Source organism: Onychomys torridus, chromosome 1 (genome assembly GCF_903995425.1).
Source record: "Onychomys torridus chromosome 1, mOncTor1.1, whole genome shotgun sequence".
In the NCBI taxonomy this organism is placed as follows: domain Eukaryota; kingdom Metazoa; phylum Chordata; class Mammalia; order Rodentia; family Cricetidae; genus Onychomys; species Onychomys torridus.
The window spans coordinates 5,614,272-5,686,360 of NC_050443.1; the positions used below are offsets into that span (position 1 = coordinate 5,614,272).

Sequence of the window (72,089 nt, forward strand, 5' to 3'; positions counted from 1 at the left end):
GTCCCGCACTCCGTATTCCTCCAACTAAAAACAATACACTACTCCCTGATGTCAAATTCTGTCTTAGTTACAGATGCCATTGCTGTGAAGACACACCACGACTATGACAACACTTTAAAAAAATAAAAAAAAAACTTATTTGGATCTGGCTTACAGTTTCAGATGTTTAGTGCATTATCTTATTAGTGGCAAGAAATATGTTAGAGTGCAGGCTGATGTGGAGCTGCAGAGGTAGCTTAGAATTCTACTTCTTGATCCACAGGCAACAGGAAGTGACCAGAGTCCCATTTTAGGCATAGCTTGAACATAGATTATCAAAGCCTGTGCCCACAATGACACTCTTCTTCCAACAAGACCATGCCTGCTCCAACAATGTTGTACCTCCTAATACTGTTACTCCCAAGAGTCCAAAACTTCAAACACATGTGCTTTTGGGTAAAAAACATACTATTCAAACCACCACAACAACCAAGGTAAATTTCTTTTTTATACTGAATCAATTTGGAGTTGACAATCCAATAACAGTCTTGGGAGTATCAACTTGCATATCATCCCCATGGGCTCAGTATCAGCCCATGATCAATTAATCAATATAAACATCATTAAATTCTCCACACATGGAGATTCTTGAAAATCTTACACTATTGGTGTTTCTGTATCTAATGGGTTCCAAATGATATTTCAGTTGGGAAACTCCCATGCAATGTATGGTTATGTGTGTTAAGTACTTAAAATACAAAAGGAAATGGGTATGGTTTAAGTTTTTTGGTTGAATGGCAGCTTACATCTGCAGATAAAACTCAGGAATCACAGTTGAACCCAATATCCCAACAAATGGCATTCCATATTTGTGAACACTGACAATGGCTAGTATGCGAATTCATTGAAATGTTTGTCAAGACATAATCACAAAAATGTTCTTTGTGCTTTCGCTGCACCATGTGATAATCATATAAATAGGAAATATGACATAATTTATGATACACAATGTTCAACAGTGGACATATGAAAATACAATATCCCTGGTTGCTTTTCAAGGCTCAACCTACATTTTATTGTTTCCTTGCTGAGGTGCTAGGCACATTTCTAGGAAGTTGATGCCAATGGTCTTACCAGGCTGCATCCGTGAGGATAGAAAACATTCCAAGTATTGACAAGACGATTCACCCAAAGACCTGATGTGGCCTTGGAGATTCTTTGGCTGAATAAGAATAAGAAATATCTGTACCACATCTTTGAGAATTGAGTATTTTGTTGTCCATCTGTAAGCAGTGTAAGGAAGGAAGAAGAAATGTAAGAAATTTTAAAGAAAAGCAATAGTGACCAATGACCACCGCAGTATGAGACCACACCAGTGCTCAAATCTGTGAGGTCGCTCTGCCTAATTCTGGTAAGGCATATTTGTATTCACAGCCATAAAACACTGCGCATGAAAATACAGAAGTTTCTGGTCACATCCAGTTCACTCTACTAAATATTCACTTAATTTTAAGTGTTAAGATTTGAGTGTATAATAGCAAATAAAATTTTTGTGAGTTAATTGCACATATGGCAGATAGTAATGACAATTTGTGAGTCACTGTTATCCTGTTAGTTTGGCACTTTTCTTGATCTTTCTAAAAGTATAATGTATTCACCATCATGATAAGACCTTAGAAACACTGAAGATAAATGACTCTTTAAATCCAACAGCTGTCTAGAGGCAGAGTGGATACAGAAAAGTCATGAACACAGGTAGTTTGACACAAACACAGTCACCTCAGTTTGTGGTCACAAAAACCTGAGAGATGTTCTCAAACACATTTAATTCTTAGATGCAGTTTGTGTTCCCCATCTGACATTTTTCACATTGTTGGTATGTAATTGTATGATTTTTATTCTATCTTTTTTATTTGAGAGGACTAGAGAAATGGCTAAATAGTAAAGAACGCTTACTGCTGTTGCAGATGACCTGGGTTTGGTCCCCAGCACCCACGTGGTGGCTCACAATTACCTGCAACTCCAGTTCCAATGGTTGCCTACACCTTCTTATGACATTGAAGTCACGGAATTCTCATAGTGCACACAAATATATCAGGCAAAACATTCACACCCCAAAATAAAAATAGATAAGTAAATACATCTTTTTAAAAACAAGTTTTCACTTCAACATGAATGTTCACTCTACAGAAAAATGACAAATTCAAATAAGTCTTTCACGATTTTAAGAAAATACAGTGTTTTAAGTGGGGTTTGAAATGAGAGAAAGTTATCTCCTAGTTCATCATCACAGGAACAAGATACACCTGTTGTTTCTGATGCCACCAGAAATATGCATTGTTATTATAGCAGAGGTAAAGGAATATTGTGGCAACTATCAATGGATTACGAACAGTATTACTCTGTACACAATGCAACTTGAAATACTAACTTGTGATTAACAAATAACAGCAGGATTAGAAAATTAAGTGACTAAGACAACCGACTTCAATTTGGTATATATTTGCTAATATTCTTGTTGTTGTTGTCTTTATGTCAGGTGTTACTATGTAGCTCTGAATATCCTGGAACTCACTCTGTAGACCATGGTGACTTCAAAATCAGAGACCTGCCTGTCTCTGCTTTACAAATGATGAGATTAAAGAATTGTACGATCACAACTAGATTATTTGGTAATTCTTATATTGATTTATATATTACAATGAAATTCATGTTGCATTAAAATAGAGGTGGCACATGTGAGATAATAAAAAATAATGAGAGATAATTTTTAGATATTGTTCAAGAAGATATAGAACTATTTAGAATAAAAATGATCTGAGAGGTACAGCTCAGGCCTGCAAAGCACAAGGCCCTATGTTTTATTATCAACAAGAATAAACAGTGAACAAAGGCATTGTATCAAGTTCTCCAAACGAATTGTGTAAGAATAGTTCAAGAGAGATACTCAGGACATATATGGTCCTTTTTGTAATTGTCCAATATTCTATCATCCATTCATCCATTCCATTTTACCTTTTCATGTTCAAGAAGGAGAGTTTTCATATCAGTCATTTTACAACTGGCCATTCATTACAATGTTACTACTGCCTCTATAACCAGAAAATAAATGTAGTGTCACATAAGAATATTTTTTTACTCCAGAAACATATTTATATACTATACTTTTACAGGGTTCTGTGCTTCTTATATTTCCATTTTAATGTCCACTATGGGCATGGCACCATGATAACTCCATATTTAATAATATTTCAAAGAACATCAACACACCATGGAATGTAACATTAATTAACACACTGACTTATTACCATAGTTCTTCGGAACCTTCAGAGATGTACTGTGATATCCTGATGTACCCAAAGTATCCTCAGTGGGGGACTTATATTACAGTATGAACCAAATGGGGACTTGCAAAGTTTAGGAACACTTCTATCTTTCTCAGTCACTTCTTAGTTATGGAATTATTCTTGTGCCTTCTCTCTCTGTTTCACAGAGTTTTTCTACACCAAATCCCCATTACCGGAAATAAGCACTTACCCTTGTCTCTCTCCTTTGCTGGATCTTCTACTCCAACTGAAATACTAAGTACTCACCCGGCTTTAGCATCTGCAGGATTGTGTGGTCATTGGGCAGATCCCAACACTTCAGAAGCAGTTGTAAAGGAGTCACATCACACCTGAGGGAGAAGTTTGTGACCTCATCTCCCTCCTGAACTGCAGTTTTCATTTCACCTGCCAAGGCATTGACAGTGTTGACTTTGGGAGACACAATAATTCATGAAACTTTTCCCATCTCTCATTAACAAAGATACTGAAGAGTTTCCTGTGAATATCTCCACAGAGACAAAGACTTTTTAGGAGGCTTTGAGTTTTCATGATCCATAAAGGCTGATCAAATCTCCTGTGGAAGGTGTTAGAATCTATAAAGTCAGTTTCTTAATGAAATTAGTGAATAGTGAAGTTTCTCTGTCTCATTGGATACAAGTTCCATTGTCTACTTGAGCAAAAGTTAAATTAGCTTTTTTTTTTTTTCAAAATTAAACAAGACCTCAACATAGGCAGCACTGCTTCACATGCCAACATGCATGGGAAATTTGTCAAGGCTCTACATCTCAATAAAACACTACAGGTAAAAGTACAGATAAAGGAAGAATAAGTCTTTCCTACGGATGTGTCCCTTAATTATTTACTCAATACCACTCAGCCCTAAAATAGATACATATGATCAATAGTAAATAGACTTAGCAGATTATAAATATGAATGTATACATATATAATTAAAGTAAAGTGTGTATAAATTTAATAAGCAGCATGAGACAAGGGAGACTTGGAGTAGGGAGAGGGAGGGGAGGAAGTGATATAAATACAGTACTCACACATGAAATTCTCAATAGAGAGTGATGCCTGTGTGACTAGAATAAAAGATGGGAAGTTAGAGAAAGCAACAGGACAGAATGGAAGTGGGAATTTAGTATCGTAGGATGTAGCAGACAAATGGAGAAAAAGATATGAATGCAGAAAGAATCAATGAAAATGAAATATTCACAAAAGTTTTATATGCAACCTAATCATAGTGTAAATTGATTAAAAATAAGAAGAAAAATATTTTTAAAACAAATCTTATGTAGACAAAGATAAAACACTATTTGTCTTCCAACTAATACACCATCATAAAGACACAACAGAGTGTCAAGGTCATTAGCGGAACAGAGTGAGGGAAGATTATGCCCAATATTATCTCAAAGTTGCTTAGGGAATCCTCATATTTTTGCAGATGTTGGTCTTTGCATGGGATTTATGAATATATTAGAAGCTGTGCTCCCCAAGTCCTAGGGATAACAGATATCTTTGGGAGGATGAACTGTGGCATATACTAACATCTGTTTGCTATATTTTGATTATACATTCACATAAAGTGGTCAGAAGTGAAGTGAAAATGTAAATAATAATTAGAAAATAATAAGTATATATTTAATCAAGTGAATAAAGGTAAGTGTACAAGACATGGAGATAAATGGACTTGTAGGTTTTCAGAAGTTGGGTCTGTTTAGTGTCAGCCACCATGGATTTTAGAATTTTTGGGAAAAAGCATAAGCTAAAGTACATATTCTCTTCCTAAGGGAGGCTTGATTTATATGGGAACATGGGGCCTCTGTCACTTGTATCTCAGTGCATATAATCAATATTGTGAGAAAAATAATGTGTTCCCTAAATGTTTTTGAGATGTTTTTCTTTTAATTTTATACATCAGCCATGGGTTCCCCTGTCCTCCCCCCTCCCACCCCCACCCCACCTTCCCCCCAGCCTCTCCCCTCCATTCCCATGTCCTCTAGGACCAAGACACCCATGGGGATTCATTTAAACATGGTGGATTCAGTACAGCCAGGTCCTGTCCTCTCCTTCCAGACTGAGCATGTGTCCCTGTGTAAGCCCAAGGTTCCAAACAGCCAGCTCATGCACTAAGGACAGGTCCTGGTCCCATAGACTGGGTGTCTCCCAAACAGAGGAAAGAATTAGAGATGTAAATGGTGTAATTACATTAAAATCTCAAGCTATTGATAGCTTGATCTGTTTTTGAGATTTTAATGTAATTACACCATTTACATCTCTAATTCTTTCCTCCAAACCCTCTCTTATACCTTTCCTCACTTTATTTAAAATTCGTGAAATGTTTATGCATTATTGTTACACAAATACGTTGTGAGTGATCTCATTATTCTTGTAATCTTAAAACTAATCACACTTGATTGATTAAAATTACCATGTCACCTTGTAAGGGGTAATATTTAGATACTCCAAAGTGGAGTGGGTGCCTGAACTGGCTTATGCTACTAAACAGATCTGTTGTTACCCTAAGTGTTGTCATAGAGCCTTCATCCAGGAACTGGTGGCAGTAGATGCAGAGATCCATAGCCAAGGATCATGTCAAGCTCCAGTAGTCCAGTCAAAGAGAGAGAAAAGGAATGTATTAGCAAAGGGCATCAAGAGCATGATGGGGAAACCTACAGAGACAATAAAACCAAGCTAGTGGGAATTCATGAATTTTAGACTAATATCTGTGGAGTGGCCATGGGACTGGATTATGCCCTCTGAGTAAGTGAGGCAGTTGTATAGGTTGATATGCTTAAGGGACCACATGGTATTAGGATTAGAATCAATCCCTGTGCATGAGCTGGCTCTTTGGAGACTACTACCTATGGTAGGATACCTTGCACAGCCATGATGCAGGAGGAGGGGCCTGGATTTGCCTCAACTGAATTTATTAGGCTCTGCTGATTACCTCTTACCTTTGCAGAGGAAGGATTAGGGGGTTGGTTGGGGGAAGAAGGCTTGGGGGGCAGGAGAACAGAAGAGAGGTGGACCTGCAGTTGGTATGTAAAATGAGTAAAAAATTTCTTAATAAAAAGTGAAAATAATAAATGGAAATAAAATAATTATCATGTCATATCCTATTATTAGAAACTTAAACATTACCCACATGCTGTGAATGTTTGGTCCTCAACTGATGGAGGAAGGTATTAGAATATATTGGAGATGCATCTGCATAATAGCTTGAACAGAACAATATCAATGTGACTTTGGACAATGTACAATGTTCCCAGTGCTTCTTCTTACCATCTCCTGTCTATAGAAAGCTGAGGAAACCCCTCCACCATACATTCCTATTGTCCTGATGTTCCCCACAAGCATGGTGTGTCAAGGAAATTTACACCAATCCCATTGAAAGCATGAACCAAAATAAATCTATCAAGTTGTTCTTTCAGGAATTTTTGTCACAGGTATAGAAAATGAATTTAAATCAGTGCTGGAGATGTGGCTCAGTGGTTAAGAGCACTGGCTGTTCTCATAAATGATCTGTTTTTGATTCCCAGCACCCACACTGTGGCTCACAGTCATCTGTAATTGCAGTTCTAGGGAATCTGATACCTTTTCTGTCCTATATGGGCACTAGCAACACAGACATACATAAAGCAAAACAACCAAACACATAAAAATGAATGAATTAATTAAAGAATATATGTAACTAATACAGATTTATATATAATCATTACTTAGATCCATAATGCAGGAAACAATATATGCTAAATATATTTATAAAAATTGGGTTGTATGCTATGCATTGAATATATAAATACATAATTATTTGTAATATATATACTTAATGTAAATATTCTTTATATTCAACAAACTTGAATATAAATATTCTTTATTTATTAATATTGAATATAATTATCTTTTTAAAATTATTATTTTATGTTATAATTAATTTAATTTTATGTATCAGCCATGGGTTCCCCTGTCCTCCCTTCTCCCACCTCCTAGCCTTTCCCCCAACACACCCCCCATTCCCACTTCATCCAAGGCAAGGTATCCCCTGGGGATTCAGCTCAGCCTGGTAGATTCAGTTGAGGCAGGTCCAGTCCCCTCATCCCTACACTAAGGCTCAGCAAAATGTCTCAGCATAGGCCCTAGGTTCCAAAAAGCCAGCCCATGCACTAAGGACAGGTCCTGGTCCTACTGCCTTGGGGCTTCCTAAATAGTTCAAGCTAATCAACTGTCTCAGTTATCCAGAGGGCCTGATCCAATTCCATGAGGTCTCCTCAGCTATTGGTTCACAGTTCATGTGTTTCCACTAGTTTGGCTATTTGTCAATGTTCTTTTTCCAATCATGGTCTCAATATTTCTTGCTCATATAATCCCTCCTTTCTCTTGTCAATTGGACTCCTGGAGCTCCACCTGGGGCTTGGCCATGGATCTCTGCATCTGCTTCCATCAGTAACAGGATGAGAGTTCTATCATGACAGTTAGGGTATTTGGCCATCTGATCACCAGATTAGGTCAGTTTGGGCTTTCTCTCAACCATTGCCAGTAGTCTATTGTGGAGGTATCTTTGTGGATTTCTGGGGACCTCTCTAGCACCCTGCTTCTTCCTATTCCCATGTGGTCTTCATGTATTGTGGTATCTCTTTACTTCTTCTTCCACCCTGTTCCTTATCCAACTGGGACCTCCCACTCCCCTAAGCTCTCTTTCCTCTGACCATTGCCCTTCAATACCCCCCCACATACACCACGTCCAGTTTGCTATTATAGATCACATCCATTTCTCTGTCATTGGGTGATCCCTGTGTCTTTCTTAGGGTCCTTTTTACTAGGTAGCCTCCCTGGAGTTCTGCATTGCAGTCTGGTTATCCTTTGCTTTACATCTAGTATCCACTTTTGAGTGAGTACATACAATGTTTGTCAAGTAGCCAAGATTCCCTGACAGGATGAAAGTCACAAGAAAGACAAATGTATTTGCAGCTGGTTTACTAGCTTCTCTGCACATCATTTATGCAAAGGAATAACTCTACAGTGGGTCAAACACAGTATGGACAACTCATGTATGCAGCTAATTTAACCAGCTGACAAAGACCCCATACTCAATTTGGTTAACCTTAGGGAAAAAAGGTGCTATTTACTTATATTTCCTTATTGATTTCTTTGGCTAATAATTGAGTACACAATTTGATAATGTAAAACAGTTATATTTTACATATTTATAACAAAATTAGGAGATAATTTTTTTCTTAACCAGGCCAAACTGAACCTGGACACAATGGAGTAATGACTTTTAAGAACAAAGGGTCCAAATGAGGGAAAAGACAAAGAAGTGAGGTGGGTGATGTTCACCAGCCATAAATTGTGATTGTACAAAAGAGCAATGCAAATTCGCAAGATGGTAGAGAGAGTATAAAAAGCCAGAAAGGTAGAAACCAAGACAAGGATATTCTGTGTGGCCCTGGACTCAGCCAAGTTTCTTCTGGAACCATGAGAACTACAAATGTGCTGAACCCTCTGCTTGTGTCTGTACAGAATGACAATCATGGAGGCACTGGAGCAGGCAATGAGCAGAGAAAAGAAGAATTCAGGGCACATTGCCAATGTTGCATAGAGTGAGTCACTGATTTCATCATGTCCTATAATAGAGCAGAATCCAAATTCTCGTTTTCTTGTCATGTTTTTGCTATTTGTTTTGATAAATGGGTACCTAAAGAAAATGAAATTTATCAGCATATTCAAGATCCAGAGAAGGGCAATGTAGCAGCCAATATACCTTGCAACTTTAATGTTATGATCCTTCCAACACATTTTCCTGGGACTGATGGTCATTGCCTGGAAGACACTCAAAAGGCAGGTAGTACAAATGGACACACTTCGACTAAATCCTTGTATATACAATAGAATCTTGCATCCAAAGTCATTCAAGAACTGCTTCAATCCCCAAACTGCCATTGTTTGGGGCACTCCAACACAGAGAATGATCAAGGCATTGGCTGCCATTAGATTCATGAGGATCAAATCTGTGGGCTTTAATGTGTGTTCTCTGTCGTAAAGGACAAGATAGTAGAAGATAAGAGAAAAATTTCCCATAATTCCAATGGTAATTTGTGATAAGAAAATGATTCTGATTGCCAGATTCCAGAAGTTCATTCTTTGTTTTAGCACTATTTCTTTTAGAATAGGCCACACTTTTTGTTCAGGTCAAATGAATAATGGCACGTTATTGTAGCCTGGTGGAAGGAAGACACCATTAATCCATGGAGCTACAGGGAGGCTGATACAGAAGGTCCTTTAAACTCAGTGTTTCCAGACTGGTCTTGACCACATAAGAAGACCTTATCCCAAAACTTTTGACAGGGGTAGTTACTTTCCATGTATGCTACTGTGTGATTTCTCAATACTTCAGAGTGAACACACTAATGGAAGTCGAGCTGTAAAGTTTCCTAGAAAACACAGCACTGAGCATAATGGGATGTTTACCTGTGAGAAATAAGGAAAAGTGATAGGCAGTATAAACAAACATAATGTAAGACCTTCGGAATATACTCATATTTGCTATTCAGATTGCAAAATAAATCAACTTCACTGACAACCACAAAACTTTAATTAATTTTTTCCAACATAGTAATTTGATTGATTCCCATAATGCACCCTGAACACATTCACTTCCCTGTCTTCCCATGTCCATCCCACTTCCTTGTGAATTCCACCAGTGACAAAAAAAGAGATAAAAATACAAAATTCCAAGTTGTGTTGCCTATATACGCCAGGCAAAGCTCTGGGAATCCAGTAGATGGGATAGAGGGGGGATTCTGTGGGCAGGGGATGTGGAGATCATGATTGGAAGACTTGCAGAGATGATTGGCCACATTTGTGGAGACCCATGAACTGTGGACTAGTGGCTGTGGAGCCTCCATGGAACTGAACTAGGCCCTCTGGATACAGGAGACAATTATTTAGTTCAAACTGTTTAGGGGACACCTGGGCAGTGTGGGGGGGGTTGTCGGGATCCATCCCTGGTTCATGGGCAGGCTTTTGGGAGCCGGGAGCCCAGTGCCTGTCATTGTGGCACCTTGCACAGCCTTTGTGTAACAGGGAGGGCTTGGACCTGCGTAGAGACAGTGTGCTGGGCTCTGCTGACTCCCCATGGGAGACCTTGATTTGGAGCATGTGGGGATGGGGAATAGATTGGGAGGGAGGACTGGAGGGTGAGAGGAAGGAAGAGGAGGAGGGAGGAGGAGGGAGGAGGAGGAGGGAGGAGGAGGGAGGAGGGAGGAGGGAAGATCTTTTGCTCAGCCTGGAAGGAGGGGACTGGACCTGCCTGTACTGAATCCATCAGGTTGAATTGAATCCCCAGGGGAGTCTTGGCTCTGGAGGAGATAGGAATGGAGGGGAGGGGCTGGGAGCAAGGTGGGGGTGGGGTGGGGGTGGGAGGCAGGAGTTGGGAGGACAGGGGAACCCATGGTAAGATTAAAACACAGATATAATAAATTAAAAAAGGAGAAAAATGGAAAAAACAATATGGATTTTTGTCAGGCTCAGTGATCTTTGGGTCTTTATCCCACAACAATCTAAGATATGAAAATTAATTAAAATGTTGGTTCTAGTCACACCCTACATCATATTATATTATGAGCCAGCCCATATTAAAAGTCACACCTCAAAAACACACACATGCACGCGTGCACACACACACACACATATGTATGGGTGAAATTCATGTCAGGACTTTTAGAGATGAGGGAACATCAGGTGTGATGAAATCTCACAGAATGAACAATAAATTAAAAATAGGCAAAATATGACAGTAGAAGTGTAAAAGATAATGACAATATCTGACAAATGATAGCTACTTGTATTCATTGAAATTGTGTCTGGGATAATCAAGCACCACTCAGCAATATATAGTGGAAGTGATAAGATAGAAGTAAGTATCTATTATATAAATATAAATATAGATAGAGAGACCATCATTGCAGTGAAGTTGGCTGAAACTCTCCAGACACCACACTCTTTTTCAGAGAAAGTGTCTGTAAACCATTCTTCAATTGGACGAGATCCCCTTTCAGAAGCTGAGAGTAGCAGCTATGAATCAGCACCAGGCTGAATTCTGCATCCCAGAGAGGGCAGTGTTGTCCCTCACATTCATCAGCCTTGGAGGGACAGTCAGCTGGACAAATCAAAAACTGAGGCAGAACTGGCAGTCAATCCTGGCATCTGAAGTAGTTTAAACAGAATGGGAAGATAAACAGTTTAGGAACTACCAAACACAGTCTCCACTTCCCTGTGTGTTGGCACTATAGAACACTCTAGGGAATAGATACAGTCAAAACTAGAAACTACTTGATTAAGTGATGCTCTGTGGGAACATATATGTGCTGTGAGATTGCATCTCCTAAAAATGTTGGGGAAGCTAAACCCATAAAGTCTCAACTTACCTGCCTATAAAAATCTGAACAATGACACCAACAGAAATGCTAATGCAGAAGGGGGAAATACCCTGGGTTCCAGTAATGCCACTTTTAAGAATAACCATACAAATGAGTTTACTTTTGACATCACCCTGTAGCAATCATGGGATCATTACCTTGTGGACTACTGAGACATTCCCAGTCATGGCCCATCATCAATGAACTTTTATGCACAAAATAGAATTCTACATACCAATTCCAGCCTCAGGAGACTCCATGTCATCACAGCCACGTGGCAAAAGGGTGTCTGCTGCTGGCCAGAAGGAGAGGTGTACCAACATCATCATGCAGCAGAGACGAGACAATGCAGCCACAATAACCAGTGTGAACATTGATACTTCCACAGTGTTAAGAAAGTGTGTGGAGAGTTTGCTGTGATGGAGAACCACACCATGGCCCATAACCTGAAGGAACAAGAGGCTGAGCTTCATTTGGCATCAAACATTCAGCATAATTATGCATAACAGGTGGCTAAGTAATGACAAGAGGAAGATCTAAAGACCCAACTCAGTGCCAGAAGTGCTACAAAGATCTTGAACAAAAAGACTGAGCAATTGAGTCTGAGGTAAGGCATTTTGGAGCAGACAAAAAAAGACCTTTTTGAAAAAAACAAAGGGTAGGGGTGCAGTTACAGGAAGAGGAAAAGGAAGAAGCACATCCCAGAGTTCTCAGGAGCCAGTTGCTATGCAGAGGATGGAGGAATAGAACCACTGGTGAAAGAAGAGATGGTGTGATGAGAGAAGTGATGGTACCCATACTCCAGCACGACCGACCTACATGGTATCAGGAATGATATGATGCTGAAATTGCCAAGAAATTGGAAAAAAAACTCTTGGAAATAGATGACTGAAGAAAAGAATGTTTAGAATAAAGCCAAATTGTGAGAAAAGTCATCTTTGCACAAAGAAAAACATGACCACGTGTATAAGCAAAAGCAACTAAATCAACACAGTCAGAGTCAAAAGACAGTGATGAAAACAGTTTTCTAAGATTGGCAGGCCTTCTCAAATACCACCGCCCACAGCAATGGACCCTGAAGGTCTGGATCATGGGCATTTTCAAATCAGCATAATGCCACTTGCAAGTTCAGAAAATCAGTCCTCTCAGAAAGAATTCCATAACAAGTAATGATTTTTTTTGGAAAAATAAAACTTCCTTGAAAATGACTGAACGATACAAAATGCACTCCACTTGGTTGTTTTCCTGCTAATTGGCTTTCTGGGATTCATTCTCAAGTGTTTCCCTAAATTAAAACAATTATAAACCATTTTGGGAAGGAGAATTGCACATACCACTGATGAGGAAGACAATTATGCATTTCAAATTTCATATGTATGTAGAAAAACTTTAATGTACAGTAGTTGTTGGTATACAATCCCATTTATAAAAGCCACACAAGGAAAATGTGACCTAACATCTTAAATGTTATAAAATACAAAAATACAGTAAAAGTCTGCTTTTGCTATACTCGTTAAATGGAACAGTTGAGAGAGACCCTTACAGTATTGTTTTTGCTAATATTTACTATGTTCCAAGTTGTGCCTACTACACATTACCTATAAAATATTCTGAGAAGGACTGCTATGATTTTTGTTTCATTAGTACAAAAAATACATGTCTTGGACAAATAGGAAGAAAGAATGAAAAGAAAGAAAGAAAGAAAGAAAGAAAGAAAGAAAGAAAGAAAGAGAGACTGGAAGAAAGAAAGAGAGACAGGAAGAAAGAAAGAGAGACAGGAAGAAAGAAAGAAAGACAGGAAGGAAGGAAAGAGAGAAAGGGAGAAAGGGAGAGAGAGAAGAAAACAGGAATGAAAAAAGGAAATAGGGAGAGAGGGACAGAGAGAGGAAGGGAGAGAGGGAGAGAGAGAGAGAGAGAAACAGAGACAGATATAAGGACAGAGACAGAGAGAGTTAAGTTTTCTTGGATGAATTTAACTGGTGTCTGTACAAGAAACCCATGGAATCACAGATTGAGACCATGATCCAAACAATCACCATCCAATATTTGTGAACACCTATGTTGATTGAGGTGTGAATTTTCACTGAATGGTTGTCAGAACAGTATCATAAACATATATATTATTTATATTTTCTTCCTTCATCTGACAATTATATACATAGGAAATAATGACATTATTTAGAATACACACTTTCAAAGCTAGAACAGGCGAAAATGCAATGACCTTGAAGCTTATTTTTTTTTCTTTTTGAGACAGAGTTTCTCTGTGTAGCTTTGCACCTTTCCTGGAACTCACTCTGTAGTCCAGGCTGTCCTTGAACTCACAGAGATCCACCTGGCTCTGCCTCCCAAGTGCTGGGATGAAAAGCATGAGCCACCACTGCCCGGCTGAACCTTTTTTTTATATTGTTTCTTTGTTTTGTTTTATTTTCATTTTGTTTTCTTGAGACATGGTCTCTTAGTATGGTCCTGCCACTTGCTATGTAGACCAGGTTGCCACCGAGTGCACAGAGATCCCCCTTCCTCTGCCTACAGAGTGCTGTGACAAAAGGCATGCCCCACCACGACAAGTTCCTAGGGAACTTTTTAAAGTTCTCCACATGATGAACATGAATGTCAGAAATATGACATCATTTAGAATACACAGAGACCAAAAGGGGACAAGTAGAACCCCAACATCCATGGAAGCTTTTTGAATTCTACCTAGCTGGGGTTGTAATTTCTGAGAGGCCATGAACTTCCCCAGGAAGATGATGTCAGTGTACCTATCCCACCTCGTTTCTGAGGAAGGAAAACATTACTTATAGTTAATGACAAGCTGCTACATCCTAGGAGCTATTGTGGCCATTGAGAATCCTTGAATCAAAATGCCTAAGAAGTGTGTGTACCATGTGCTTGAGAAGTGAGTGTTTGGGTATCCATCTGCATTTAATATAAAGAAGTAATTTTAATTAAAAGAAACAGTAACCACTGATCACCACATTGGGAGAGGAAACCACTGCTGAGTGCAGACTTGTAAGGTCATTTTGCCTAATCTGGAAATGTGTGTTTTTCTTCACAGACATAGGATTCTGAAAACAAAGGTGAAGTGTGGTCAAATAGACTGAAATCTTATATGCTCACTTGTAAAAATTCACTTTATTTTATTTTGTTAAAGGTTAAATGTACAATAGTAAATACATTTTTAAAAAAGATTTATTTTATTGTATGCATATCAATCTGTATTATGAAAGTCCTATAGCCTTCCTTAATTGATCTTGTCTCATCATGTGGATCAACCCAGACCTAAAGACCAATAATAGTGCTGAGGCCCTATTGCTTAGATCCCTTTCACAACTCAATAGTGAACACAATCCTATTCCACTCATTGAACGGGACAACAAAAGCTGCCTCTCAGTGTCCTGTTCCCTCAATCATACCTAAGCATCTGTTCTTGATCTTTCAGTTCCTTATGTTCACTGAAATTTCTGCTAAAAATAACACGCCCCTAGTAACTTACAATAGCCAATCAATCAGTGACTTCTTTATCTCATATTGACTCCTATGTACCCATTTCCTCTCAAGGATAGGTGAGAAGTGGCATTCCCCAATTTCTCTGTTTCCAAAGTTCTCATAGTGATCACATCAGACCCATTTGTAGTGAGTGATCTCATGATCCAGGTTAGGAGAGATGCATTTGTTCATATTCTGAAGACTTGCCAATTTAGGCAGTTTAAATATAGAATGGTCCCTACATTTCACAGTGTCCTGTACTGGGCAATGATAAAGACCCCATCTCCACACTTAATCTTAGATTTTTCCCTTTCTATGTATTATAGATCAAACTTCTGGGTTGTTTTCTACTGTCTTGTCTGTATTCTCTCTTCTTGCATCCTAAACATTATAAGAAATGGAAGTTGTAGTATTTTTTATTAATTAAATGTATGAATGGTCAAAAACAGTAACAATTTATGTATCACTGCTATCCTGTCAGTTTGACAGCTTGATTTTTGTTACAGTCTTATGTGGTCAGTGGCTTTAGTGACACTGTCAAGAGGTGACCTTAGAAACACAAAGAGTACTTGTGTGTTTAAAACTAAATCTGTTTGTGTCAGAGTGGATACTGGAAAAACTTAAATATGGCTATTATAGCATAAACACAGTCACCTAAATTTGTGTTCACAAAGCCATGATAGATGTTCTCAAGCATATAGCAGTCTTATATACAGTTTGTGTTCCTCACTTGACATATTGTTCACTTTATTGGTGTTTTGCTGCATGTGTTTGTCTATAGGAAGTTTTCATTTGAGAGAAACAGAAACATGGCTCAGTGGTAAAGAACATTTGCTGCTGCTGCAGATGACCTGGGTGTGGTTCCCAGCATGTCCATGGTGGATCACAACTGCCTGTTAATCCTATTCCAAGGCATTCACTCATCCCTTTCTGTCTTGTACATGCACTGAATTCTCATAGTGCATATATATGCATGCAGGCAAAACATTCATGGACATAAAATTAAAATACATAATAAATAAGTATTTTAAAATATAAGTTTTCATTTTGGCATAATGACTTATTATGCAGCCAAATGAAAATTGCAAATAAGGCTTTCAATATTTTACTAAAGTGCAATGTTCAATATTTTACAAAAATGCACTTATTTTACTAAAGCAAGTGTGGCCTGACCCAACAAAAATCTGTGTCATTTCCCAGTTCCACTTCACAATCAGATAGACCAGATGCTTATGATGCATCCAAAAATATGTATCATTATCACTGAGGGATAAAATATATAGTGGTAACTACAGATGAATTACTAACATGTTCTGAAAGACCATAAGAACAAAATTAAGTGACCAAAATATTTCATTTAAAATTCTATACATACTCACCACTTCTTATATTGATTATTGATAAAGCTATTAAAATAAAATGCATAATGCACTGAAATAGAGGAGGTGCATATGAGATACATAAAAAGGAATCTGTAAAACATGGAAACTTAAACATTGTCCAAACTGAAACAAAGGACTAAATGTGGATGGAAGAAAATGAGGGGTAGAGCTGTTTCCTGTCATGCATAAGACCATATGTTCCATTAGCAACAATGATAAACAGTGAGAGAAGGCATAGCATCAAGTTTGCTAAACACTGGAGAATGAATAAACCAGAGGAGATAACATAAGACTTATTTGGAAGTGGCTGTCATTGCCTGATGCTCATACTGGAACTTCCCTTCAGTCTTACCTTCCCAAGTACAAAAGGGAATTTTCAACCTGCCATTGTTCTAGGGGTCACTCAATGAAGTCACAGTTACTGGCCTTATAGCTCATAAATATGCTGTCCCAAAATAATACATTTTACTCCAGAATCAAATTCACATTCTGCACCTTCCCCATGGTTGTGTGCTTCTTCTATTTCAATTCTAGTGTTTAGTGTGGTTTGAACCAGATAAGTTAACTTATAATAGTAATATCTGCAAAGTTAGTGTATATATTATTTAAGGTAAGATGAATTATTACATTAACTTATTACCACAATCCTTCAGCTCCTGCACAGATCGGTGATATTACCCTGGTGTTACCCACAGTCACTCTCAGTAGAAAACATATTCTATAATGAGAACCAACAGGGACTGGCATAATGTTAGGAACCCTTCTAACTTTTTCACTCACCTCTTTACTGTACAGTAATTACTGGGGCTTCTCTGTCTCTTCCATGGATATGTTTCTACCCAAGATTCCCATTATCATACATAAGCACTTACACAAGCCTCTTCATTGATGGTTCTGCAGCATATTCTGAAATATAAAATTCTCATCTGGATTCTTACCTCTGCAGTGTTGTGGTTTCAGTGTACAAATCCTGACTTCATAATAGACAGCACTGTGAGAGAGGAAGGGAGCTGCAGCCTGAGATAAAGGTTTGAGACCCTGTGACCTCACCTCCTTTCAGAATGCCAATTTTCATGTCACCTTCCCTTGGCAATGACAGTGTGGCGTTGGGAGACAAAATCATTTATGAAACTTTTTCCACTTGCTAATTAAAAAGACACTGAAAGTTTCTCATGAATATCTCCAAAGACTTGAGTTGTTTTGAAGAGGAGTTAAGTTTTCATGATTCCTAAAGCATGATCAAGTCCCGGGTGGAAGGTGGTAGAACCTTCAAGGTGAAATTCAGGACAAATTTACAGAAGTCTCTGTGCCTCATTGGATCTAGGCTTCTCTGACTTCTTCCCATACAAATAAACTCAGTTCTTTTTAAACTATTTAGAACATTTAGTACTTAATGTTTCTTTGAGTACTTAATGTCTCTGAGTATTTCATACATCCATACATTCAAATGCACTCCATTATCTAATTACCAAGTCCTTTCTTTTCCCCCACCACTATTCCCTTCAAATTTCACATGTTCTAAAATTAAAACACTACAAAACGAAAACTTAGTGTACTTATTGATGCTAGTATGTGCCTAGCACAGGGGTATCTATGGAAACATGGGTAGCATCTCAAACTTAAATCTTTAAAATAATCTGATACATCCTCTCCCAGAAGTCATCTGTTGTCGACAGCTCTTCAGCTAGGAGTGGGACATCCTGACAACCTCCAATATTCTGGATTTTTCTCTAACTTGATCATTTTCAGGTTTTGTGCATATTGCCATAATAAGTGAATTCACAAGTGCAAGTACCCTGTTCTGTCTGTTCAAAACTTACTTATTTAGAATCATCTACCAGCAGAATGGTTGTAACATACTTTCTGCTTCTTTTGCTATGATGATTCCTAGTTTGTGGGAGGAAGAGTTGTGATAGATTCATCCTAATTTTAGCTAGTCTTTCCAGAGACTCTTATCCTCAGCCCTTTGAATGATTGTTCTGTAGTAATCACCATATAGTTCAATAAGAATCTTCTCTGATGAGGGTTGAGCGATATACTAATCAATTGGCTTAAGGGACAGATTGTTGCTATGTCCATTTAGCAGAATAAGTAGTATTAAGTTCTTCAAGATGGTCTGTGTTCTTTCTAGTCATATATTATTGTATCTGATATTGACTCCAGGAATGCATTCCATCTTGGGAAGTGGACTTTCATCTCATTCTTGAAGTAGTTTATTACTCCCATGATGTTCATGACACTATTTCACAATCATTACTGTTGTTATCTTTCTCAGGTTCACATCTGTGTAAGATTTATGATCACATCTACCACTCTGAAAACTCTCCAGTAGGGATGAAGCATCTGGGTATTGGTGAAATTATTAAGGCCACTCCACATAGTTAAAAGGGAGGTTTATTTTGTGGGGTAGCTTACAAATGAAGGGGTAGGTTACAGGGTCTGGGAAAGGGATGGTGCAGTCCGGAGGTGTTCTCTGGAGAACTCTGCTCAGTCTACCTCCAGCGTCCAGGATCCTGGGACCAAGAGAAGCCTCTCCTCTTGATCCTGGGTCTTCAGCGTCCTCCCTCAGTCCCGTAGGCATGACCATTACCAAAGCCTCAATGGGGGTTGGAACTTCCAGGCCAAGGCTGGAATTGCTACACACTACATCTGGGTAACCATTCAGTTTTCTTTTTCATGGTCTATGACTCAAGTATATGGTATCTTCACCAATGGGTTCTTATCCTCTAGGGTCCATAGACTGATAAATATTCCAAGGTTTTGACATTATTCTTGGTTGTGTTCAATTTATTTCTTAATATTCAAATATGTAATGCTGTGGATATTACTCTGTATGGTGTGAATGTTTAGCTCTGATTGGTTAATAACTAAAGTGCTGATTGTCCAGTAGACAGGCAGGAAGTATAGTATAGGAGGAATTAGCAGAGAGGAGAAGGCTGGGAACAGGATGGCTGGGTCAGGAGTCACCAGCCAGATACAGAGGAAGCAAGACATGAAGGCAAAACTGGGAAAGGTACCAAGCCACATGGCTAAACATAAATAAGAATTATGGGTTAATTTAAGTGTAAGATATAGCTAGCAAGAAGATTGAGTCACTAGGCCAAACAGTTTTAATTAATATAAGCATCTGAGTGTTTATTTGATTCTTAGTGGCTGCAGGCCCAGGCAGGACTGTAGAAAACTCCAGCTACAATGTAATCTGCCACATTTTAGTGTAATCAGCAGAGGAACAGAGTCAGGCAGATCTGAAAAGAATTTGTAATGAAGTAGGAGTCAGAGAAAAAGCAAGGTATCACAATTACCAAGAAGATTATTAGAGTACATCGTATAATGTAATACAATACATTTTATAATATTCTGAGAAATATGAAAAAATGTGCACCTTGTGATGAAACAAACACTTTAATTTTATTTTTTGAAGTTTTGAAATTTAACTATACTTGCATCATTCCCAATTCTCTTTACTCCCTCCAACACTTCCCATATACATCTCACAACTTTTCTCATTTTCATGACCTATGTTTTTTAACTGTTTTCACACACACACACACACACACACACACACACACACACACACACACAGATGGATGCATGCACACACCAAGAGTTGTAAGTATATCAATACAACATATTCAGTCCATACAGTGTTACTTGTATGTATAAGAATTCAATGATGGCCATTTTTGTTGGATTAACTATTGAGGGGTTCTTCTTTTGAGAATACTGTATCTTGCAATATTAGCATTCCTTGGTTGACTTTAGTTCTTTGTCAGTGTTTGAGAATGCGTGAGATTCATCCCTTCCATTTTAGCATGACTATCAGTACCATTCTTTTTTTGGGGGGGTCTTGTTTAGGAAACTACATTGATGACACCAACTTCATGGGTATAGCCTCTCTGAAACTTCTAGGACATACACTCTCACAGCAAACTTTCTGTTTCCCTGGCTGTTGCAATCATGTCAGTCTCTCTTACTCTATGAACCCCAAGCCTTAGTTGCAGTTGTTGTGTAGTCATGTATTGGATTGTGCTGGTACAACCAAGTTAATGTCTATGACATGTTGTTCTATTGTAGTTCTCTGCAATGGTTACCATCTATTGTAAGCTACATGGCTTAGATGAGAGGTGAGAACTGTACTAAGCTGTGGGTATGAACACAAACATTTAGAATATGTTTAGGAATCATGCTGTGTTAGTAAGGTGACAATAGCTGATTCTCCTCTAAGGTCCATGACCTCCCTAGTTTAGGGTTCTAGTACCAAGCTCGATTTCACTCCAGAAAGCAGAAGCACTATCAAATTCTTTTTACACGGCCATTATTAGCTTGAAACCAAACCAAGGAAAATATCTAACAAAAATGATTTGTATATACTCTATGTATTTCTTTCCAACCACTTACAATGTTGCTTGTAGGAAAATGGACACAGACAGTAAATATGATTATGTGAATAAACTCAGTCATGTATAAACAAGTTAAAAGCCTGATGTGGTGGCACATGCCACTTTTCCAGGAATTCATGAGTCAAGGTAAGCAGATCTTTGTATTCAAAGCCAGCCTGGTCTATGTATTGGGTTCCATGATAGCCAAAGTTATGTAGAGAGACTCTTTCTCAGGAAAAAAAAATGAATGAAGGAGAAAAGGAAGAAAGAAGTGACAAGAAAAATCAATCACACATATGCTTTTCCTGTTAACAGTTCACAGATATTATATAGATACATAACTTCATGGGTGGCTATCTATAGCATAAAAACACAACCAAAACCATTCAGTGGAACAATATAGACCAACAGAAGGGGCAAGAAAAGGGTAGATGAAGAATGAAAAGGAAATAGGCTCAGTGAAATATATCATTGTATGAAAAGTCCTATTGTGGCACTTTCATGTACAATGAACAGTCACAAAGATAATAATGAGAATAAAATTGAATGAAAGGGTAATGTTCCCTCTTCCTAGAATACTCCAATTACCAATGGTTTTCCTTGCCTTGCCCCATTTTGGTGCTCTGACAAACATTTTACTTCTCCAGGGAATCACAGAGTTGGTTGGCCTTGACTAGCTACCTTGAGAGGCATGCATGATAGACTTTGTCATGTTAGAGTCCATGAGTCCTGGAGCACTCATTGTGTGCCTTTCATTTCCTCAGAAACAGAGGTATTCCCTCAGATATTGAAGCACTCAGGCCACCTGTGTATCTCTGTGTACCCTAAAAGTCAGTGAAGTGCATATAGAAGCTTGCTGAGAAATTATTCTTAGACATTAAACAAGTAAACCCCATCTACTTTGCAGTCAACATTGTATTCATGCAAACACCATCATATTCTGTTTTGATGAGCATATGAAAATTCTGGTAGCTTTGGAATAAACATTGTAGCCTCAGGCTTTCTGATCCCATGCCATCCTGGCCGGGTTTTTGTTCCTGCTGACTATGTCAGGAGACACTTGTTCAGTAAGCATTGAAACTTCCAGGTGGCTCCTCCAACAGGGACATGAAATATGGGTATTTAAGAAAAGAAAAAATATATGGTGAGGATCTCCTGCTTGGGGTGTATACAAAAATATAATGACGCAGAAGATACTTTAGTTGGAGATAAAATGGGACAATCAAGGTTGAAGGAGCAACATTTGTTTGTAATAGTTCTGTGAATGGCATTTATGATAAAGGGATGTTGGATTTTGTTAAGTACTTTCTGACATATGGACTGGCAAATGGTTTGTCTACATCTAATCCCTCAGCTGAGAGATCAGGGAATCACATGGAGGAGGAGACAAAGGAACTTAAGAGCCAAAGGGGATGGATAACACCAGAAAAATGAGCCCTCTATGTCAACTGAGCAAAGTTCATATGAACACAGAGACTGAAAGAAAAATCCCAGGGCATGGACAGGTCTGCAAAAAGTCCTCTGCATATATATTATAGCTTTCAGTTAAATATTCTTAAGGGATTCATAATATGTGAATAAGAGGGCCTGAGATTCATATGCCTTCTGTTGGGGGTATATTCCTTTTGGTGGTTTGCCTTGTCCAAGTTACATATGATGGTTTTGTTTTATCTTTTTTTAAAATTATATTTGTGTTATAATTTTATATATCAGCCATGGGTTCCCCTGTCCTCCCCACTCCTGCCCCTGCCCCCACCTTCCTCCCAGCTCTTCCCCTCCATTCCCATCTCCTCCAGGGCCAAGACTTCCCTGGGGTTCAACTCAACCTGGTAGATTCAGTACAGGTAGGTCCAGTCCCCTCCTTCCAGGCTGATCAATGTGTCCCTGCATAAGCCCAAGGTTCCAAACAGCTAGCTTATGTACTAAGGACAGGTCTGGGACCCACTGCCTTGGACCCTCCCAAACAGTTCAACCTATTCCATTGTTTCACTTATCCAGAGGGCCTGATCCAGTTGGGGGCTCCACAGCTTTTGGTTCATAATTCATGTGTTTCCATTAGTTTGGATATTTGTCCCTGTGCTTTTTCCAATTTTGGTCTCAACAATTCACACTCTTATAGTCTCTCTATTTTCTCTGCACTTTCACCTGGGGCCTGGCTGAGGATCTCTGCATATACTTCCATCAGTTATTGGATGAGAGTTCCAGCATGACAGTTAGGGTGTTGGCCATCTGATCACCAGACTAGGTCAGTTCAGGCTTTCTCTCGACCATTGCCAGTAGTCTACAATGGATGTATAATTGTGGATCTCTGGGGACCTCTCTAGCACTTTGATTCTTCCTATTCACATGTGGTCTTCATTTATCATGGTCTGTTATTCTTTGTTCTCCCTTTCTGTTCTTGATCCATATGGGATCTCCTGCTCCCCTAAGCTCTCTTTCCCTTGAACCTTACCTTCCTTACTCCCACTGTCGTCCAAGTTGTTCATGTATATCTCATCCATTTCTCTGTCATTGGGTGATCCCTGTGTCTTTCTTAGGGTCCTGTTTTTTAGGTAGCTTCCCTGGAGTTGTGAGTAGCAGTCTAGACATCTTTGTTTTACTTCTAGTATCCTACCATGAGTGAGTACATACCATGTTTGTCTTTCTGAGTCTGGGTTACCTCACTCAGGATGATTTTTTCTAGATCCATCCATTTGTCTGCAAACCACACAATATCATTGTTTTTCTGTACCGAATAGTACTCCATTGTGTATGTGTACCATTTTTTTTCTTTTTCCATTCTTCAGTTGAAGGGCATCTAGGTTGTTTCCTGGTTCTGGCTATTACAAACAATGCTGATATGAATATAGCTGAGCAAATGCCTTTGTGGTATGATTGAGCATTCCTTGGGTATATGCCCAAGAGTGGTATAGCTGGGTCTTGGGGGAGATGGATTCCCAATTTTCTATGGAAGTGCCATATTGATTTCCAAAGTGGTTGTATAAGCTTGCATTACCACCAGCAGTGGAGGAGAGTTCCCCTTGTTCCACATCCTCTCCAGCATAAGCTGTCTTCTGTCTTTTATCTTACTATATTTTATTTTGTTGTCTTTTGTTCTCATGTCTTAAAAGCCTGTTCATTCCTCATGACACAAAGGAGCATGGATCACCATGAGAAGGGTGTGGGGAAGAGCTATAGTGAGTAGAGGGAGGTGAAACTAAAATTAGGATATATTGTATAAGAATAGAATTTATTTTCAATAAAAAGGAAAAAGGAAAGATGATATTTTTCCTTTGTGTGATGTATTACATTTATTGATGGCTATATGAGGAAGCATGCATGTATCTACAGAAAGATTTGATGCGGTTTAATTTTCAACTAATATCAGTTCGCTGTCATGAACTCACAAATAAAAGCATTAAAGAGCATCATTGAAATAGCCAACATTCCAGCACTTGGCCATGCCCAGATTCTGTACATTTCACTGTTGATGTAGTGAGAATAGTCTCACTGAAGAATTGCAGCATTGATTCAGGTTATTTGTTGTCACCAGCAAGTACATTTTATGGCCCTTGCATCAGAAATCATGAAAATTGATGGAGTAAAAAATCAAAAAATGAATATATTTATACATTCATTCATAACACATAGATCCTTTTACCTAATCATCACTTAATCCTACTTTTCTGGGTATCTGTTCAAAATGTTATCCTGAAGTTATACTTGTATCAATTTGCATATATACCAGTAGACATTAGTGGATAGAATCTTCATACAATAGTAAACAAGTGATTTTTTATGTTCATTCTGAGTTTGTGTGAGCTGACTTAATATCCCTTAAGAAATCTGACAATTTTCCTACACATTTCGTGATTTCATCATTAACTATAGTCAAGTAATATTCCATTTTGCATATGAACACAAATTTAATTATTAATTTATCTGTTTATGCATATGGAAGTGGCCCCCATTTCCTTGTGGAAATGAAAATGGATGATCAAATGTCTCTAGGGTATTATATGGAGTTCTCTGGGTATATGACAAGAAGTAGAATGCCTGCTTCAAATAGTAGTTCCATTTTCCATTTTCTGAGAAACCACAAAGCTGATATCTATTATGGCGGTATTAGATTCTTTCAAATTCCTTTGGTGATGCCAGCACTACACTGATGCCAAACCAGATGAAGAACAACAGCAAAGGAAATTACAAGTCAATATCCCTGATGATGCTAAAAAGCTCAGTAAAATACTAATAATCAAAATTCAGAATATCACCAGAACCTTCAATCTTTTTGAATTGATTTTTGAATGAGGTGACAGATATTAATCCTAGTTTTTTCTAGTATTGATGCAGGCTAGAGAAATGATGATGGGACCAGGGTCTCCTGATGCGCAATTCATGGCAAGACACTATTTCAGTATTTTATGCAGTTAGAATGTAATACAAAGAACTGTATGTGAAATCACCAAGCAACCAAGATTCACTGAAAGAAGTAAAGCCACAAGAAGGGCATATTTATTGAAAGATTTTGCTGGCTCCTTTGAATATCAGGTGGACAAATGGAAGACTCTCACAGTTTTGAGCTTAAGAGTATAATGGGCCTCACTCAATAGACTTGGATTATGTTGGCTGCTGATTCCATTAACTGACAGAACTCCCATATTCATTTCAGCTTTCTACATAACTGTCTGCATTGACCTTATGAGGGTATCAAATGAGTAAAAAATTGGATACCCAGAAAAACATATAATTTCCATACTTAAAATGAATTTAAATTATTTTATTTCTTTTCAAGTCCAAACTAAGTGCCGCAGACCACCCAGAGGGAGACCACCACTGCGGGAGAACCAGGGAGAAGGCTCAAGGAGAAGTCAGGAATCGGCGAGGAGAATGACAGACAGACACATGTGTTGATGTGCTGCTGCAATTTTACTTCTGTATAGGCAATGCTTATATACTTTTACAATCGAGGAACTTGGCAGGGGGTTACATCAGGCCATTATTTTTTACAATTACTCAGAATCAGCAAGAAACAATAACAAGAGACATCCATATCTATTTTTGTGTATCACTTCTGCAGCGAGAGTACATTGTGGTTATTGTCTGAGGGCATGATCTCAGAATTTTGTGAAATCTGTCTCGCGCCAGTGACCACATCTGTGGGGAGCCAAACTCTTACCAGTCTGGGTTATATTTTACTATCATATGCCCATTTGCTTTCAAAGCTGTTTTTTCCCCTCATAATTTACCCATCTGTTCCCAACTTCATCATAACTTCCTGTATATGGGAGCGGCTCTAGGTAACTTCCACTTTCGGGGGTCCACCTAGGGGCTGTCCACCAGCTCCCTCCTAAGAAGTACTGTGTATACTTCCCGGGAAGTGTGTGCTGGGGAATTTTTCTCTAACTCTTTCTCTCTAGAAGGGTCTGGCACGCTATGTTTATTCCCTTGTAACATTTTTATTCTGCATGACGATTGCAGATTGTGGGGGAACCGCCTGAGGCCACGCTCCGGGAAGCTCCAACCTCAACCCTTCAGCTGCTGGGCCCCAGCGCAGCGGCATACTTGCTACAGCTACACAGGTGTCACAGCTGTGGGCGTAGCAACTAAGCCTGGATATAATAGAGTAATGATTCATGAGAACAAAGGAACCAAAAGATGGGAAACACATAGAAGTGAAGTGACTGATGGTTCCCAGGCACCAATTGTGATTATACAAACAATCAATGTAGCCCATTAAGATGGAGGAGACAGTGTAAAAAGTCAGAAGGTTAGACACTAGGATCAGAACGTTCTGCATGATTCTGGATTCAGGGTAGTTTCTGCTTGATCCATGAGTGCTATGGATGTGTTGAGCCCTGTGCTTGTGTCTATACATAATGATAATCAAGGAGCCACTGGACCAGGCCATGAGCATGGACAAGAAGAATTCAGGGCACACTACCAATGCTGCATAGAGTGAATCACCAAATACACTCTCACCTTCAAAGCAGCAGTATTCAAAATCTCGTTTTCTTGTCACATTTTTGTTATTCCTGTGGACAAGAGTATATGCAAAATAAATAAAATTTATCAGCATATACAGGAACCAGAGGAGGGAAATGTGGTAGCCAATGTACTCAACTTTGACCCTATGATTCTCCCAGTAGGATTTCCTGGGACTAATGGTCAAGCCCTGCAAGACACTCAAGAAGCAGGTAGTGCCAATGGCTTCTACCAACTCTTTGAATGTACATTAGGAGCTTGCATCCAAAATCACTCAAGAAGTGCTTAAATCAAAAAACTACCATTGTTTGGGGCACTCCATATGAAAGGATGATCAAGACATTGGCTGCAGTTATGCGCATGAGAATCAAATCTGTGGACTTTAATGTACATTCTCTGCAGTATAGGATGGGATAGCAGAAAATTAGAAAGAAATTTCCCAGAATTCCAGTTGTAGTTTATGATGGGAAAATAAAAATGACTGTCAAATTCCAGAAGTCCTTTGGGTGATTTGCTACAATTTCCTTTAGAATGTGGAGCCCACTATTATTCTATTCAAATAAGTACTGACAAACATTTACAGCCTGTAGATCTGGATGAAGCCTTTAATCAACAGGGCTAATGAGAGATTGAAACAGAAAGTCTTTTAAGCTAAGTTGACCAAGGCCAGTCCTGACAAATTTGGAAAGTAATCCTTCTCAAATGTGTCACAGGAGTAGTTACTTTTCATGTATGTCACTGTGTGAACATGCAACATACCTCAGAATGTATATAATGGTGGAAGGAGAACCATCATGATTCATAAAAAAATGAATCATTCAAAATGGTGTGACATTATCCCATGAGAAACAATGAAAAGTAACAGCCCATACAAACAAAAATAAGATACAAGACTTTCAGAATATATTGATATTTTCTAGTAGTATTATAAAAGAAAACAACCTCAATAATGTCAAACAATCAAATATGTCAATGTTTTATGTATATCTTATATAAAATAAAAGATATGGAATGAGAAATTATAACACCACCAAAGAACGGGAATGTAATCAGCTAAGAATCTTGAGATCTGAATGAGGAAAAACAGGGTGGGGATAAGAGGAGAGACCTAGGAATGTTCCTACCAGATAGGAACATTCTTCCCTACATTGGCAATGTAGAGCACCCTAGGGAGTAGCTACAGCAGAATATAGAAAGTATTCTATTCAGAGAGGTAAGACAGGCAAAAAGATGAAAAACACAGAGAACTGAGGTTATTGATATTCACCAGCCAACAGCTGTTATTATACAAAAGAGTAATGTAGCCTTTGTAAGATGGAGAGAGAGTGTGTAAAAAGCCAGGAAGGTAGACACTTGGATAATAATGTTCTGAGTTATAATGGATCCCAGGGATTTTCTGCTGGAACCATGAGTGCTGTGAATGTGTTGAACACTCTGTGTGTGTCTGTACAAAATGACAATCATGGATCCACTGGTCTAGGTCATGAGCACAGAAGAGATGACTTTAGGGCGCACCATAAATGCAGCATAGGGTGAATCACTAATTATACCCTCGCTTTCAATGCAGCAGAATCCCAAATCTCATTTTATGGTCACATTTTTGCTATTCCTGTTTACAAATGTGTATGCAAAATGAATGAAATTTATGAATATGTACATGATCTAGAGGAAGGAAATATGGAAGTCAATGTTCTTCTCAACTTTGACTTTTTACTCCTTCCAACTGGAATTCCTGGGACAAATGGTCAAGGCTTGGAAGACACTCAAGTGGCAGGTGGTGCCAATGAACAAATTCCTACCAAATCCTTGTATGTACAATAGGATCTTGCATCCAAACTCATTGAAGAAATGCTTGAAGCCCAAAACTACCATTGTTTGGGGCACTCCTTGAGAGAGAACTATGAAGAGATCAGCTATTGCTTTGTGTATAAGAATTAAATCTATAGACTTTAAAGTGCATTCTGTGCAATAAAGGACAAGAATGCAGAAAATTGGAGAGGAATTTCCAAGAATTCCAGTTGTAGTTTATGATAGGAAAATAAAAATGATTGCCAGATTCCAGAAGTCCATTGTGTGATTTGACACAATTTCCTTTAGTATGTAGACACTCTGTTATTCTTTTCAAATAAAAACTGACAAATATTTACAGCCTATAATGGAGGAAGAAGCTGTCAATCAATGGGGCTAATGAGAGACTGAAACAGAAAGCCTTTTAAGCTGGGTTGATCAAGACCAGCCCTGCCCACTTGAAAAATAATCATTTTCAAATGTTTCACAGGAATAGTTACTTTTGATGCACATTACAATATGAACATGCAATATCTCAGGATGTGCATAATGGTGGAAAGACTGCCATCAAGTTTTATAGAAAATGAATCATTCAGATGGAAGCGACATTGGCCCATGAGAAACAGTGATAAATGATAGCCCATACAAACAAAAATAAGATACAAGAGTTCCAGAATATATTGATATTTGCCAGTCATGTTGTAAAAGAAAACAACTTCAGTCATGTCAAAAATTAGATATGTCAATGCTTTATGTATATTCTGTATAACATAAAAGTATGCAATGATAAATTTATAATATCACTTGATAACTGGAACAAATTCAGCTAGGAAACTTGGGATCTGAATAAGTTAAAACAAAGTGGGAACAAGAGCTGAGACTGAGGAACTACCAGATACACAGTCTCTCCGTCATCATACACTGATTCTGTAGAGCACTCTAAGCAATAACTACAGCAGAATATAGAAAGTATTCTATTTAATGAGATAAGATAGGCAAATATTGGAAACACAGAGACGTGGGGTTATTGATGTTCAGCAGAAACCAACTGTTATTACAGAAAAGAATAATATAGCCTCTTAAAATGGAGGAGAGAGTATGAAAAGCCAGAGAGGTAGTCACTAGGATCAGAATGTTCTGAGAGGCTCTAGATCCAGGGGAGTTTCTGCTGAAACATGTGTGCTGTAGATATATTGAGCCCTCTGCTTGTGTCTGTGCAGAATGGCAATCACTGAGCCACTGGACCAGGCCATGAGCATAGAAAAGAAGATTTCAGAGTAAAATCCAATGCTTCATAGAGGGATATACAAATTTCTTCTCACTCTAAAATGGAACAATATGCAAAATTTAATTTTATCACAAATGTGTATGTAAAATGAATGAAATTCATTATTAATTTGCATCATTAATCAACATGTACAAGATCCAGAAGAGTGAAATGTGGCATTAATTTTCTTCTCAACATTGACTTTATGATCCTTCCAACATGATTTCCTGGGACTAATTGTCAGGGCCTGGTAGACACTCAAGATGCAGGTGGGGAAAATAGCCACACTCTACTAAATCCTTGAATGTGGAAGGATTTGGAGCTTACATCCATAACCATTCAAGAAAGCTAAAATCCCAAACCCATCACTGTTTGGGACACAGAAAATGATCAAGGAATCGCCTGCAATTACCTTCATGTGAATCAAATCTGTGGGCTTTAGTGTACATTATGTGCTGTAAATGGCTAGTAAGTAGAAAATTAGTGCGAAATTTACCAGAAATCAAGTTGTACATTGTAATAAGAAAATTATTTATTGATAGATTCAAGAAGTCCATTTCTGGTTTGGAATAATTCCCTTTTGAATATGTTACCACTGCCTTCTTTTCAAATGAATACTGACAAATATTTACTCCCTGCAGAGGAAGAAGCCATTATTCTATGGGGCTACTGAGAGTCTGGGACTAAGAGTGTTTTAAGCTCAGTTTTTCCAGGCATGCCCTGCCAGAACTTCAAAAGACCTCATTGTCTAGGGGTTGACAGGAGTATTTACTTTCCATGTATGTCATTGTGAGAATGTGCAATACCTCAGAATGCACAGATAATGGAAGAAGATCCATCAAGTTCCACAGAAAATTAATCATCCAGAATGATGTGGAATTGGCCCATGAGAAACAATGAAAAGTGACAGCCCATACAAAAAATACAATACAAGACTTCCCAAATTTATTGATATTTTCATGTACTAGTTTTAATAGTAAACCACAACAATAATGATGACACAAATTAAACATCACTATGCTTAATGTAAATCACATCTAAAAATAAAAGATATGGATTGAGAAATTTATAATACCAATGTCTTGTGACATGACAAAGCATCCTTCATTTTGACTCAGGTTGAGCCATCTTTGGTTTAACAAGAAAATAATTCTCCCTTTTTCATTCCCTCCATAAAATATTCCCTGAAAAATATCCAACTCTGTACCACTGAGGATTAAAATGCTCCAAATATCTGCGTGTTTTTACCTACTTTTAAACTTTTTTCTTTTTGTTTTACTACCTGCCCACCCCTGCCAACTGCCAACCAGGATTTACATATTCTGGTGTGAATGTCTTTAAAAACTACCTATAAAATGAATATGAGGCTTCATTAGGAGAAGTTTTCCTCTCCATGTCAAAAAAGTCAATTGATTACACACTCTTAATTTGTACTTTTGTCAGGCTGAGTGGACTTCTGTGTCTTTGCCCTACAAGACTCTCAGATAATGAAATTTATTAAAAGCATAAAGCACATTAGAATGTTGCATTAAATTACAGCTTACATCTTGTTAGGACATTGCTTTATAAAAATAAACCATGTAGACACACACACATCTGCACACTCATGTCAGGGCTGTTAGAGAGAAGAGAATATCTGATATAATAAAATCGTACCTGCTACACAACAGGATAAAATAAGGCAAAAAAAAAAACTACCATAAATTTCAAGGAGAAGAACAATGTACAATGAATGATGGGGACAGAAGAATGTTTAGGTTTTCTATTGAAGTTGTGTTTAAGATAATCACATAATAATCATTAGTCTTAGAGTGGAAATGATAGGAAAGAAGTCAGAGGATTAAACAGTCCATAAGTGCAGTGATGTCAGAGTAAATTCTCAGTATACCATACCACATTCCTGTAGCAGAAGTTGTCTAAAATGCTCTTATTTAGTGTCATATGCCCTTGAAGAAATAGGCAGAACCAGCTGGGGATCAGTAACAGGCTACATCCTGCAGTCCCAAGAAAGGCAGCAGTGGTCCAAACAATCATCAGCCATGCAATGACAATCAGCTGAACAATCAAAAACTGGAACAAAATCAGCTAGGATTCTTGGGATCTGAAGGAGTTAAAACAATGTGGGGACATGCGCAGAGACTTCAAGAAGTACCAGATACTACTGCAGAATATAGAAAGTATTCTATTCAGTGAGGTCAGACAGGCCTAGAAAGATCACTAACATACTGTCTCAATGTGGTTTCATTACCTATAGATGTTAGAAATATGTATTTATGTGAGATGATTAAGTGTGGAGTCTCAGAAATTAGAATAAAACCCATAAGAGACTCAAATACAGTCTCTATGTAAGAGCCTGGGAAAGTAAAGAAAACACACATGATGTGAAAGTAGAAAGAAATGATGTGCATACAACAGATAAGCTGCAATAGGAGCAGAGTGACAGAGAGAGGAAGAATGGGTCAACCAAAATACAAATATGAACAAGCATTAAAAAGTTATGTTAAAGCTAATTAGAAACAAAAGAAAATAAAAATGAACAAAAAAGAAAATAAAAAGAAAGAAAGTACCAAACTTGGACTTGTTTGTAGATAAATCAAGAATCTTATAGCCTGGCAATGCTCCTGAATGTAATCACCAACACTGTGGAAAACTTCTTCCATTGTCTTAAGTAGAACAAATGTAAACCTACATGCCAATAACTACAGTCCTAGGAATATCTTCTGTCTCAGATATGATTTCTATTGCTGTGAAGCAGGCAGCACTGCAACAACAATACGTCTTATAAAGTAAAATTTTAATTGCATCTAGAATGAATTTTCAGAGATTTAGTCCATTATCCTCATGGCTAGAAACATAACAACATGCTGGCAGAAATGGTGCTGGAGAGGTAGCTGAGTGTTACACAGGTAGACCTGTATGGAACAGAATGTGAACTGCTTCTCATACTGAACATAACCTGTGCATTTGAGAGAGAGCAGAAACCTCACACCCACAGTGACACACACCTCCAACTACAACACCCCCACTTCAAAAAGGACACAACTTCTAATAATGCCACTTCTTACAGGCCAAATATTCAATCATATGAGTCTGTTGATCCATACCTGTTCAAACCACCCAATTCCACTGTCTTGCCCCCAATATCTTGTAACCATAATGTAGTGTAAAATGCATCCAGTCTAACTTCAAGAGTCTTCATAATCTATCAGACTCTCAACAATTATTTAAATTCCAAATTAAAAATCTCTTTCTGAGATTCATGCAAGCTCTTAAATTTATTCAACTTTAGAATCAAAATAAAGAACATGACACATACTTCCAACATACAATGGCACAGTATATACATTTCTGTTCCATTGTACAGAGAAGAAAGGATTGCGAAAAAATATTGGATCAAAGCAAAATCAAAAACCACCTGGGAAAACTCCAAATTCTGCATTTCAATGTCAAAATGCTCACTAGATTGCAAACTCCTTTCACCTTTATAGACTATAAAACACCTCTCTCTCTCTCTTAGCCTTTTTCACCTTTGTAGACTACAACATGCCTCTCTCTCTAAGCTTTTTACCATTCTCTGTTAGCAGCTTCCATCAGCAGGTTGCCACCTACATGACATCTCTAACATCTTGGTGCTGACAAGGCAATTCAGACGTTGCCTTCAGAGCAACATACAATGGTCTCTCTGGGCCTCCATGCATGGACAAGACTGTAACATACCTGGCCTCATCGGTTTTCTTAGTCACAAGGTGAGATTCCATAACCCCTTTCCTCTATCCTTGACTATAAAACCAGAATAGCATGGTCAATGATCCCAAGTTCTCCTGTTTGCTGTGGCTGGAACACATAACTCCTTGTTTAATATCATCTTCATCATCTTTCTATTTTCCATGATTTCCTCCACCCATTAATCCTGGCTGTGCTGAAACTTGCTCTGTATAAAAGGATGTCCTTGAACTTAGATATCTTACAATTACATCTTCACCAGCTTTCTGTCTTTGATGATTTACTTATTTGCCTAACATTTGCTTATCTGGACTTTTCTCTGCAGAACAACCTTGCATCAAAATCAGAAATCCAACAGCCTCTCCATTTTGAGTACTCTAATAAAAAGTGTGAACCCTCAGACCTGGTTCTAAATTTTTATTTTATTTTATAATTTAATTTAATTTTGCATATCAGCCATGGGTTCCCCTGTCCTCCTCCCTCCCTCACCCACTGCCACCTTTCCCCCAGCCCACCCCCATTCCCGTCTCCTCTAGGCCAAAGACTCCCCTGGGGATTCAGCTCAACCTGGTAGATTCAGTACAGGCAAGTCCAGTCCCCTCCTCCCAGGCTGAGCAAAGCTTCCCTGAATAAGTCCCAGGTTCCAAACAGCCAGCTCATGCACTAAGGACAGGTCTGGGTCCCACTGTTTCAGTGCCTCCCAAACACTTCAAGCTAATCAACTGTCTCACTTATCCAGAGGGCCTGATAGAGTTAGGGGATCCTAAGCTTTTGGTTCATATTTCATGTGTTTCCATTAGTTTGGCTATTTGTCCCTGTGCTTTTCCAATCTTGGTCTCAACAATTCTCGTTCATACAATCCCTTCTCTTTCTCACCAATTGGACTCCTGGAGCTCCACCTGGGTCCTGGCAGAGGATCTCTGCATCTACTTCCATCAGTTATTGGATGAGAGTTCCAGCAATACCTTTAGGGTGTTTGGGCATCTGATCACCAGAGTAGGTCAGTTCAGGCTTTCCCTCGACCATTGCCAGTAGTCTACAGTGGAGGTATTTTTGTGGATTTCTGGGGACTTCTCTAGCACTTTAATTCTTTCTATTCTCATGTGGTCTTCATTTTTCTTAGTCTGCTATTCCTTTTTCTCCTTCTATGTTCTTGATCCAGCTGGGATCTCCTGTTCCCCTAAGCTCTCTTTCCCTCGAACCTTGCCTTTCATTACCCCTACTCACATCCAGGTTGTTCATGTAGATCTCACCCATTTCTCTGTCATTGGGTGATCCCTGTGTCTTTCTTAGGGTCCTGTTTTCTAAGTAGCCTCCCTGGAGTTGTGAGTAGCAGTCTAGTCATCTTTGTTTTACATCTAGTATCCTCCTATGAGTGTGTACATACCATGTTTGTCTTTCTGAGTCTGAGTTACCTCACTCAGGATGATGTTTTTTCCTCGATCTATCCATTTGCCTGTCAACCTCATGATGTCATTTTTTTTCTAGTGAGTAGTAATCCATTGTCAATATGTACCACATTTTCTTTATCAATTCTTCATTGAAGAGCATCTAGGTTGTTTCCAGGTTCTGGCTATTACATACAATGCTGATATGAGCATAGCTGAGCAAATGCCCTTGTGGTATGATTGAGCATTCCTTGGGTATACGCCTAATTGTGGTATAGCTGGGTCTTGGGGGAGATGGATTCCCAATTTTATAAGAAAGTACCATAAAATTTCCTTTTTATCAGTTATATACTTACATGGATGGTACCTTTTCCAGAGGTCATTACTCCTTTTATTCCATTTCTTATTCTGTTTATCTACTTGAACATAGGACTGAACTCCATTCCAACCCCTGGTGCTCCTTTTCTCCTCAAATTGTACATTCTGTATTTCTCCTTCCTCAGCTTGCTCCTTTTCAATATGAATCTTCATAGGAGTACACATCAATACCTACAAGACTGTCAACATTAGACTATTTTGAGATAACCTCTGCAAACAGAATTAATCCATAAAACTTTACTTAAGCTCAGAAAAACTTTTTGAGTAAGGGCAAAAATAGCCTTAGCCTTTTTCTTCATCATAATAGCACAAGCCAAGCATCTAGGACACATGCTAATATTCTTTCCCTCTGAAATCTCTTGATGCAGGCCTCTGCTATTCAAATCATGCTCAGTACCACTGTCTTCCATGAACTTACTAGGATGGCCCATTATACCACACTTAAAGCATTCAAATACTTTTCTAATCTGTGACCTCAAATTCCATATTCTTCTAAATAAAAGCATGGGGAGGCCTATCAGAGCAATTCCATACTCACTGATAGCCCCTTCTTTCTGGGTTATGGTTTATATTGCTGTGAAGATACAGCATGACCATTACAATGCTTATAAAGGAAAACATTTAACTGAGGGTGACTTATACTTTCAGAGGTTTAGTCCATTATCTTCATGGTAGCATGTCAGAGTACAGGCATATATGGAGCTGGAAATGTATCTGGGTGTTCTACATCTTAATCTGCAGGCAACAGGATGTGAAATGAGTCCCACATAGGGTCTAACATGAGCATTTGAGGACTAAAATCCTGCCCTCAAATGACAGTCTTCCTCCAATAAGACCATACCTACCCCAACAATACCATATCTCCTAATAATGCTACTCCCTATAATCCAAGCATTCAAACACATGCATCTATGGGGAACAGATATCCTATGCAAACCATCACAACAAATTAAGTATATTTTTGTCATCAGAGAAATTTGGAATTTACAGTCCATTAATATTCTTAGGACCATCACACTGCATATCACTCTCAGGTGCTCAATAATAGCACATAATCAATAAATCAATACACACAATGGCTTTATGTATACACATACAGAGATTCCTGAAAAAACTTATACTACAGGTTCTTTCTGTTTCTACTGAGTTCTAAATGATGTTTCACTTGGAAAGTTCCCACGAAATGTATATCCCTTATTACCGTGAATTTTAATTCTTTAAAATTAAACAGTATGAATTATAAACAAGAGAAAATTCTTAGTGTGGTTTAAGTTTGTTGATTTAATGTTAGCTGATATCTACGTATAAAACACATGGAATCAGTTTGAGGACAAGTTCCTGACAAATACCATCCAATATATGTCAACACAGATACTAATATGTGAATTCTTTCAAATGTTTGTCAGAACATAATCACAAAAATGTTCTTTGTTTATGCATTTGCTGCTTCATATAATGATCATATACATATGACATCATTAAAGACACATACTGCCATGGACTGGGTCTCAGCTGGACCACCGGACCGAGGGAGAATGGGGTGAAGGTACTCAAGGTAAGTGAGATTCGGCGAGTGACAGACAGACACAGACACGAGAGTATGTTGTGAAGCTGCTGCAATTTTACTCAGACCAAGCAGTGAATTTTATACAGTTATTTGAGGAAACATGACAATCAGCCAGTAGGGTGACAGACATAGAATCAACACAATTTTCTCAGAATGACTAACAGATCTCATGAGTACAGCCTTTATTTCCCCTTTTGTGGTTCCTCATCCAGACAGAGAACATTACGGCCCTAGGTGTAGTTTTCCTTCTACATAATCATTAAACGTTTGTTCTGTATCAAAATTAAACTTTTCCCACCATAGTTCTAACCATGGTCTTATATGTGTGAAAATATTTAACCTTTGCCTGTGGGTGAGAAGGCACCAGGGGGGTTGGGACCTAGCTAATTTTTCCCTGAACTGTAACTTACGTCATTCTGTTTTCATACCATTATGATTCATCCATCAGTTCCCATGTTTATCATAAGCTCCCATGAAAGGTAATGGTTCTAAATAGTTATTATGTCTAGGAATAAAGTTAGGGGGTTGCCACCATCACCCCTTGATGAGAAACTCTATTTGTCCCTGGATAATTTTTGTAGGAATGGCTAATTCCTATAACTGCTTCCTCGCAGCTGCTGTCAGCTGCGCGTGTGGATTGCCTATGAGTGCTTGTACCTTTACTTTCATTCTCTCTTTGCTAGAGTCTTCGTCTTTCTGAATCATAAGTTCTTTTTGTTCTAAATCATTCATGAATTTCCCTAAACTTTTGGGACCCTCTTGAACTGTTTGCCTAAGAGCTTGAGTCATAGGTGGGGGTATTGAAGCCACTTTTGAGGAATCATAACTCTCTTTATGGGGCACATCAGGAACATTAAGGGTTAACTTCCTGGAATCAATACACAAGGAAACAGCAATAATCACAGCTGCAAAAAGAACAAAGCAGAGTGCCAGCCAGCCTCGGCAAGCAGATCTGTGTGGTTCCGTGTAGCCTGGCACCATGAGTCAGGCAGATTGATGAGGGGTCGCCGGGGGCATAGACCCGAGGGCCGTGAGCACCCCTTTCCCATGTAACTACCTCATCCAAGGCATTTGTCATGCAGGAGACACCATCATGGGCGTGGCAACATACCATTCAAAGAGGACACCTGAAAATACAACATCCGTGGATGCTTTTCAAAGTTATACCTATCTGATATTGTGTCCTTGCTGACATTCCAGTGTAATTTCTAGAAAATTGATGCCAATGAGCCAACCCTGCTGCATCTGTGAGGACAGAAAACATTACAGCTACAAAATGCTTCATCTGAATACCTTTGAGACTCCTTTGAATGACAGTGTCAAAGGATTTTCTGTACCACATTTTTGAGAACTGATTATTTGGTATCCACCTGCATGCAGTGCAATGAAGTAAAAAGAAGTGTTAAAAAAAGGAATATTGATCAATGACCTCCACTGAATGACACCACTCCTGTGCTCAGATCTCTACGATCACTATTTTCAATTCTGGTAATGAACATTTGTCTTCACAGTCACAGATTTCTGCATATAAAGGTCCAGGTCATATCCAGTGAACTCAAATATTCTCACTAGTAAAAGTTCACTTCATTTTTTTTGTTAAGAATTGAGTGTATAATGACAAATAAAATTTTATGAGTTAAGTGCACATATGTCAGATAGCAGACAATTTGTGAGTCATTGCTACCTTATTAGTTTGATACCTTCTTTGATTTTTATAACTGTATGATGTGGATACTGTCATGTCTGATCTTAGAAACTATAGGATAAATGAGTTTTTAAATCAAAAAGCTGTTTGCAGACAGAGTGGATATAAGAAGGTCAAGAGCATGGCTAGTTTGCCACAAACATGTGACCTCAGTCTGTGATTGCAAAGCCATGAGACATGTTTTCAAACACATTTGAAACACAAGAGAGATGGTTCAGTGGTAAAGAACACTTGCTGCTATTTTAGATGACCTGAGTTTCATCCAGAGCACACAATGTTGGCTCAAAATCACCTCCAACTCCAGTTCCAGTGGGTACTAAAACCCTCTAATGGCCACTGAAGTCACCAAATTCTCCTAGTGCACACGTATTTGTGCAGGCAAAACATTAATATACACAAAATGAAAAAATAGAAAAATAATTTCATCTTTTTAAAAATAGGTTTTCATGTCAACATGAATGTTCTCTACACAGGGAAATGACGCCAAGTGCAACTAAGGCTTTCAAGATTGTAATAAAATACCATGTTCTAAGTGTCATTTGACATGGTAGAAAGTTGTCCCATCTCCTAGTTTAATTTCTCAAATAAAAGACACACCTGGTGTTTATGATTCCATGGGAAATATGCATTGTTACTATCGCAGAGATAAAGGTTATAGTGGTAAATATCAGTGAATTACTGACACTATTTCTCTGTACACAATACAACATGAAATACTAATATGTGATTAATAAGTAATAGCATGAGAAGAAAATGAAGTAACTAAGACAATTGACATAAATTCTGCATAATTTGCTAATATTTTGTTGTTGTTGCTTTTATGACAGGGTATCTCTATGTACCTCTGGATATCCTGAACACACAATGTAGACCATGTCGACATCAAACTCACAGAGACCTGCCTACCCCTGCTTCACAAATGATGAGATTATGAGTTATGCAGCAGCAAAACTGGATTATTATTATTATTATTATTATTATTATTATTATTATTATTATCATATTGATTTATCTATTATAATGAAATTCATGGTGGATTAAAGTAGAAGTGGTACATGTGAGATAATAAAGAATAATCAGAATATGTGATTCCTTAAATATTGTCCAATGAGATATAGCACTAGTGTGGATAAAAAGGATCTAAGTGGTACAGCCCAAGCCTGCAAAGTGCAAGGCCCTGTGTTTTATTAGCAACAACAATAAACAGTGAAGAAAGGCATGGCATCAGCTTCTCCTTACCACTAGAGTAAGACAAAATAAGAGAGATAACTCAGATCATATGGCCTTGGTTGTCATTGTCCAATACTCTATCTTCCATTCCATGTTACCTTTCCAAATTCAAGAAGTATAGTTTTCCAACCAGTCATTTTACCACCAGCCACACAATACAGACAAAGTTACCACTGCCTTTATATCCAAATGATAAATGTAGGGTTACATGAGAATACTTTTATTACTCCAGAAACACATTCACATCCTATACATTCCCAGGGTATGTGCTTCTTATATTTCCATTTTAATGTCCAATATGGGCATGAAACATGATAAGTTCATTTTTAAAAATACTTCAAAGTAGGTCAACATATCATGAAGTATAAGGTGAATTATCACAATGACTCATTAAAATAGTCACTCAACACCTTCAGAGATTGCCTGCATTATCCTGCACTACCCACAGTCACCCTCATTGCTGGACTTTTATTACAGTAAGAACCAAACCAGACTGGCACTGGTTTAGGGACACTGCTGTTTTTCTAACTCACTTCATAGTTACAGAACTGTCCCTTTCTTGTGCCTTCTTTCTCTTTTCCACAGATCTTTTTCTATCCAAAATTTATATTACAAGGCATGAACACTTAACCAGGTCTCTATCATTTTCTGGCTCTTCGGCTCTAAGAAAAATATAAAGTACTCACATGTCTATATCATCTGCAAGATGGTGGGGACTTTGGCAAGAGTCTGACTTTTAAGAATCAGTTGTAAAAGAGCTAGCCTGAACCTGAGGGAGTGGTCTATGAACTACAATTTTTATTTCACCAGGAGTGACATTGACAGTGTTGGATTTGGGAGACAAAATTGTTCATGAAATTTTTTTCAGATTCTCATTAACAAAGATACTTAAGAGAATCCTGTGAATATCTCCCCAGAGACAAAGACTTTTTAGGAGGCACTGAGTTTTGGATATCAGTGAAGGCTAGTCAAGACTCCAGTGGAAGTTGTTAGAAACTTTGAGGCCAATTTCATCAGAAAGTTGGTGAAGGATAACTGTATCATGGGCACTGACTTTTTCAGCACAAATTAAATTAGTTCTTTAAAAATAAAAGATCTATAACATTTAGTACTTAAAATGTTTCTTTGATTATTTCACAGATGCATATGAGCTATAGTTCAGCACATGCCCACTCTCTACTTTCCAATTTCTTGATTATATCCTCCCATCACTATTCTCTTTAAATCTCATCTGTTCCAAACAAAACAAGACAAACACCGAGACTACGCATGTTAGGATGTGCCTAATTCAGGGAAACTTATCTGTGCACTGTTAGCCTCTTAAGGGTTGAATCTTTAAGCAATCTGACAATTTGTCTCTCAGAAACCATCTGTGACCCATAGCTCTTCAACAGGAGTTGGGCTTCATAACCCCCTCCACTATGCTAGGATTTTGTCTAGGTTGATTATGTGTGTTTTTTGTGCATACTGTCCTAACAAGTAACTTCACATGAGTAAGTGGCATGTTACTGTGTATAAAACTTGTTTCCTTGGAATCATCTGCCACATCTAGTTATTACACTCTTTGTGTCTTTTCTTCTGTAATGATCCCGGAGTTTTTGGGGAAAAAAGGTGTGTTATAGAGGTTCAATTTTAACGTGAAACTTCCAGAATCTCTTAATCTCATCCCTAATAACAGTGTGGGACTAGGTGTTAATCATCATGAAGTACAAAAAGAAGCATCTCTGATGAGCATTAAGAGACATGAAAATCTTTAGTATGAAGAGAAGTGCATAGGAAGCAGTTTATTATAATATGCACTTACCAGAATAGTAGTATTATGATCTTTGCCAGGGTCTAAGCACTCATGATCCATAGGTGCTTGTCTCTGATAGTGGTGACTGGCACAGGTTGCATCATGTGTTTTCACTTCAATCATAAAATGTTTGGTTACTCTCATGATGTTTATTCAACAATTGAACAGCCTTGTGGCTATTACAGCTTTCAAGGTTCACTCTTGAATAAGATTCATGATTACTTCATACACAATCAAAACAATCTAGTAGGGATGGGCTTCCAGTTGACTACCAGCTTGATTCTTCATGAACTATAACTCATGTATATGGTACAGTCAGGAATAACCTATGGACCATATACCCCTAAACATTATAGGATATTGAAAGAGTTCTTGGGTGCATTCAATTGATTTCTTAACTGTAAAATATCTAATCTTTATGATTTTCTAGAAACTCAACAGAAGAATATAGTCACTCAAGTATGAAAATATATATTGAAGTAAGAATAAAAGGAAAAGCATGATATCACAATTAGAAAGCACAGTATTAGAATACTTAGTATCATGTAGTATAAATTAATTTTAAAATGGTGGCATAAAAATATTCTGAGAAAAATGAAATTTAGCAGGAATCTTAAAAAGTTCTTATTAATAAAATCAAACCTGAGGCGAGGTATTGGGGTGAATGCTAGAAGATCAGAGAAGCAGAACAAGCTACAGTTTCCTCACCTTCCTAGTTCCTCAGGTGGTCTTGTTTCCTCAGACTGCAAGCTTCTGAGTCCTCATCCAAATGAATCTTAGCTGAACTGGGCTGCTCCAAAGTCTGAAAGCTTAACCAGCCAAATGCTGCTAGTTTCTGGTCATCACGCCTTATGTATCTTTCTCTTTCTGCCATCACCTGGGATTAAAGGCTCACTTTCTGATATTAAAGGAATGTGTTTCCATGCTGGCTATATCCTTGAACACACAGATATCTGCCTAGTTCTGCCTCCCCAGTGCTGGAATTAAAGGCGTGTACCACCACCGCCCAGCTTCAGCTAAGGCTTGCTCTGACCCATTTTCTAGCTCTGTATCTAGTGGCTGTCTGTTCTCTGACCCCAGATAAATTTATTAGGGTGCACAATGTTTTGGGGAACACAATACCACCACAGTGAAAAATATGGATTTGTCACAAAGCACACAATGTAAATTTAAAATATATCTTTTTTATTTTTGAAATTGAATTATACTCTAATTTGTTGCCATTCTCTCTTACTCCCATCAACCCATAACATGTACACCACATGATTTTTCTCCTGCATGTCCTATGTACATTTATATGTTGTTACACACACACACACACACACACACACACACACACACACAAACACACACACACACACATGTGCACTCACATGCCCACATACACACTCAGTAGCATACATGCACAAAGACACACATGTTCTTAAATAAACAAAGAAAACATCCTTTTTCCATACAGTGTTATTTTTGTGTATTTCAAGGTTGACCAATAGGGAGATCCTTACCAGTGAAAGACTATTTCTCCCAATCATAGCATAGCATATGTTGGTTGTCTAAAGTACTTTTTTTATGGATCATGATTCATGAGAGTGTCCCCTTCTATGTTAGCATTTCTATCAAAATAATTATTTGTTTAGGTCTTGTTTAGGAAGCCACTTTTCTAGAAGATAGAATCTCACAGCAGAGAAACTTCTTGTTTCTCACTTGCAATTTTTTAAACCTCTCTTTTACTATAATTTCCACAGCTTAGGCACAATTGTAGTGTATACTTGTATGAGGTAGTGGTTGCCAACACAGTGAATTTTTTATGAAGATGTCTTTATTTAATGTTGCTGTAATGGTTTGTTTGTTTTGCAAGCCACAATTCTTTGATGAAGAGTGAAACCTATACTACTCTGTGTGTACAATGACAGACGTTTAGAATCTGGTGAGTAATTATTCTAGTTTGGTAAAGTGACAATAGCAGATTCTGCTCTTAGATCCATCACCTCACTAATTCTGGGTTCTAGCACCACACATGAATTCCCTCCACAAAGCAGAAACATTTCCAAATTCCTTTTATACAGACATCATTAGCCTGAAAACAAAACCAGAAAAGTATTAAACAAAATGAGTTGTATATACTCTTTAGATTTCTTTTCAATCATTGAGTAGTTGATTGTAGGAAAAAATGGATGTAAGTATAATTACATTCAGTGAATAAAGCCAGTCATGAATAAACCAATGATGTGATTGGAAAGATAGCATATGCCTTTTTTTAATAAATAATTTTTTCTTTATTATTATGTGTTTTAAATTTTATAGATCAGCCATGGGTTCCCCTGCCCTCTCCACTCCCACCCTCATCCCCACCTTCCTCCCAGCCACTCCCATCCATTCCCATGTCCTCCAGGATCAAGGCACCACTCCGGATTCATTTAAACCTGGTAGATTCAGTACAGGCAGGTCCTGTCACCTCCTTCCAGACTGAGCAATGTGTCCCTGTGTAAGCCCAAGGTTTCAAACACCCAGGTCATGCAACTAAGGACAGATCCTGGTCCCACAGACTGGATGCCTCCCAAACAGATCAAGCTAGTCAATGGTCTCACTTATCCAGAGGGCCTGATCCAGCTTGGGGCTCCACAGCCTTTGGTTCATAATTCATGTGCTTCCATTTGATTGGCTATTTGTCCCTGTGCTTTTTGCAATCTTGGATTCGACAATTCATGCTCTTGCAGACCCTCCTCTTTCTCGACAGTTGGACAACTGGAGCTCCACCTGGGGCCTGGCTGAGGATCTCTGCATCCACTTCCATCAGTTATTGGATGAGAGTTCTAGCATGACTGTTAGGGTGTTTGGCCATCTGATCAGATCAGGCTTTCTCTTGACCATTGCCAGCAGACTACAGAGGATATATCATTGTGGATTTCTGAGGACCTCTCGAGCACTCTGCCTATTCTTAGTCTCATGTGGTCTTCACTTATCATGGTCTTTTAATACTCATTCTCCCTTTCTGTTCTTGATCCAGTTGGGATCTCCTGTTCCCCCAAGCTTTCTTTCCCTCAAATCTTGCCTTTCATTACTCCCACTGTCATCCAGGTTGTTCATGTAGATCTCATTCATTTCTCTGTCATTGGGTGATCCTTGGGTCTTTCCCAGGGTCCCATTTTCTAGGTAGCCTCCCTGGAATTGTGTATCAGTCTAGTCATCTTTGTTTTACATCCTATGAGTGAGTACACATGTGCACAAAACTTAAATCCAAGTGGATCAAAGACCTCAACATAAATCCAACTACTCTGAACCTCATAGTAGAAAAAAGTAGGAAGTACTCTTGAATGCATTGGCACCAGAGATCACTTTCTAAATATAACACCAGTAGCACAGACACTGAGAGAAACAATCAATCAATGGGACCTGTTGAAACTGAGAAGCTTTTGTAGAGCAAAGGACACAGTCAACAACACAAAGCAACAGCCTACAGAATGGGAAAAGGTCTTCAACAACCCCACATCTGACAGAGGGCTGATATCCAGAATATATAAAGAACTCAAGAAATTAGACATCAAAATGCCCAACAGTCCAATTAAGAAATGGGCTATAGAACTAAACAGAGAATTCTCAACAGAGAAAGCTAAAATGGCTGAAAGACATTTAAGGAATTGCTCAACATCCCTAATTATCCGGGAAATGCAAATCAACACGACTCTGAGATACCATCTTTCACCTATCAGAATGGCTAAGATCAAAAGCACAGAAGACAGCTTATGCTGGAGAGGATGTAGAGCAAGGGGAACTCTCCTCCACTGCTGGTGGGAATGCAAGCTTGTACAGCCACTTTGGAAATCAATATGGCACTTCCTTAGAAAATTGGGAATCCATCTCCCCCAAGACCCAGCTATAGCACTCTTGGGCATATACCCAAGGTATGCTCAATCATACCAAAAGGGCATTTGCTCAGCTACATTCATATCAGATTTGTTTGTAATAGCCATAACCTGGAAACAACCTAGATGCCCTTCAACTGAAGAATGGATAAAGAAAATGTGGTACATATACACAGTGGAGTACTACTCAGCAGAGAAAAACAATGACATCATGAGGTTTGCAGGCAAATGGATGGATCTAGACAAAATCATCCTGAGTGAGGTAACCCAGACTCAGAAGGACAAACACAGTATGGAATGATAGCATATGCCTTTAACCCAAGCATTGAGGAGAAAAGGATGGCAGATATGTGAGTCAATGCCAGACTGGTCTACAGACTGATTCCACACCAGCAAAAGAAATGGGCTCACATGAAAAGAATGAAAACAAGAAAAGAGAAAGAAAAAGAAATAAATAAAAAGAAAAAGCACTAACACATATTGATTTTCTGTTTACAGTTCATAGATGTTATAGAGATATACTATATACATATGTGTGTGTGTACGTATAATCAAAATAGTCCAGAAGCACATTGCAGACCTATAGAATTAGCAAGAATAGAGCACTTGAGGAGTATGAGAGAAATGTGCTCAGTGAAATATATGTTTGTATGAAAAGTACTACAGTGGTATGGTTTCTTCACAGTGAACATTTACAAAAACTAAACTAAAATAAAATAAACTAAAATAAAATGAAATAAAATAAAAATATTGTTTGTCCCCTTATCCTAATAAAACTCCAGTTACCAAGGGTTTTACTGTTCTTTTCTCATGTTGCTGATGTGACAACTTTTATCTTCTGTAAGATATCATTGACTTTACCTGGTATAGTTACCTTGACAGGAATGCATCATAGTTAGTTCAGGGTAGAGTCCATTGATCCTTGGGCATTGTATGCCTTTCAAGTCCTGAAAAACCAGGGTAGGCCCTCAGACTTTGAAGAATTCAGGCCACCTGTGTATCTCTGTGTGCCCTAGAAGTCAATGACGACTATAGGAATATGACTGAAACTAAATATTGTGTACAACACATAGCTTGCAACCATCATTGTATCCTGGAAACCTACATAGACATTCAGTGTTGATGAATCTGTAAAAAGTCTGATGGCTTAGAAACTGAAGCAACATTTGTTTGCAGAAGTTCTATTAACTTGGTTGCGGGCAGGAGTTAAAGCAGGAGACAATCAGTTTATAGAATCTGGAGTTCAAGAGGGAACTTCAGTGTTCATTTCCTTAAGAGGAATCTCTGGATCCCAGAACTTGGTCCTGGGTAGGAAGAGCATTTCAGGGAGAATTACAGTGAAGAAGAGATGATAACACAGGAGAGACAGAGAACAGGAGTAGAGAGGAGAGGTGATGAGAGAGGAGAGGATAGAAAACATGGGAGATAGAAGCAGATGAAAGAGAGGAGAGCAAGAATCAATGGCAAATCAGTGATATTAAGCTCCTCATTTAGGAAAAACAATGATGTTTACATGTAACCAGATTATGTAATTATACAGCTATTGTTTAACACCATTCTATGGTTCCTTTCAATATCTTCTAGATTATTTTAAGAATGAAAATGTTGAAATAAAAGTCTCTTTGGACAAGCAATTTAACTTTCTTCTTCTGCAGCTTTGTGCATTGATTTTTTTCTTTCCAAGACATGAGGAGCATTGGATACTTGGAGCCCTCCATGCTGTCCCATGATTTATGTAAAAGCCTGAGTGAGGAAAAGCCCCAAAAATGATTTCCAGAAATACCTTATGGCTCTTTTATTTATAATTTACTCACATACCTTCTTCACCTCCTGACCCAGCTGCTTTTGTGTAAGTTCATTTCAGAAGTGTCTTCCTCATGATTCTAAAACTTTCCCTTCATCTCTTTTGGTGTTACTTATTCAGTTTGGTCCAAACACTTTAATTCACCATATCTATAAATTGCCATTCTCAATGTTGTGTGATTATATGGAATCATCAGTTGTACATTGTAACGCATGCTAAACACTTCCTTTGTGTACATAATAAGAGAAGGAACATGTTCATCTCTGACCTTTGTGTTTCTGTGATTCACAGTTAACATACTCACATACTTCCAAAGTGAGTTATCTTCCATTACATTTAAGGCTTCATTCACCATGCTGAAGTCCAGGTGTCAGCATCTATACAAAAAATTCTATTTATTTAAAATTTATTCATGGTCATAGCTCAGAGGTTTCTGAGTGACCATTTACCCATAATAAAAGCAAGCTTTGCTATGTGGAATTAATCATTTTCAGAGTAAATACTGAAATTTGTCTATTCCTATATTAAAATAACATTGTATTTCCTAAGTTGTCATAGAACTTGAGTACAGTTCCATTAATAAACCCAAATCATGTTTCTACAAAGAAATTTATGCACATGGTGTTTGGCTTCCTGGAAAAAATATTTTGGTTTGATATTCTCTTGGTACATGGTGTGGTCATTTTCTATTGGATTATTCAGTAAATTTCAGAGAGACTGGCCCAATATTTTAAACCCATCCTCTGCTTCCCTTTTCACCATCACCCACTCTTCCTCAAAATTCATCCATCTGCTTCAACTCCCTTGATTCCTTTATGTGCTAGTACCCAGGATGGCAGATCTCATACAATTTTTCATCATATAACTCTGCAGATAAAACCAATTGACAACTTTCTCAAAGTTTGAGATGAGAATAAGTTTTCTTCAGGGATGATCAATTCTTTCAGCTGGTAGTATCATGCCTCCCTCCTATAACCTCATCTTTACCACAAGAGACATTGAATTCTCAGCATATCAACATGTCAGTTACATCATATCAGGACCTCCCTCCTACATTGAGACAGGCTGTCTGTACTGTGACTCCTGAGGTCCTATCCATCATCAGCCATCAAAGAGAAGTCTACTTTCACAGATGAGACTCTGTTTCTTCCATTAGGACTGCAGATGCTAGGATAGTCTGCTGCAAGCTATGTGAGTTCAGCTCTGAAGTAGTCTTTTTCTTTCACTGGAGAAACTAGCACAGGCAAAATATCTACAGAGGGACTGATTCCCCTTGATACCTAAGGGTAATAAGGGTGAAAGAAGGTACATGAGATGCTCTTTTAGTCCTCTTAAGCTCTTTTTGGAACTATTTGCTAAGGTTTTAGCTGTATGTTTTTACCACAAAAAGGGTGTAGTATCTTTGCAATTAAAATATATGGTCACAGTACTTATGGGTTCACCTCCTCTCCCTTTCCTTTGGAAGAAATATCAAAATCTATTCAGTGAGATGCTGCAGTGCATGGCAAAATAGTGAGCTAAGAGGGGGATTTCTTATAGACTTGAACCACCTCTGCCTGACTGTATAAACTCCCCTTTTTAACTCTGGCTTTCAGAAAAAAGTTGATAGTTTTCTTTTTCCTAGTGAAAACATTAGTGCACAGTTGGAATTAAGAGCTATGTACCTTTGTAAGGAGCTACTATGTACCTTTGTAAAGGGAAGTACTAGTCACAAGGATATAATGTCATATGTATGTGTATAAAATGGTATAAAATGTAGAAAAGGCAAACATTTGTAGATACCAATAGCAAGTAATTCTAAAGGAGTTTCATTCTCTATACCAACTTTAGATTTTCATATTTGGAGCTCACTGCTCACAGTGCTTCTGTTTGAGTAGTCTGTGATGCATGATTTTCTCTTCTGGATATATCCTTAGACATATGTACAGACACAGAATATATATTTGTCCTGTCTAATATGAGTATTGTATGGTGTATATATTATTGTGTGTGTATATATATATATATATATATATATATATATATATATATATATATATATATAAAATTTAATTTGCCATATATTTAGGCAACTACTCTATATCAGTGATTATTTTTAAGTATAAATAATGATGCCTTAGCTACAAAATTGTAGGTAAATTTCACATGAATGTAATGCCAATATTGAGGCTGTTTTTACCTATATTGAATTCAAATTATGTAAAATTTATCTTTGCTGTGGATATTGTTCTTTATGATGTGAATGTGTTGCTCTGATTGGTTAATAAATGAAATGCTGATTGGCCAGTATCCAGGCAGGAAGTACAGGCAGGACAAAGAGAGAGGAGAATTCTGGGAACAGGAAGACTAAGTCAGGAGTTGCCAACCAGACACAGAGGAAGCAAGATATAATGATACCAGTAAGCTGTGAGCCTCATGGCAAGGTGTAGATTTATAGAAATGAGTGAATTTAAGATGTAAGATCTAGCTAGCAAGAAGTATGAGCCATTAGGTCAAATAGTTTTAATGAATATAAGCCTCTGTATGTTTATTTGGGTCTGAGTGGCTGCAGGTCCAGGCCAGACTGGAGAAAACTCCAGCTACATATCTTTTTGGTTTGTTTGTTTGTTTTATTTTTCAAGGGAGGGTTTCTTTATGTAGCTTTTTGTCTTTTCTGGAACTCACTCTGTCCCAGGCTCACCTCGAACTCATGGAAGTCTACCTGCCTATGCCTCCAGATTGCTTGGATCAAAGGTGTGATGTAGTGGATAGCCATCCCAGCATTGGCCTGGAAGTTCCAACCCCCATTGAGGCTTCAGTAATGGTCACACCCACAAGGCAGGGCAGAGGAGGAAGCAGAAGACCCAGGATCGACAGAAGGTCTGGATATTGGTGAAATTATTATGGCCACTCCACGTAGTTAAAAGGGAGGTTTATTTTGTGGGGTAACTTACAAATAAAGGGATAGGTTGTAGAGTCTGGCAAAGGTATCACACAGTCTGGCGGTGTTGTCTGGAGAGCTCTGTTTGGTCCACCTCATGTGTCCAGCATCCCAGCACCAAGAGAGAGACCTCCTCTCGATCCTGGGTCTTCCACTTCCTCCTCTGCCAAGCCTTGTGGGCGTGACCATTAACAAAGCCTCAATGGGGGCTGAAACTTCCAGGCCAATGCTGGGATGGCTATCCACTACAGTGTGTACCACTACCACTCATCTTTTTAAGTTTTTATTTTTATTTTATTTTTTGTAAAATTTATCTTTACATGGCTACATTTTGGTCTTTGAGAAACTGTACTTTATAACTACATAATAGAAGCCTACAGAATATTTCAGGATTCAAGAGGATAGTTTTCCATCAGAAAGAAAGGATTATAAGATGAAACAAAGTAAAGAACAGCTAGATGAACAAAATTATTTATATTAAAAGAGGAATATTTTAAGGTGTGATGATTGGTAGTGTTGCAGATATCCTATGATTATAATCTCATTTGATGCAGATGTTGTCAGTCCTGCTAAGTTTGTCTTTTACCATTGGTGGGATCTGGGTAACCAGACACTTAGAGTGATGGTGCAGTGGATAAAGATGCATGCCTCCAAGCATGAGAATTCCAGAGGCTTACATGGTTAAAGGGGAGACATGATTCCTTTGAGTTGTTCTCTCTTTCTCTCTCTCTCTTTCTCTCTCTCTCTCTCTGTCTCTCTCAAGTATAAATAATGGTTTTAACTTTCTCACCACTGGAATGTCAGGTACAATGCTGCAAAAATTTGAATTAAATATTGATTATGAAGCACTGTGCAACATGCCAACTCAAAGTGAAGGATACTGTAAGGGTGACTGTTCACCACAGCCAGGACACTTCCAAACTCAGGAAAATTCTTGTGAAAATGACACACTTTCTAATTCCTCAAGAATGGAATGTACTATTTGCTAGGGACCACAATATTTAGCATGGCATAAATACAGTAGTCCTTAATGCCTATCAAGAGTTCTCTGGATCACAATTAAGTGACAGTCACAGAGGTATAACGGAATCTCATACACAGATCTGGCCATGGGAATCCTCTTCCTGTCTCAGAATGCACTGGGAGTGCTGAATATCCCAGCCTTGCTTTGCTGTTTTATCTTTGATGTATTCTCTGGGATCAGATCCAAACCAACAGAGCTAATTATCAAACACCTGTCCACGGCTAACTTCATGGCTTTTCTCTGTAAAGGAATTCCTCAGATAATGGCTGCTCTTAGTCAGACATATTTTCTAGATAATATTGCATGTAACCTTAATTTTTAATCTTCCTAGAGTTGCCAGAGGAGAATCCCTTGAATCTCCATCACTCTTATCTTTATTCTAGGCTAGCTTGATCCTGTTAAGTAATGCCGAGTATGTGCAGTTCAATGCCAGAGCCACCAATAGCATTGGACCTTCTATCAGCCTGTGCTAAGCCCTGCAACTAATGGTAAATGGGTTCATTACTGTGTTTGTGACAAACATGTGGGATGGAAGAAACTGCACTGGGATTAGAGATTTTCTATATTGTGTTGTGGCCAAACCTCAAAAATCTAATGTACACAATTTATGTTATCTTATTGGGATCCTTTCATGTCTTTTCTTAAATTTCTTTTTTTTTCATTTTTCTTTATTAAGAAAATTTCTACTCACTCCACATACTATCCACAGATACTCCGTCCTCTCTCCTCCCACCCCAACCCTCTTTCCCAAGACACCCTGCACCCCCACATCCTCAAATAGAGGTCTCCTATGGGGAGTCAGCAGAGCCCAGCACACTGAGTGTAGGAAGGTCCAAGAGCCTACCACTGCATCAAGGCTGTGCAAGGTGTCACACCACAGGCACCAGGTTCCAGAAGCCTACCCATAGACCAGAGACAGATCCTGATCCCCCAGCCTGGGTGCCCCCAAACATTTCAAGCCAAAAAACCATCTTCTGTATCCAGAGGGCCTAGTCCAGTCCCATGGGGGCGGCTAATCTCTTTATCTGCCTCCATCAGTCACTTGACAAAGGCTCTATGATATATATATAAACATCTGGTCAACCTGCTGCCTCCACAGAGAGAGAACTAAGAGCTGTGCTTGGCAGGGAGTACTAGTCGACCCCAGCTCTTGGGAAGAGGGTTGGGGGGGAAGGGATCCTTTTATGTCTTGTGTTTCAGAATCATGATGTGGGTCAGTGGTTCCATAGAGATTTTCCTGCTTTAGCACAAGCAGAGAATTCAAAACATTCACTATTTCTGTGTCCTAGGTCATTTCCTGAAACCAGAGCCACCCAAACCATCCTTGTCCTGTTGATCACTTTTGTGTTCTTTTATATAACTCTTGGCATCTTAACTACGTGTTTAAGCTTGTAAATGAAACCAGTGCCAGAGTAGCAACACCTGGATGCTTCCCAGCATTTTGTCCCTTTCTTAGCATCAGACACTACAACTCAAATTCCAGGCTCTGGTGGACGTGCTAATATTCAACAACAAATGTTAGAATTCAGAGAGTTCTAACATGTCTACTGCATACCCTCTTTATATTCTTTTTGTTCTATCAATTTATTTTGCCTAAAAGGTAAGAGTTGGCTATGAGCTTACACTTTCTGAAATTTCAACTTTAAACAAGATAATATTTAAAGATGGATGAAAATACGAAAGGTGTTAGGTATTTTTTTAATAAGATCATTACCAATAGAAAAATGTCAAAAGCAGGACTATTGTATCACAGCAATTTAAACTTCTTATGAGACTGCATATTAATCAAAGATACATCATGTATCAGAGAAAAATTATGTTCAATAAAAAAGGGAAAATAAATGAAAGAAAAGACCATGAAAAAAGAAAAAAGAAACAAAAAAGCTACAGATAATTGATAAGTGCAGAAAGAGGGAGAGTTAGTCTTCACTAGGAATGAATCCATTAATTGTTAATCCAATATCAAGTGCTCAGCCCTAGAAATATTTAGAAGTATATACATATGATCAACAGTAAATGGATTTAACAGATTATAAATATTCATATATACATATATATTTAAAGTAAAAGAGTCTATGAATTTGGGAGGAAGCAGTGGAGTCTAAAGAGAATTGGAGTAGGAAGGTGGAGGCATTGAGGTAAATACAGTCTTCATATGTGAAATTTTCAATAGAATGAGGTGACTCTAATAAAAGGGGGGAGTTAGAGAATGAAACAAAACAAAATGAAAATGGGAATTCAGTATAATAGAACATAGCAGAGAGGTGGAAACAAGGAAATGGAGTAGGGAAAAAATCAATCAAAATGAAATATGCACAAAGATCTTATATATAATTAGTTTCCAAAGCCTTCAAGATCCTGAGGCATTTTTATAATAATTACTATGTCTAATACTGGGCATGTATATACCTAGGATATGGAGCAAATGGCGTTTGTGGAATATCCTCTCTGAGACATGGTGAGGGCTTTGTATTGTAGGCCAACATCTAGGCTCAGAAAAGGGTTCAGAGGCTCCTCGGCATCACTGTCTATATCCAATATCTTTCTACCAATGTAGCTTATAGAAATCTACTACAATACTTCACTGGTCTCTATTGTATCTTTTCCCACTCTGCAAACTCTTTGAGTGATTGTTTTTACTATTTGAAGCTCCTTAGTATTGACCTTCCTAACCTTCTGTTCATTGTCAATCATCTGTGTCTTCTATCCTCCTGTTCTCTGTCTCCTCCAAATCTAAGTATCTTAGACAATTCCCAATGTCCTCTGTATTCCACACATTTATTTGCCAGGTGGTAGTGGTGCACACCTTTAATCCCAGCATTCAGGAGGCAGAGCTAGGCAGATCTCTGTGAGTTCATGGCCAAGCCTGGTCTACAAAGCAAGATCCAGAACAAGCATCAAAACTACATGGAGAAACTCTGTCTTGAAAAACCAAAAAAAAAAAATACTACCTTTATACTGAAGATACATTTATATCCATACACATATACATACATACACACACACTCATATATATATATATAGTTGTAGACATTATAGGATAATGTCTTACTTAGGGTTTCTATTGCTTCTACAAGTCACCATGACCAAAAAAACAAGTTGGAGAGGAAAGGGCTTATTTAGTTTACACTTCAGTGTTGCTGTTCATCACTGAATGCAGTCCCTATCATTTACTTAAGAAATATATTGTGGCACTCAAATATAACTGTTATATTGCCTGATGGATTCTGTTCAATATACATAGCTGTATGGACAAAGAGGAAGTGAAGCCAACAAGAGAAAACAAAGAAGCATAGATGAGACCAGAGAGCCAATGAGAAATAATAAAGTTACCACTAGAATATGTATGTTCCTTCACTAAGACCCTGAGTTAAAAATTAGCCCACAAACAATGCTACTCTGTAGCATTCTCTCTACAACCCCAGGGCAGCCTGGAAGCTGGTCTTTCAGACAGCAGTAGGACAGGAAGTAAACACAGCAGGATCCCAGAGACAAGCTAATGCAGAGTTCATCGAGCAAGAGCTACTTATGAGATTGCTTCATGTGTCTTGGTCATCCCACATTCTTATAGAACCAAAGCCCAACAGTCAAGGGACTGCACCATCTACCATGGTCTGGGCCCTTCCCAATTGATCACTAAATGAGAAAATGCCTTATAACTGGATCTCAGAGGCATTTACTCAATGGAGGCTGCTTCCACTAATGATTCTCTAGATTGTTTCAAGTTGATACCCCAAACCAGCCAGTATAGATAGGATCAGCATAGAAATGGGAACAAAATTTATTTTTTCTTTGTGTGTTTGGGTGACCTGGCTTACTGTTATCCATTATAAGCCCACCAATTTTCCTACCTATCTTTTGATTTCATTATTTATTGTCATCAAATAATAGCCCATTTTACATATGATTACAAACTTAAGTACCAATTTATCTTCTTATGGATATATAGATCCCTCTAAATTTGTTTTCTATAGTAAACGGAGGAGCAATGAACTTGGGTGTGAAAATATCTCTATGGTATGATATGGAGTACTCTGGGTAAATGCACAGTTTTTCCATTTTTACTAATTTAGAAACCACAAAACTGATTTCCAAAGCGGCTTTATTAATGGCTTCCAAATGTTTGTTGATGAATCACAAAGCATTACTGTGTTGCCAAAGCAGATAAAGACAGAATAATAACAAAAAAATTTTACACATCAACCATGGGTTCCCCTGTCTTCCCCCCTCCCGCCAGTACTGAATCCACCAGGTTTAAATGTGTCCCCAGGGAAGTCTTGGCCCTGGAGGAGATGGAAATAGAGGGGAGGGGATGGGGTAAGGTGGGAGTGGGAGCAGGAGGGGAGGGCAGGGGAACCCATGACTGATGTGTAAAATTAAAACACAAATATAATAATAAAAAAAGAAAAAAAACCAAAGAAAATTATAGGTCACTGTCACTGATGATACAAAAATTCTCAATAAAATAGTAGCTAACCAAATTCACAAGATCATGTCAAAACCATAATTTAATTTGAATTGAAATTTATAGAAGGTGAAACATATTAACATGATGTTTTGGTACTGGTGAAGGCTAAAGCACTTGCGATGGGACCAGGGCCTCCAGAAGAACAAGTTCATTGCCAGCTATGGATTCAGTTTTCCTTGCTGTTAGAATGTGGTGAACAGTGGTGTTTGTGAATTCAACAAGCAACCATGATGCCCTTACAGGAGGAAGGCAACAAGAAGGGCAGATTTATTGACATCAGTTTTTGTTCCTTCAAACATCAGATGTGCATTGGGTAGTCTCTCCCAGCTCTAAGTTCAGAAATGGAATGGACCTGAGCTCATCCAGTCTGCTGATTCAAGCAGATGACAAAACTCCCATACTCATTTTGGTTAACATTAGAAAGGTTAAGTGCTACCTTTTTATCTTTCCAAATGGAATTTTTGAGAGGAATGGGAGAGTAAACAATGAGATATGAAGCAAAACATATCATGTAAATACTTAAAATAACACAAAGAGATTTTATTCCTCATCCCAACCAAACTGAATCTGGACAGAGTGGAATAATGACTCATAAGAACAAAGGGTCCAAAAGATGGAAAACATAGAGAAGTGAAGCGAGTGATGTTCACAAGCCACCAATTTTGATTATGCATAAAAGCAATGCAGCCTTGTAAGATGGAGGAAAGGGTATAAAAAACCAAAAAGGTAGCTACCAATGCCAGGATGTTCTGGGTAGCTCTGGACTCAGGAGAGGTTCTGCTAGAACCACTATTGCTGCGGATGTGTTGGACACTTTGCTCGTGTCTGTACAGAATGACAATCATGGAACTGCTGGACCAGGTGATCATCACAGAAAAGAGGATTTCAGGACACACAAGCAATGCTACATAGAGTGAGCCACTGACTTCATCACTCCCTACAATTGAGCAGTATCCAAAATCTCTTTTTTTTGTCACATTTTTGCTATTCATTTCAGTAAAAGTGTACACAAAGAAAATGAAATTTATCAACATGTAAAAGACCCAGAGAAAGTCAATGGAGCAGCCAATGTACTTTGCAGCTTTGAATTTATGATCTTTCCAACAGAATCCCCGTGGATTGATGGTGATGGCTTGGAAGACACTAAGGTGGCAAGTGGTGCCAATGGACACACTTCGCCCAAATCTTTGCATGTACAATATGAGCTTGCATCCAAAATTATTCACAAATTGCTTCATTCCCAAAACTGCCATTGTGTGGGGCACTCCTGCAGAGAAAATGACCAAGGAATTGGATGCCATTAGGTGCATGATAATCAAATCTGTGGGCCTTAGTGTGCATTCTCTGTAGTAAAGGACTAGATAGTAGAACATAAGAGAGAGATTTCCCACAATTCCAGTGGTAGTTTGAGATAAGAAAATAATTCTAATTGCCAGAGTCCACAAATCCATTTTGTGATTCAGTAAAATGTTCCTTTAAAATATGGCCCTGCTATTTCTCAGTTGAATTAATAATGACAAATATTTGCAGCCTAGAATGGAAGAAAAAGCCTTTAATTCATGCACCAACTCAGAGACTGAAGCAAAATGCCTTTTAGTCTCAGGAGGTAAAGATCAATCCTGACCACTTAAAGAAACCCCACCCCCAAATTTTGACAGGAGTAGTTTCTTCCCACGTATGTTACTGTGAGATTGCTCAATACCTCAGAATGTAAAAAACAAATGGTCAATGGAAATCCATCAAGATTCAGAGAAAATGGTGATGAAGGACAATGTGGTATGGGCCTATAAGAAACAATAAAAAGTGACAGCCCATACAAACAAACATGATGTAAGCCTACAAGAATACATTGACTTTCTTGTTCATGGTATTAAAGAAAACAACTTTAATAATGACCACACATGTTAAATATTTCAATTCTTAATGTATATATCATCTATAATCAAAAGAAATGTAATGAGAACTTTATAATACCACTAAGAAGAGATATATGGTCTGGTGAGCAGGTAAAGTTTCATCCGTCTTATCATGGGTGGAGCCATCTTTGTGTTAACTTGAAACTAACACCTCTTTTCTACTCTCCCCATAAATAGTCCCTTGCAAAGAACCCAAACCTGTTCTCGAAACTGTAGGGTCAAAATGTGCAGGTTATTGCCCTACTTCTAGCTTCTGTTAATATTCTTTCTTTCATTACTTCCTCCTTCCAACTGTCAACCAATATACAGTTTTCTGGCATTTTTGCCCATACCAGCTCCTTGTCAAGTGCATTTGAGGCTGCTCTGTAAGAAATGTTTCTCTCAAGGTAATCACCAAGCACACTTAATACAGAATCTCAATTTGGACTGTGGTCATGGTGAGTGGTCTTTAGATCTTTTACTCTGTAGCAGTAATACCTAAAATATTATTAAAAACAGGTAATGCATTAGAATTATGGTTCAAGACACAACTTATATCCTATTAAGTTAAGAACTAGCTTTATGAAAATTACACCACATAAACACACACACACACACACACACACACACACACACGATGACAGAGATGTTAGAGATGAGCAAATTTCTGTATGATGAAAACTTACAGAATACACATCAGAATATTAAAAAGAACAATACATGCCAGCAAAGATTGCAGGGAGAAGTACAACATCAGATCAATGATATCCAGATGAAATCTTTAGTGTTCTTATTAAAACTTTGTCTGGCATAACCATGGACAATGCCTTAGTCTAGTACTGAAACTATAGAAAAGAAAACAGTGTATTAGAATGCCCATCAGTGCAGTGCAGTTGGAGGAAACTCTCAGGACACCATATTTTATTCCTGCAGGAGTATACATGTGAAATACTTTTTAGTTGGGTGAGATCCCCCTGAAGAAGCAGGCAGACGCATGTGGGATTCAGTACCAGGCTGAACCAAGCAGCCCTAGGAAGGACACAGTTACTCCACATATTCATCAGCCATGTGAGATGATCAGCTGAACAATCAAGAACTAGGGAAGAATTTTTGGCAGGGAATCTTGGAATCTGAAGAAGTTAAAATAAAATGAGTAGATGAGCTGAGACCAATCAGAACTACCAGATACTTGGAGTCTCCCCTTCATCATGCACTGGCAATGTAGAACACACTAGGAAATGGATATAGAAAAATAATGGAAAGTATTCTATTAAGTGAGGTAGAATAGGCCCAGGAACCCTCTTTCTCAGCATGGTTTCATTCTTGTAGTTGTTTAGAAATGTGTGTTTATGTGGGATGAATGTGGTGTTTCCAGAAAACTAGAAAAGAGCCCATAATAGCTTTAAAATGAGTCTCTATAAAGAGGCTGGTGAAGATAAGAAAACGACATGAGTAAAGATGGAGAAATAATGATTGTAAAACAGCTATGCTGGAATAAGTGCAAGAGGTGGGAAGAAGAAGGTTTGAGTCAAACAAAACAGTAAATATTAAAAAGTCATAAATAAGTTAGCCACTTTTAAGATAAATTCAATACAAAAATTAAAAATTAACAAAAAGTGAAACAAAATCTATTCTAATACTAATTACACATGACTATAGATAAGCCAAGAAAATTTTAGCCTAACATTATCTGTGAATGTCACTATAACATTGTGGAAAACTAGCTTGGACTGCTTAGTTCAAACAAATACAAAGCTGCATGCCAATAACCCTGTTCTAAGAATAACATGTCTTAGTTAGTTGTTATCTATTATAAGAAGACACCATGACAAAGGCAATTCTTATAAAAGAAAACAGTTAATTGACTCTGGCTTACAGTTTCAGAAATTTAGTACATTATCTCCATGGTAAGAAACATGTAGAGAGACATGGTGTTGGAGAGGTAGCTGAGAGTTCTACATCTTGATTCACAGGCACCAGGAGTTGAACTTAGTCCTACACTGTGCATAGATGGAGGACACAAGACCTTAAGGCCAACCCCACAGTGAGACACTTCCTCCAACAAGGCCACACATTCTAGTTATGTTTGAATGCTTGGCTTATAATGAGTGACAAGTTTTCTAAACTTTTTTTAAATTGCAAAACAGTTCTTTCTCTTGGGGTGTTTTCTACTCCCTCTTAGCAGCTCTCCTCTGTAGGTATTCCATGATTCTGGCATCTCCAACATCTTGGTATGACAAAGGTAATGTAGACTTCAAATTCACAGCATCGCAAAGTGTCCTAGATAAGTCTCAGTGCATGGGTACCACTGAAACTCTGCTGTCCTCAATGGCTTCTCTTGATCTTTGGGGGAGATTAAGTTACCTATTTCTTTAATCATTGACATTAATGACAGAACCACATCGCCAAAGATGTCAAGTTCTGCTGCTTTTTGGGATGGAGCAAACCTGCTATTTCAACTCCATCTTCACCAGCTTTCTGTTTTCTGTAGTTTCCTTCTCTGCAGAAACTTGGCTGTCCTGGAACTTTCTTTGTCCATCATGCTGTCATTGAACTCAAAGATCTTTAAATTATATCTTCGTCAGTTCTGTGTTTGATGGTGTCCATCACTGCCTAAGGCAAGATATTACAGAATTTACTCTTAGCCCAGCCTGGCCTCAGACTCAGAGATTCACATGCCTTTTCCTCAGCCTCTGCAGTGTTGGGATTAAAGGTATCTACTACCACACATGGCTCTAATTTTTTTTATTTCTTTTCACAAGTTGAAAACTTAGCAAGGTGGGATTTTGCCCTAAGTTCACCACACTTTTTATTTATTACATTCCTTAACCTTTTTTTCTCCTTGATCACAGTACTTAGCTCCATTCTACTTTCTGGTGCTCCTTTTATCTTCAAATTGTGTAATTTTTATTTTTCTTGGCTCAGCTTGCTCTTTTTCATTATTTATCTGAATAAGGTTGAACATTGATAACCACCTGACAGTCAATACTAGGCTTTTGTAAGATTTTCTCTGCAAGAGGAAATTAAATCGGAACAAATAACAATTAAAATCACCTTCAGAAGTTCTGTCTTCCATGTTTCCACAAAGATTGCCCATTAAAAAAACACCACTGTTTTTCTAATTCATAGTCATAAAGTCTAAATTCCTCCAAAAGAAAATATGGTCCAGCCTATCATAGCAATAACCCAGTCCATGGTAAAAGTTTTGGTCTCTGTGATGATATATTGTGTATCAAATAAAGCTTCCTGAGGAACACAGGACAGAGCAAGCAACTAGTTTAAACATAGAGGTTAGGCAGTGCTGGCACACACCTTTAATCCTAGCACTAGAGAGGCAGAGATCTGTCTGAATCTCTTTGAGTGCAAAGATACCCTGGATTACATGAGATTGATTCAGTCTAGGACAGAAATAGAGCCAGACAGTGATGGCACACAACTTTAATTCCAGTACTTGGGAGTCACACGCCTTTAATTCTAGCACTTGAGATCTCATGACTTTGCTTGGGAAGCACATGTGTCTTTCTTTAATTCCAGCACTAGAAAGGAAGTGCTATGGCTGGGCAGAAAAAGGTATATAACACACAAGGAGATAGGAATTGGAACCCATTTTTGGCTAAGTGCTTTTTGACAGAATCCTTTTCAGCCCAGTCCTTTTCAGCTGGAACTGAAAAAGGGTTCTTCCATCAGAGAATATTTCATCTGGTGGGTTAACATCTGAACTTTAATTTCCATCTGCTGGACCTCTGATGAAGCCATTGCTATGAGCAGCTGTCAGCAATGTAGCTTGAGTATATGATAACTCAAAGCCCACCTCCACATTGACCCACTTTCTCAAACAATGCCACACCTCTAATTGTGCCACTACATATAGTCCAAGCATTCAAACACTTGAGTTGGTGGGGGACATACCTATTCAAGCCACAACACCCCAAATAAATATCTTTTGTCACTGAAGAAATTTGGAGTTTACAATCCAGCAACAGTCTTGGGAGCATCTAGCTTCATATCACCCACATGTGCTCATTAATATCCCAGGATCAGTTAATCAATGTACACACGTTAGAATTCTACAGACACGAAGAGTCTGGGAAATCTTATGCTATATATGGTTTTAGTTATATGTACTGGGTTCCAAATGATGTTTCACTTGTGAAAATTAAGATTTAGAAAACCAAGAATTTAGAGATTTTAGTGAAATATAGAGTTATATATGTGGTTTGTTTTTAATAGAAAGATAACCCATCTCCCAATTTAACTTCACAAGTATGAGGTAGACCTGATATTAATGAGGGGCCAGAAATATGAATGGTTACTGTTTCAGAGATAAAGGCTATAGTGGTAATTACAGATGAATTACTAAAATTTTCTCTGTATGAAATACAAGAAGAAATAATAACATAAGATTAACAAATAATAGCATGAGAAGAAAATTAAGTACTAAAATCATTCACTTAAAATTCTGCATATAGCTGCTGTTTGTTTTTGCTGTTTTCAAGTCACAGTGTCATTATGTAATACTTGCTTCCCTGAAACTCCATATGTACATGATTTTGGCCTAAAACTCACAGTGGTGTGCCTACTGATGCTTCTCAAGTTCTGAGATTAAATATATGCACCACCATAAATAGCTTATTTGAAAATGTTTACAATGAATTATATATTACAATTAAATTTAGGATGCAGTCAAATAGAGATGATGCATGATAAATAGTACAGAATAATGATAATAATGTGAAAACTTGAATATTGCCCAATGAGATATAGCACTAGTGTGGACAAAAATGCAGTTGAGTGGTAGAGCCCCATCCTGCAAGCACAGGTTCTGTGTTACATTAACAAGTACAATAAATAGTGAGGGAAGAATGTTATCAGGTTCTGATTAAGAGTAGAGTAAGAGTAATCTAGCAGAGATGACTCATAATATGTATGATCCTGTTTGTCACTGCCCAATATTTATTCTGTATCTTCCATTCTGTGTTATCTATCTGAGAAAGAGAGGGTCAGGGGGAGAGGTTTCAAACCAGTTATCTAACCCATGGCCATTCAATAGCGTCTCAGTTACTGCCTCTATAACCAAATGATAAATGTAGTGTCACATAAGAATATTTTTACTACATAAACATATTTATATCCTGCATCTCTTCAAGGATGTATGCTTCTTTTTTATGTTCACTCTGTGCATGAAACCATGATAAGTTCACCTATAATACTAATCCTTCAAATATAGTCAACACATCATGAAGGATAAGGTCAGTCATCACATTGACTGATAATAATAGTCATTCCTCACATTCACAAGTGGCCTGCATTATCCTAGTGTGTCCACAGTCATCCCTTATTGGGCATTTATGTTAAGAACTAATAGGGACTGACACAAGGTTATGAACAAACAGTTCTATCTTTCTCAATCACTTCATAGTTATGGAATGTTTTTGTGCCTTCTTTCTCTGTTCCATGGATCACTTTCTACCTCAAATTCTCATTACCTGATGTGAGCACTCACCCATGTCTCTATTCCTTGCTAGTTCTCTGTTCCAACTGAAATACAAAGTAATCACCTGGCTTCACACATCGGCATGATGATGGATTACTTGGGCAGATCCTGACTCTTAAATAGCAATGCTGTAAGAGAGAATTATCAAGGCTGAGGTAGAGGTCTATGACCTCATCTCCCATCAGAATGGCAATTTTCATTTCACCTGCAGTAGCATTGACAGTGCTTGCTGTGTGTGACAAAAATCATTTATAAAAATTTTTTTAGATGCCAGTTAACAATGAGTTTTAAGAGTTTCCTATGACTATCTCCACAAAGACAATTTATTGGAGGCATACAGTGTTGATGATCCCTAAAGCCTAACCTGGCATCCTGTGGAAGGTATTAGAAACTTTCAGGTTATTTTGATAAGGAAGTTAGAGAAGTTTCTCTATCTCATTGAATTTCAGGTTTCACTGACATCTTCAGCATAAATCAACTTAGTTCTTTGAAAAAGATTTATTTATAACATTTATTACTTAAAATTATCATTGAGAGTTTATAGATGCATAAGAGTTATAGTCAAGTGCACTCACATTATCTCTTTTCCAATTTCTCTTTTATGTCCCCCCCACCACTATTCTCTTTAAATTTCATATGTCCCCCCAAAAAACAAACAAACAAAAACACTGAGTCTACTTAGCAATGCTGGTATGTGCCGAATTCAGGGACATTTATAAAAGCATTTAAATCTCTTAAATGTTGAATTCTCTAAGAAATCAGACACTTCCTCTACCAGAAGCCATCTATGGATAATAGCTCTTCAGCTAGGACTGTGACCACCTCACCTCATTCACTATCCTGGGATTTTGGCTAGCTTGATTTTTGTGCAGGTTTTGTGCATATTGTCCTAACTAGTAAATTCACATGTGCAGGTGCCCTATTTAGTCTGGACAAAATTGTTACCTTGAAATCATCTGCCACCTCTGGTTCTCACATTCTTTCTGTCTCTTCTTCCAAGATGATCCTTGAGTGTTTAAAGAAAATGGTATCATATGGATGTCCCATTTAAAGATGACCCATCCAGAGTCACATTTTTTCATGTCCTTTTGATCTAAACTCAATTCAATTTTTAGAGGTGATATTTGTTATATATCTTATTATATATTAATTATATATATATATATATATATATATATATATATATATATATATTTAACAATTTCACATATCAGTCACAGATTCCCCTGTCCTCCCTCTTCCCACACCAGCCCTCCCCCCCAACCCACCCCCCATTCCCACCTCCTCCAAGGCAAGGTCTCCCCTGGGGAGTTAGCCCAGCCTGGTAGACTCAGTTGAGGCAGGACCAGTCCCTTCCTCCCTTCACCAAGGTTGATCAAAGTGTCCCAGCGTAGGCCTCAGGCTCCAAAAAGCCAGCCCATGTACCAAGGACAGGTCCTGGCTCCACTGCCTGGGGTCCTTCCAAACAGTTCCAGCTAATCAACTGTCCCACTTATCCAGAGGGCCCAGTCCAGTTCCATGGGGACTCCTCAGCCATTGGTTCACAGTTCATGTGTTTCCACTGGCTTGGCTGTTTGTTCCTGTGCTTTTTCCCATCATGGTCTCAGTATCTCTCACTCATACAATCCCTCCTCTCTCTTGTGATTGGGCTCCTGGAGCCCCACCTGGGGCTCGGCTGTTTATCTCTTCATCTGCTTCCCCCTGACACTGCAGCACTGGGCGAGAGTTCTATCATGACAGCCAGGGTGTTTGGCCATCTGATCACCATAGCAGGTCAGCTCAGGTAACCCAGATTCAGAAGGACAAACATGGTATGTACTCACTCATAGGAGGATACTAGATATAAACCAAAGATGACTAGACTGCTATTCACAACTCCATGGAGACTACCTAGTAAAGAAGACCCTGAGAAAGACACAGGGATCACCCAATGACAGAGAAATGGATGAGATCTACATGAGCAAACTGGGGGTCGGCTGGGGGTAATGGAGGGCAAGCGTTGGGGGAAAGAGAGCTTAGAGGACTGGCAGGCACCAGCTGGATCAGGAGCAGAGTGGGAGAATGGGGAGGGAGATACCATGATGAATGAAGACCCCAGGGGAATAGGAACAAGCAGAGTGCTAGAGAGGTCCCCAGAAATCCACAAAGATACCTCCACTGTAGACTACTGGCAATGGTCCAGAATCACATTTTTGTTGTTGTTGTTGTTTTGAGAGAGGGTTTTACTGTGTAGCTTTGGAGCCTGTCCTGGAACTCACTCTGCAGACCAAGCTGGCCTAGAATTCAAAGATCTGCCTACTTCTGCCTTCCAAGTGCTGTTTTTAAAGGTGTGGGAAACCACTGCCCGGCCCCTCCAGAGGCTCTATTTCTCAGCACATTAGAGCAATTGTGGGCCTGTGTGTTAATCACCATAGAATGCCAAAAGTAGCTTCACTGATGAGGGTTGACAGTTATATTGTAGATGTTATACTAATCCCTTTTTTATGAACATAGCAGCAGAGGAAGCAGTCTATTACTTTGTCCACTTACTTCTTTCAACCACTGACTAGGACAAAGCTATGCTACTTATAGGAAAATGGATGAAAAGAGAGATTTACATTAAGTTAATAAAACCATTAATGTACAATTACAGCATTGGCGGCACATACATTCAACCCAAGCATTCAGGATACAAGGCTGGCAGATCTGTGAGTTCAAGGCCAGCCTGGCCTATGTGTTGAGTTTCAGTACAAAAAGAGAAATGTAGAGAGACCTAGTCTCAAAAAATAATATAATGAAAGAAAGAAAAGAGAAAGTAAAAGAAAAAACTCTCATACATTTTGCTTGTTGTTTATAGATCTTATATGGATACATATATATGGTTGCATATATATGATATTTATGATGTCATATATATATATATATATCACATATTAAAGAAGGTAATTAAAGAGTATGAGGGAAATGCACTCAGGGAAATATAACTTGTATGAAAAACCCTACTGTTAAAGAGTTTCATATACAATGAATGTTCATAAAGATAAAAGTAAAGTAAAATGATGTTTTCCCCCTCATCCTGGCAATTTTCCAGTTACCATGTGTTTTACTGTCCTTTTTGCATTTTACTGCTGTGACAGTAAAACAACTTTTGTCTTCTTTGGAGACTTCTTGACTTTTCCTTGTTCAGCCTCCTTGAGAGGAATTCATCATAAGTTTTTCAGGGTAGATTTCATGGCTCCTGGGCACTGTGTGCCTTTCAAGTCCAGAGAAGCCAAGGTAGTACCTTGCACTTTGAAGCATGCAGGACACATGAGTATCTCTGTGTTACCTAGAAGTCAATGAAGACTATAGAATTGTGGTTAGTCAATTAGTATGAGAATTTTGTCTCATATACCCTACTAGCTTGCAGATATAGATGTACTCTTGCAACCTCCATTGTATTCTGTTTTGAAAAATAGATAAAACGTTTGATGGTTTGGAATGAGGATTGACATTTGATTGCAGATGTCCTGTGAATTTGGTTGCTGGCAGGATGAGTTGAAGCAGGAAAACATCTATAGTTGAAATTTCTAGAGTTCATTAGTGAACTTCAGCCTTCTTTCCCTGAAGAGGAATCCCTGAATCCCAGTACTTGGGTAGCAAGTACTGAATCCCTCGGTAGCAAGAGCAATACAGGGAGAATTAGAGCAAAGAAGAGATGAGGGGAAAGGAGAGGAATACAAGTTAGAACAGAGAGAAAATGACAGAGGATATGATAGAAAAGATAGGAGTAAATGAAAAAGAGGACAGAAGTGAATTAATGACAAAGTAGTCAATTTAATATTCTCATGTAGGAAGAACTGTGGATTTTTTTCTTGTAACCAGATTTGTTCTATGTTTTGCTGTTTTTTTTTTTACACTGTTCTCTGGTGATTTTCAATATCTTCTTGATTATTTTTAGCACAGAGAAACGTTAAATTAAATGTCTTTTTGCTTAAGCAATTGCACATTCTCTTTCTAAAGCTCTATGCATTGATTTATTGTCTCCATGGACATGTGGAGCAATGGATACTCTAAGCCCTCCATGTTCTCTGAGTGATTTATGCATAAACCTGATTGAGGCAAAGACAAAATCTAAAGGTTTCCAGAACTTTCTTGTAACTCTTTTAATTATGGTTAAATGCACACTCCCCCTTTACAATTCTGACCCACCTGCTTTGTGTAAATTTATTTCAGGTTTCTTTTTCACACAATTCCCAATGTTTTCCTTCATTTCTTCTGGGATTACTTGAGTAGTGAAGCCTGAAACTTTATCCCACTAGGTCTTTAAAACCCCATTATCAATGTTTCATGATCCTATGGATCCATTAAGTGCACAGAGTAAGATATGATAAACATTGTGTTGGAGTACTTAGGTCTCTGTGATTCACAGTTAACATACTTATAGAAGTAGTTTTCCTTCCAGTACATTTAAGGTTTTAATTACTATGCCTAATATGCATGACTAAAACTCAAAGGTCCCTAAATTTTATAGGCTGTACCATAATATCCCATTATGATTTTTCCAGACATGGAAATCTATTTTTAAAATAGATTGATATTGTAAAATTTTCTAGCTTGTTTTTATTTCCACAGAATGGCCACAGGAGTCTCCCTATGCTCCACATCCCTCTTAAGTTTCTTCCAGTCTAGCATGATCACTCCAAGGAATATTGAGTACAAACATTTTAAAGCCAGATCCCCCAAGATCACTGGACTTTCTGTCATCCTATGCTGGCCCTTGGTACTGATACATTCCTCTGATGTTGACAGACATTAGGGATAGAAAGAAGAGCACTGAGTTTAGAGATTTCCTATGCTGTGCTGTGCCCAAACCTGAAAATCTGATCTACACCATATATGTAACCTTATTGGGCTACTCAGATATCACATGTTTGGGAATCATGATGTGGGCCAGTGGTTACATGGTGCTTATCTTGCAGAAGCAAAATCAGAGGTTTCAACACATGTATAGAGTTCCGTGTCCTAAGTCTTCTCCTGACATCAGAGCCACCCAAATCACCCTTGTCCTGGTGAACAGTTTTGTGCTCTTTCTTACAATATCTGACATCTTAACCATGTGTTTAACTTTTGGAAATGGAAATACTAAGTTGCTGGTCATTGACATTGCACAATCATGTTTTCCAGCATTTTGTCATTTTCTGTTCATCAGGCACTACACTGCAGTTTCTCTGCTCTGCTGCACTTACTAATATCAAACAACACAGTACAGTTCAGAGACCTCCAACATTTATATTGTCTGCCCTCTTTGTATTCTTTTGTTGTGTCATTTTATCATTCCTATAGTACCTAAAGATGGATGTAAAAAATTGTAAACAATTACCATTTTTTTCAATGTGATCATAACCAATAAAGAAATGTCAACATTGGGACTATATGTATAATAGCAATGAAGAGCTTTAAGAGCTCTTAATTAATGATACATTTTGTGTGTGTGTGTGTGTGTGTGTGTGTGTGTGTGTGTGTGTGTGTGAATTTTATTGAGTTGTGGAGAAAAATATTAAAGAACAAATTTGAAGCAAAATGGCTTTAGCTTGGAAAAACAGCATGTTTACTCTCATGTACAAGCTGTCCTATTATTGTCATATATGGATTGAAATGTAGAAGCGAATAAAGGAAATGTGAAGGTAGGTAGAAAGAGCCTATGTATTTTCCTTATGTGTTATATAGAGATGATATCGTTTCCCAGCATACGTACTAGCCCTTGAATTCTACATTTCCACTCTTTGCAAGTTGTTCTTGGATACTTAGTTGTAGTACATGTGTGTAGATTCATTAAATTGGTGCTCAGCACCTTATTTTTCAGTTGTTCTCTTCATGTTGATGAGTTGTGGACTTAGGTAATGGTCTCTATTTACTACCAATGGAAGCTTCTTTGCTGATAAGGACTGAGACCTACTCTTACCTCTGAGTATCAGAATAAGTACAAAGAATGCAATTTTAAATTATATTGGTTTAGGAAGATGAAAATAGCAAGTTCACTTCTAGATTGATTGTCTCACCAGCCATTAGACTATTGAGCAAAGTTTACAGTCCCAGGCATGGATTCTCTTCTTTTGAGCCAGCCTTAAGGTTATTCATGAAATTTCAGGAATATGGTTTTCTAAAGAAGGCCTGAACAGTGACAGCACTATCTGAGATGCCAATGTGGATGGGGAATCTGATAATTCTCCACATCTGGATGGAAAACTACAAGAAATTAATGAATGCACATAAAGGTAAAATTTGTCATTCCTAAGGATTGGTTATACAATACTATGTAGTCAATTCTAAAATTATGTACATTTGACCAACACTAAATGAATAAAGAAGAGTATAAATATGCATATAATGGTAATTAATGTAAAAATTAACAAATGTAATATATCTTATTATATACTTATATTTTTATAATTCAAAATATATCCTTATATATGCTTAATATTGCATACATATTTAAAGTACAATAATTTATGATTTGAATGAATGATAGCTAGGTATCAAGGGTCAAATTGAGAATAGGATGGCACCCCTCTAATGATAGATCTTCTTTATTATAGCATATTAATTTCACAAAGTAATGAGTCTCATTATGTATGATCATTTCCAAGGACAGGTTCAGACATTAGAAAATAAAGTTCTAAATTTAGCAGCTGGTAGTTGCCTAAGCATATTGATAGGTATTACTGTTTTAAATTTGGGCATAGATAAGAATGGATTCAGAGTAAATGTGATTAGGCATGGTGAGGCATGGTGAGGGCTTTGTACTAGAGACCAATATCTAAGATCAGAAAAGAGTGAAGAGGTCATTGCGAAAACATTGTCAAAACCCACCATCTATTTTTTGTGAATATTTACATTTTCTTTCTTTTTTAATTTTTTAAAACTTTTTTCTCCTTTTTAAAATTTATTATATTTGTGTTTTAATTTTACACATCAGCTACGGGTTCCCCTGTCCTCCCACCTCCTGCACTTGCCCCCACCTTCCTCCTAGCCTTTTCCCTCCATTCCCATGTCCTCCAGTGTCAAGATTCCCCTGGGGATTCAATTTAACCTGGTGGATTCAGTACAGGAAGGTCCAGTCCCCTCCTTCCAGGCTGAGCAAAGTGTCCCTGTGTAAGCCCAAGGTTCCAAACAGCCAGCTCATGCACTAAGGACAGGTCCAGGTCCCACAGCCTGGATGCCTCCCAAACAGATCAAGCTAGTCAATTGTCTCACTTATCCAGAGGGCCTGATCAAGTTCGGGGCTCCACAGCCTTTGGTTCATAGTTCATGTGTTTTCATTAGTTTGGCTATTTGTCCCTGGGCTTTTCCAATCTTGGTCTCAACAGTTCACACTCCTATAGTCCCTCCTGTTTCTAGATAATTGGACTCCTGGAGCTCCACCTGGGGCCTGGACGAGGATCTCTGCATCCACTTCCATCAGTTATTGGATGAGAGTTCTAGCACGACTGTTAGGGTGTTTGGTCATCTGATCACCAGACTAAGTCAGATCATGCTTTCTCCATCTTTCTAACTCTGTGAATTTCAGAAATTCACTGCACCTCTTCATAATTCACTGGTATCATGGCATCCCTTTCTACCTTGAAAACTCTTAGAGTGGTTCTGTATTTGCATTATTTTAAGCTCCTTTGCAGTGACCTTACCAGCCTCCAGTCTATTGTCAGTCATCCGTGTTTTCTATCCTCTTGTTCTATGCCTCCTCCAAATCAAAATATTTTAGAATGGACACTAGGTCCTCTGTATTCCATTCCAAATGCTTTACCCCTCAGGTTTTAGACATGTTCAACTATATGACACTAATGCATACTATTGACAACTAGAGTCCTGGCCAGTTTTGGAGAGCACTTTATAAACTCATTTATACAATTGTCCTGTATTCCCTGCTTCCCTTCAGGATTTGTGCTCATTTTTCTTCTCTCCTCATATCTTTATTGTTCTCCCAACTGGTTTCTTTTATTAATATGGTTCAAATAGAAAATGCTTTTGAAAGACTTGGGTTTTACAGGATATACGCCAAACTATGGGACTATTTACAAAAATTGTGGACACTTTTGAAGGATAAATGTAACTGGTCAGTAAGCCTATAACTCTTGTGTATAATATTGTTGGGTCCTAATTCTTGGCTGTAGGCTTGTAGTATGTAGCCTCTATTATGCATTATCCTAAATGGTCTTATGATAAAATCCTGGAGGCAGATATTGGAGTAAACGCTGAAAGATCAGAGAGACAACGGAACAAACCCCTAGATAAACTTCTCACAATTTACCAAATCCTCAGGCCAAATGGAAGGCCAGATACTATCTCCACATAGCCTCAGACTGAATGCCTCTGAGTCCTCAGCCAAAAAGGGTCTAGTTCCTGTCTCATTATGCCTTATATGTGTTTCTATGCCCAGCCATTTCACATCCTCCCTAGTGCTGGGATTAATGGTGTGTGCTTCCCAAATACTGGTAGCTAAGGCATGAGATCTCAAGAACTGGTATTAAAGGCATGTGATTCCCAAGAACTGGGATTAAAGGTATGCACCACCACTCCCTGACTCTGTTTCTCTCCTAGACTGAATCAAACTCATGTAGTTAAGGGTGGCTTTGAACTCACAAAGATCCAGATCAATCTCTGCCTCCTGAATACTAGTGGTCTGCCACCACTGTCTTGCCTCTATGTTTAATCTAGTGGCTGCCTCTGTCTTCTGATCCTCAGGCAAGTTTTGTTTGATATGCAACATATCACCACAGTGTTATAGCTATATCTCTTGACACTTCATGGAATTTATGGGGAAGGAATGTTGGGTTTTGAAAAAGTATTTCTGACATCAGGGATGGCAAATGGGATGTT

At 38.2% G+C, this 72,089-nt stretch overlaps 2 protein-coding genes and 1 pseudogene across 2 annotated transcripts; all 3 read right to left on the bottom strand.

The window, feature by feature from the left end:
* Positions 1-8,507: 8,507 nt before the first annotated feature.
* Positions 8,508-9,473, bottom strand: LOC118576638 (vomeronasal type-1 receptor 4-like). The gene has a single exon (XM_036176832.1). It carries the CDS (start codon positions 9,447-9,449, stop codon positions 8,508-8,510), a length of 942 nt encoding a protein of 313 aa, XP_036032725.1. The 5' UTR covers positions 9,450-9,473.
* A 1,796-nt stretch (positions 9,474-11,269) lies between these two features.
* LOC118597210 lies at positions 11,270-41,930 on the bottom strand (annotated as a pseudogene).
* Positions 41,931-56,305: 14,375 nt separating this feature from the next.
* LOC118597290 (vomeronasal type-1 receptor 4-like) lies at positions 56,306-57,325 on the bottom strand. The gene has a single exon (XM_036208739.1). The coding sequence runs from the start codon at positions 57,314-57,316 to the stop codon at positions 56,306-56,308; it is 1,011 nt and encodes a 336-aa protein (XP_036064632.1). The 5' UTR covers positions 57,317-57,325.
* Between the last annotated feature and the right edge of the window lie 14,764 nt (positions 57,326-72,089).

Coding starts and splice junctions, on each gene's coding strand:
- LOC118597290 (XM_036208739.1), bottom strand. CDS start 57,316: ATGGATTTGTGGACTCTGGCAATTAGAATTATTTTCTTATCTCAAACT.
- LOC118576638 (XM_036176832.1), bottom strand. CDS start 9,449: ATGAACTTCTGGAATCTGGCAATCAGAATCATTTTCTTATCACAAATT.